At 38.3% G+C, this 72,089-nt stretch overlaps 4 protein-coding genes and 1 non-coding gene across 7 annotated transcripts; 3 read left to right on the forward strand and 2 right to left on the reverse strand.

Annotated features, from left to right (window-relative positions):
• The first annotated feature begins 15,742 nt into the window (after positions 1-15,742).
• On the forward strand, positions 15,743-21,521 carry LOC112738149 (kinesin-like protein KIN-14C). Its single transcript, XM_029291575.2, has 18 exons — positions 15,743-16,792; positions 16,907-17,064; positions 17,160-17,255; positions 17,341-17,542; positions 17,778-17,911; positions 17,990-18,073; positions 18,158-18,235; positions 18,328-18,423; positions 18,534-18,563; positions 18,649-18,987; positions 19,075-19,156; positions 19,261-19,356; positions 19,443-19,619; positions 19,700-19,806; positions 19,894-20,056; positions 20,182-21,028; positions 21,113-21,219; positions 21,319-21,521. Exons 1-18 carry the CDS (start codon positions 16,672-16,674, stop codon positions 21,378-21,380), a joined length of 2,979 nt encoding a protein of 992 aa, XP_029147408.1. The 5' UTR covers positions 15,743-16,671; the 3' UTR covers positions 21,381-21,521.
• A 764-nt stretch (positions 21,522-22,285) lies between these two features.
• Positions 22,286-32,720, reverse strand: LOC112738148 (uncharacterized). 3 transcript variants are annotated; one of them, XM_072211797.1, is made up of 4 exons: positions 32,566-32,720; positions 23,343-23,444; positions 23,204-23,252; positions 22,286-23,042 (listed from the first exon to the last, which is right to left on the reverse strand). In XM_072211797.1, exons 2-4 carry the CDS (start codon positions 23,420-23,422, stop codon positions 22,746-22,748), a joined length of 426 nt encoding a protein of 141 aa, XP_072067898.1. In that variant the 5' UTR covers positions 23,423-23,444; positions 32,566-32,720; the 3' UTR covers positions 22,286-22,745. The 3 variants fall into 3 exon arrangements, with proteins under 3 accessions (XP_072067898.1, XP_072067897.1, XP_025644249.1); XM_072211796.1 differs by lacking the exon at positions 32,566-32,720 and adding an exon at positions 23,607-23,826; XM_025788464.2 differs by lacking the exon at positions 32,566-32,720 and having other exon boundaries at positions 23,343-23,600.
• Positions 32,721-35,136: 2,416 nt separating this feature from the next.
• On the reverse strand, positions 35,137-36,648 carry LOC112733669 (uncharacterized). The gene has a single exon (XM_025782708.1). The coding sequence runs from the start codon at positions 36,646-36,648 to the stop codon at positions 35,137-35,139; it is 1,512 nt and encodes a 503-aa protein (XP_025638493.1).
• Positions 36,649-39,382: 2,734 nt separating this feature from the next.
• Positions 39,383-39,989, forward strand: LOC140177571 (uncharacterized). The gene is made up of 2 exons (XM_072210698.1): positions 39,383-39,809; positions 39,946-39,989. Exons 1-2 carry the CDS (start codon positions 39,383-39,385, stop codon positions 39,987-39,989), a joined length of 471 nt encoding a protein of 156 aa, XP_072066799.1.
• Positions 39,990-57,708: 17,719 nt separating this feature from the next.
• Positions 57,709-57,816, forward strand: LOC112740089 (small nucleolar RNA R71). Its single transcript, XR_003171022.1, has one exon. It is a non-coding gene; the product is annotated as a small nucleolar RNA R71 (small nucleolar RNA).
• Positions 57,817-72,089: the final 14,273 nt, after the last annotated feature.

Here is a 72,089-nt window from a genome sequence, read left to right on the forward strand (position 1 = left end):
GAGTTGTTGCCATCAGCTCGAACCTGATGGAAAAGCTGGAGCAGCTACATCATTTACGAGAGCAGATGGAGGTGTACAACTAGTAGATGTGCGTTGGAGGTAGCAACACTACTGGTGGGGCACTGACATCAGCACCTACTCCGCCGTCTCAGTAGGGGGAAGACGACGACGATAACGATTACTGAGATCTGTATGGTTTAGAGATTTATTTTTTTTATGTCTACTTCATTATATTCTACTTCTGTAACATTTTATTATATTCAGACCATTTATTTTTAATAAAATAAGTTGTTGATTTCTGGTAATTTTGAGTTGTTGCTAACAATTTCGTTAATAAGAGTTTTAGTTTGATTACTAATTGTGGCTTAACTGTGCCAAAAAAAACTTTTGTAGGATTTACCGATGGACAAATATGACGGTAATTGGGCGCCAAAACACGTGATATGGCACTAAAGTTACTATTAGAATAATCCGACGGTAATCAACAATTCAGTCTCGACAAATTCATCGAAAAAAACTAACAAAAAATCCACTGGTAATTAGCATTGGACAAAAATAATCTTCCGATAAATAGTTTTCGGTGTCGTTTATACCATCAACTCTAGGATGATGGTAAATCCGACGGTAAATCTGACGGTACTCACTGTTTTCTTATAGTGATTCGATTTGTTGCACATGGATATTTAGGGGCCGATTGCAACTCCTTCTACTAGTGGCCACAAATATTTTCTCACAATAGTGGATAACAAAAGTAAATTTACATGGTTATTCTTTATGGTAGCGTTTGGTAGAGAGACAGAGACGGAAAGACTGAGACTGAGAGACTAAGACTAAGAGACAGGGATTGAAATCAATCTCAGTATTCTGTTTGGTGCAAAATGGGAGACAGGAATTGAAACAAGAATGAAACTCTAATTTAATTTGTACAAAGGATAAAATTGGAATTAATTAATTGAAATAAAAGTATTTTTGGTATAAAATGTTATTAAAGTTTCAGTCTCTATCTCTAAAAATTTCAGTCCCCTGTGTCCCTACTTTTTGGAGGTACTGAAATACTGAAATTTTAGAGACAGAGACAGAAATTTTAGTACCAGTCTCTGATCTAACAAACACGATACTGAGTCTCAGTCTCTCAGTCTCTGTCTCAGTACCTCAAAACAAACGCTACCTATGAAGCATAAATAAGAAACTATATCTCTTATTAAAATTTTTTTACAATTTGTTTCAACTCAATTCAGCAAAAATGTTCAAATAATAAGATTTGACAATGGCTTAAAATTCAAACAAACAGATTTTTATGCTTCAAAGGGAATAAGACATCAAACATCTTTTGTTAAAACTTCCCAACAAAATAGTATTGTTGATGAAAAATACCAACACATTTAGAGGTTATATGGGCATTAATGTTTCAAGCCAAATTACCAAAGTGTCTATGGCAATATGCTGCAACACACTCAATTCATTTGATTAATAGGTTGCCAAGAAAATTACTCAAAGATGCTTCACCTTTTCAAATTTTATTCAACAAATTGCCCAATATTTTTTTATTTTAGAGTGTTTAGTTGTTTAGTATATGCCTCCAATTAACTGCAAGCAGAAAAAATTGGATACTAAATCCCGAAAATGTGTATTTTTAGGCCACAAATTTGGAACTAAAGGCTACGTCATGTATGACATAACCTCAAGGGAAATTTTTCTATCTCAAAATGTTAAGTTTTATGAACATATTTTTCCTTTTGGACAAGTTGAAATAGAATCTTCACATCAAGCACAATTTGCTGAGCATGCTGCACCTATTATACCATACACATATGATGATCTTTTCTTAAATTTTGATTCTAGATACATGCATCCAAATACCTACTCTTCACATTACACCCCAAATAATTCTAAAATGCATCTTCATATAGAGAAAAGAGATTTACATTCTACAATTAGACCTGATAATGCACCTCATTTATCCATTCAACAAAACACTGAATTGCCACTACTTACTGCATCTTTATATCAGCCCATTAAAATAGCATTAAGAAAATCCACTAAAGAGATGAAAACCTTCATATTTACAAGATTTTCACCTTTTTTTAGCAAAATCTGCTCCTACCCTTATTGTTTCTTATAAATATCCATTGTCAAAGGTTTTGTCATATAAGTCATTATCTCCCAAATATAAAACTTTTTCACTGGCAGTTAGTACAAATATAAAACCCAGTAGCTATGTTGAGGCCATTAACCATCCTTTCTAGAAAGAAGCCATCAATGAGGAATTAAGGGCTCTCAAGGAAAATAAGACTTGGACTTTAACTACTCTACTTGCTGGTAAAAGGGCAATTGGGTGCAGATGGGTATTCAAAGTCAAACTTAAGGATGATGGCTCTGGTGAGCGGCATAAGGCTCGCCTTGTTGCCAAGGGCTTTAGTCAAAAACTAGGATTTAACTTCTTTGACACCTTTAGTCCAGTGGTTACACTTCACACTCTATTGTCAATTGCAGCTTATAAGAATTGATTTGTTTACCAATTAGATGTTAGCATAGCCTTTTTGCATGGAGATTTTTTGGAAGAGGTGTATATGAAGGCTCCTCCTGGTCTTGTCATTTTAGACCCTTCAATTATTTGTAAGTTGCAAAAGTCCCTTTATGGACTTAAGCAGGCAAGCCAACAATGACATGCTAAGCTCATTGCTACTCTATTTTCTCATGGCTATGTATAATTATGGATTGTTTACTAAATTTAGTTTCACAGTTTTTCCTGTTGTGTTAGTATATGTCAATGATCTTATTTTGGAAGGAGAGGATTTTCAAGAAATCAACTAGTTAAAACTTTCTTTAGACAATGCCTTCAAAATCAATGACATTGGAAAATTTAAGTACTTTCTGGGATTCGAACTTGCTAGGAGCAGCCGAGGCATTGCTATGTGTCAGGAAAATACTGCTTTGAATTATTAGAAGAGTATGGTGATGCAAATTTTAGAAAACCACAAACGATCAGCAAGTACATCAAGTCGTACCAAGTAATACCACAGGAGTGGTTTATCATTTCTATGAGGATTAACAGATTAAATAAGCAATGATCAATTGATTATTCTAGTCAGACAAGCACAAACTTAGGGTTTCAATAGCAAATAGCATGAAAATAGATAATTAATAAACAAGAGCAAACTGAAATAGGTTGAGAAAGTAATATGATTAAGAGAGTTAAGGTTTTAGAGATGTTGAGACTTCCGAAAAAATACTTTTCACTTTCCACCTTGATCATGCAATGATGTATCTATGAAAAATCATTAGTAATCAAATTTGAATCCCTTGGTAATTCAATTTCTCTTTAACCTAATTAATCGCTATTCCCTTTAGTCAATTATTTAAAAAAAAAGGTGGAGCGCTTTCACAGATTCAAGAGCCACACAATTCACAAGAATTATTCCCAGTTGATTTAATGTCATTTATCAAGTCTAGTTTTCAAACTTACAAATTGTGAGAAGAAGTTTTCAAGCTTAATTAATTAATCAACTTTTTCAAGATATTAAAAGAATTCAAGTCAGAGAAGAATTGTTTCCTAACACATTCAAATCCTTTGGATGAAGAACAAAAACTTTTTCTTAGGAAAACATCAATGCATTAATCAAAGGTAAAAAAGCTAGAATATTAGTTCATAGGAATCAACAGAGCTCCTAACATTAACCAAGGATATTAGAGGCTCATGTTTCAAGAAAAAACCTAGAAATTATCAATTGTCAAAACTGCCGAAGAAGAGAACACATATGTGACTTATCTCCTTTTTATACTGACCCTAAAACAAACCTAAATTCAAAACTTAAAACAAAATCAACTTAAAACAAAATCAAATCTAACTAGTTGATCTTTTCCTCCTCATGTCAAGCTTTAGATATTTCTCCCCATGATCCTCAATCAATGCTAGAATTTATGAGCTTATGTTGAGCCTTGAGTTAATCACTTAAAATATTAAGGAATTGGAGAGCTTTGGTGAAAGAATTGAGGCCCCTAGGAGTGAACCATGTCTCACATTACATGCACCATGACTCACATATAACGTGGGCTTCAAAATTGATCCCATTTGCTCTTTGTCCATTCCTCATGTCATACGTGAAGCATATCACATTATACGTGATCCTTTCTTTAGTGGATTTGGCCTCAAGTTGCTCTTTGTTTCTCCCTAGGCATCGCACGGCTATTTTCCACATCCCACGGCCGGTCATGCGTACGCATGATTTTTCTTGTGGTGCTAGTTGTGCGTACGTATGCTAGATGCGTACACATGACTCCCTTTGATTGCTCCCATTAGCTTCTGTTTCTCTCTTCACATTGCACGGCTAAGTTCTTGCATGCAACGGCTGGTGTTATTGTGTGTACACATGATGTGCCTAATCTCGCCAATTATGCGTACCCATGTCAGATGCGTACGCATGACACCCTCTGTTCTTTCTAGCTGTGCCATGCCTAGGGTGCCACGTCCCATGGCCAGTCTTCTTTATTTCCAATTATTTGTCCAAAGAGCTCTCTGTTTGGCCTAGAGAGCTCTCTATTTGATTTCCTTTCATATGCTTCTTGTTCATGATGAGTCCTAACCTCTACTTCTTCTTTGATCTTTGCCAATTCTCTTCCAATTTCTCCTGTAATAAATTAATTCAACTAACTCAAAGTATTGCTCATTTAACTATGAAGTCATTGCTTATCTAACAAGAATGATTACTTTATTGAATGAAATCTTAAAGGAAAAATAACTAAAGATGTAAATGCATCATATGGTATGCTTGGTGCCCAACTTGCAACCGCCCCCATGGACTACATCATGAAGCTGACCAAGGACACTAGTCATCCATTACCGTCATGTACGGAGTATAGAAAACTAATTGGAAGGCTTGTATACTTGACAAGCACTTGTCCAAATATTAACTATGCTGTTGGGAAGCTTAGTCAATATTTGGACTCACCCACTAATGTTCTTTTTGAGGCTGGACTTCGTATCTTGGAATACCTCAAGACAACACCTGATCTTGGTCTATTCTTTGATGTGTCTTCGAGTTTGTCTCCATAGGGTTACTTGGACAACGACTGTGGCACGTGTCCTGACCCTAGGAGATTGGTATCTAGATTTTTCTTCTTCGTTGGATCATCCCTTGTATCCTAGAAAAGTAAAAAACAAACTACTATTTCTCGTTCTTCATTTGAAGCAGAGTATAGAACGTTAGGTCTAGCCACATGTGATGCTCAATGGTTAGTCTATCTTCTACAGGATTTTAGGGTACTAGTCATGCATCCCTTGCCAATTTATTATGATAATCAATCCACTTACTATATAGCAGCCAATCTGGTCTTTCATGAACAGACCAATCATATAGAGATCGATTGCCATGTTACACGAGACAAAGCTCTGGCAAAGGTCACCAAATTGCTCCCTATCACAGGCTCCAAGTCCCTTTGTTGTATGTCATTCCAAATTGGCACTTATGAATCTCTATAAGTACAACTTTGATGTGAAATTTTGCAAAACCACAACTCGACAAATACACCGAATCGTATCAAGTAATATCACAGTGAGTGAGTTATCATTCCCACAAGAATTAAAGGACTAAGCAACAATGATTAATTGATTATTCTAATTAAACAAACCAAAATCAAAGAGATGAGAGTTCAAACGTGTAAAGAAGCAAAGTAATAAATAGCAAATAGTGAGTGTGAAGACAATGATGGTGAGAATATTAAGGTTTTAGAGATATTCACTCCTTAGGAAAATAATTCTTGTGTTCATTTAATTGAGGCATGCAATTATCGGTCACGACAAATCATAAATAATCAGATCACAATTCCTTGGTAATTCAATTTTTCTTTAACCTAATTAATCGCTAATTCCTTAGTCAATTATTTAAGAAAAGAGAATAAGCATAAAACCAATTTAATTTCAAGTAAGATTCAAGAATAGCCCTTACGTTGAATTTTATGTCACTTATCCAAGCTAATCCTAAACAATTGAAACTTACAAAGTGTCACACACTCTTTGAAACACTATTCCTAGTTAAATAAAAAAGTAGTGAGAAAGAGTTTTCAAGCTAATTCAAATATTACTTTTTCTCAAAACAATATTTAGAATCTAAATCGGAGTTAGAATATTTTTCAACAATTATAAATCTTTAGGGATGAAGAAGGAAAACTCAATCATGAATTAGATCAAAGCATAAACCTCAAATAAAGTAAGACATTTAGATTAATAATCCATAAAAAGATGAACAGAGCTCTTAACCTTAACAAAGGAGATTAGTTGCTCATGGTGAAATGAAAACAAAACTATAAAGTGTAGTGTATAATGATGTTCCGGAGTGTGATCTCCCTGGATAATGTTCTTCACTTGTTTTAAAACCTAAACAAAACTTTAATAATTTAAATTCCAAACTAAATCAAAACATAATCAAATCTAATTAAATCAAATCTACTCTATTAACTCTAGTGATCTTCCTTGTAGTTGAAATTTAAAACTTGATATGAGATGCTTTGTTGAAATCATGGGCTTGAAACTAAATCTTGGGCCAACAAAATAAGCACTTGAAGTTAAAGAGATTAGTGAAGGATTGGAGTATCCCTGGGAGGTTGGCTGGCCCATACGTTGGACGCAAGAGTCCATGTGTTGAACGCAAGGACTTGGAGTAGCCCCTGGAGGTGAAACTTGGTGGCACGTTCAACGTGAGGCTTCTTAAGTTGGACGTGGAGTGAGTGTGGCTACTTTCAAAGCGGAAAAAGGTGGTGTTAGACTCAGGTCCAGCATATATATATTGTTAGAAAGCTCTGAATGTTAGCTTTTTAACACTACTAGAACCATTTTATTTGGACCTCTATAACTCATGTTATGCTTGATGGAGTGTGGAGAGGTTAGTGCATGTTGGACGCAGGATGCCTCACGTTGAACGTGAGCTATTTTTCAGATGCTGAAAGGAGAAGGTAGTTTAAGGCCCAAACTGAACGTCCAATATAAACTATTATGTATCGTTGGAAAGATCTGGATGTTAGCTTTCTAACGCAACTGAAACCACTTCTTTTAGACCTTTGTAGCTCAAGTTATGCTCGCTAGATCATAGAGAGGTCAGAGTTGATAATATCGTTAAGCTTACTAGAAGTTGGTTTTGTGGTTTAGCTTTGAATAGAAGCTTCTCTGTTTGGCTCTTTCCATTTTTGCTCCTAGTGTATCTCTTGCTTGCTTCTTTTTACCCTTATTCTTGTTTATTTCCAACACTTTTTTATACATACCAAAGCTCAAAGCAACTCCAAAAAACATTAATTAAAGCACTAAAAATTTCAATTAAAAATAACAAATTCACTAACTTTATAGAAAGAAATACTAAAGAAAACAACTAAAGATGCTCATGTATCAAACTTGCGAGAGGATGTGAGACCTGAGGAAGATTCAAAATTTGCCAAAAAGTTAGTTGAGAAGAAGAATTATTCAAGAAAGTTTGCTGACCTAACAACTTTCTGTTTCCTGATATTTATCTAGTTAGTTAGGCAAATAATTAGCTAGTTTGAGTTAGCTTAGTATATATTGAGCACTAGTTAGTAATGTATGATGTGTGATTCACCATTATGAAATTATATTCTGCCATATGTATTCCCTTTTTTTTTCTTTGATTCCCTAATCATTCTTTTGTTCTTATTTCATCTCTTTTATAAGATCTTATGTTCTTCCTTTGGTTCTTTACTTGTCGAACACAATTTCTCACGCTATCAAGAGTGGTTTAAAACTAAGAAGGTTTCAAGAGGTTATAGTAGTGGTTAAGCCAAAGACTTTGGCTGAGTTTCGTGAAAAGATTGTTGGGGTATAGGAGATAGGAGAGCTTTGTCTTACTCAGCGACCCAAAAGACAACCCATCTTATCTTCCCAAACTCAACATGATCAATGAAGGTATGGCAAGACAGGTCTCTTGATATCAAGGATCATTATTGACCATTTTGGATGTTCCCACATTATGATAGTTACATAAAATTCAACACGAAAAGGGAGGACATTGTCAAGGAAAGCTTACATGAAAAACTCATCAAGTCACCTGCTAAAGTTGGTACTTATCAAGATTTAAAATCCATAGACAACACCAAATATTGTGCTTTCCATCATAAGTATGGGCATAATACTAATGATTATGTGTCCTTGCCAAGGATATTTTAGAACCATTGACTTGCCAAGGTCATCTAGAGATGTATGTGTATTGACAAAATGACAAGTGTGAGACTGCTATCAAGCCAAAGCTAGATGAAAGCAAGTGTACGTGCAAAGAGTCGAAGTCCTAGTCCTAAGGACAAAGGCAAAAAGGTTTCTGATGTCATCCTATCACAATCACAAGGTATCATTAATGTTGAAGCTGGGTAGAATAATGTCCAAGCTCACTACATTAGATTTTGAGCAACATTTATTTGCTTAATTATTGTTACTTGGAATCAAAGAAAAGAAAGAATTACCACATTCTAGTACAAATGATTAGAAGGAGAAAGGGCAATCACAACAACTCACTTGGCAAAGTCAGAATGGAGCAAAGACAACCTACAACAATAGTGGTATAGCTGGAGAAAAACCAGAAACGATCATGATAAGGTTCTAGAATTTTGGAAAATTGGCATTTATTATGTAGCTTGTATTTTCTAGAATTGAAGACAAAAAAAGAAAGCATCTTCAGCAACATTTTTTCTCTTAAAGATTTTTACTTTTCTCACCTCATGGTTACATAGAAATATCTTTTATTTTCTCTAATTAGAAAATTTTAACTCTTTGTATCTCTCTCTTTCTGTAAAATAAAAAAAACTAAGTTGCTAAATATGTGAAGAATCAATAAAAGCCATAAATTTAAAAAAATAGGAGGGATAGGTTGAGAAAAATCTAGAAATTTTATATTCATTGTAATGATATTTTTAGAGGTATGAACTTGCTTTGAGTTTATATTGTCCCCATTTTCTAATCTGGATCAACGCTTAATTAGGAGGTTGCTAAACTTGGTTTGAGTTTAGTAGTTTTGCATGATTAGCTAGGTTGAGTATGTTGGTTCAGTAATTTTGGTTTAAATTCACTAGTTTGATAAACTTGGTGTGAATTTGTTGGTTTATAGACTTGATTTGAACTTATTGGTTGCTGATGAGTTAGGTTTTAATTCATTAAAATCGGTGGTTGTAATTAGTTTAATTATAGTCAAAATTTTATCATAATTTGTAGTGGAGACGAAATGTAGGTCTCATTGTACTTGAAGGTTGAACCAAAATATATAATTGTGTTATTCTTTTAACCTTTCCCTATTTTATTTTTGTACAATATGAGGTAAAATGTAAAAAAAAAAATATTGTGCAGTTTGTTCATTGCACTTGGGATGAAAAGGAGTAATATTCTTATGTTATCTTGATTTAATCTCCACTCTCAAGATTTAGAAAAATACTTCAATTTCACTTTATATGTATATGTATCATAGTTCTGAAAACTGAACCGGACTGAAAGATTCAACCGGGTTAACCGGGAATCGGTCACCAAGTCAATTCGGTTAGCCTCAAAAATCGCCTGGCAAAAAATTGATAAAAAAAATTGGTCAAACTGACGGTTAACCAATAAATTGGCAGAACCGGATAGTTTTTTAAAGGGTTTTCAGTTTATACTACCCCATCAAACAGCGTCGTTTTATGGGCTGGAAAAAAAAAAAGAAAACTCTAAAATCTAATACCCTAACGCAGCCCCAACCCCATTCCCACTCCTCTTCTCTCTAAAACTGAAAAGGGAAATTTGGAAATTGAAAAAACAAAGTGAAGAACCCTAGCACCGCAACCCAACTCGTTTCATCGCCACTCTTCTCCATTGGGTATAGGCGTCGCGTGTGGAAGATCTGTGGCGTGTGGAAGCTCCGTCATCGTTGATACAAGAATTAATGTCGGTTCAAAATTTCACAAAAATAATTCCGTTGCAAGTATAGTTTCAAACTGGCAATTGACTCTCGATCAAAGTTTAATTTGTTTGTCACAATACAAACCAATAAAAACTGACAGTATTTAAACCTCAGGTCGTCTCTCAAAGGAATTGCAGTGAGATACGCATATTATCAGTTATGAGTATAAGGGGTGGGGTTTGCAGATAAACAGACAAGAAAATGAATGACAAGAAAATAAAATTAACAACTAAAGGAAATGTAAATGCTAAAAGACATTTCTGGCTAGAATTGAGAATCAAAGCTTCCTATCCGAGTCATTGACTACAAACCTGGTGATTACCTAGATAATCCCATTTAATCAAAGCAAATTAGATTAATAATCCAACACTTTTCACCTAATCTAACCTATCCTAACCACCTAATCTACTAAAATAGAGAATTAAACTAGCTAACTAACTAATGGAGATGGTGGTGGATGGTGAATGGTGGTGGATGGTAGTTAAAGGAGGGAAAGAATAGAAGAGAAGAGAGAAGAAGAAAAGAAGTGGAGAGAAGAGAAGAAAAGAAAAGAAAAGTATGTGAAACAGGGGAATCATGCGTATGCGGAAGGCATGCGTACGCATGACATGGGAAAAATAACAGAGTGTGCATACGCACGAATGCGAATTTTTTTTAGGTTATGCGTACGCATGATACTCACATGATTCTCACACAATTCCCTTTTGGTTCAGGAAAGAGGATCATGCGTACGCAAAAGGCATGCGTACGCATGATTTGGTGAACTCGTGGGGGTCATGCGTATGCATGACTGGTGCTCTATTTTTCAAAAAAAAATTTCCATCTCTTTGCACCAAACTAAGCATTCCAAACATCCAACAAGTTACTAAAACATTGCCAAACCTTATTAAACATGTTAAACTACTAAGAAAGCTTAACTAATTAAACTAAATGGAAATCAAACTTATTCACCAATATATACAAAAGAGAAAAATAGAAAGAGTTTACCATGGTGGGGTGTTTTCCACGTAACACTTTTAGTTATAGTCCTTAAGTTGGATATTTGGGAAGCTCTTTGTTATGGTGGCTTGTGCTTGTATTCATCCTTGAACTTCCACCAATGCTTGGACTTCAAGTATGCTCCAACACTCCAATTGATGTCCACCAAGCCTTGATGAAGTTCACAACAAGCTAGGAGCTCCCAAAATTAATCCTCCCTTTGTAATCTAGGATCCTAAATCTTGTTTTCACACCCGTCTTCAAGTTGATCATCAAAATTCCATTCGGCTTACACTCAACATCTCCTAAGTCTTCAACCACTTCTTCCTCTTCAATAATTTCGGCTTTCTCCACTTGTTCTAATACATAAGTCCATTCCTCATTCTCCACTTAAGATTCTAACCTCTCTTTTATACTACGCTCTTTAATTGATTCTCCATATTCGACAATGGGAGTGCCTTGATTGCACAAGCATTGTGAGGCTAAGTTGCTTACTACCTCGGTCAAGGTAGCCATGACTTGTTCTTACCTTTTTCGAGCTTCACGTTGCTCTTGAAGAAATGAAATGAGAGTGTCATCCATGAGTCCTTGAGGTGGAGAGGAGGGTTCGTTGTTTGGGAGAAAGGTTTCATAATTAGAAGGTGCTCATATTAGTTAGAATAGTGAGGTGGTGTATATGGAATTGGTGGCTCTTGGGGTATTGGTATTGGAATGGTGGTAGTTCTACGGGTTTTCGTTCATAATGGTCACAAAGGTGTGGTACATGAGGTTGGCGGTAGATATGGGTTATGGGAAGGTGTTTGGTAAGATGGGGCTTGTGAGTAAGGTTGAGAACAATGTTGAGGAGTCGGTTCATATTGGTGTGCATTATGGGGTGGATTATGATCATTGTCGAATGGAGAAAATTGATACGGATACCCAGAAGTCCGTTCAGAAGAATGCGATTCCTCTCTCAATTGACTTTTATTCCCATAGTGCCTACCATCATTAAAGTTCGCATTTCCTGCAACATAGTTGTAACTAAACTTATAATCAAAAGGGTGAGAATTTATAGTGGAAATAGAAAGTAACAAGATAAAAACTATTAAGAAATAAAGAAAACAAACTCCTAAAACTAACAAAAACTAGACGAGAAACAAAAAGCAAACATATTCACAATATTAACATATATACAATAACCAATAACAAGCACACATTGCAATTCCCTGGCAACGGCGCCAAAAACTTGATACGAGAATTAATGTCGGTTCGAAATTTCACAAAAATAATTCTGTTGCAAGTATAGTTCCATACCAGCAATTGACTCTCGATCAAAGTTTAATTTATTTGTCACAATGTAAACCAATAAAAACTGAGAATATTTAAACCTTGAGTCGTCTTTCAAAGGAATTACAGTGAGATGCGCATATTATCGGTTATGAGTATAAGGGGTGGGGTTTGTAGATAAACAGGCAGGAAAATAAATGACAAGAAAATAAAATTAACAACTAAAGGAAATGTAAATGCTAAAAGACATTCCTGGCTAGGATTGAGAATCAAAGCTTCCTATCCGAGTCATGGACCATAAACTTGGTGATTACCTAGAGTTAATCCCATTTAGTCATCTCCGCCATCGGGAGAAAATCAAATAGGCATGGTCAGTCTTAATCCATAGGTCTTACTCATCAATGAAAATAAGAACAACTAACAACTCTATATCACTAATCAATATTGGATATCAACGACTTTTGCATCACTAACCATGACATGACAATTATAAGAGCAAACCCAATTAGTCAATCTCTAATGGTGAGATAAGTCAACCGGGCTTAATCAATCTCAATCCATAGGTCTTACTCATTAATGGAAATAAGATTAATTAAATATTCTAATTGTCACTCAATTCGGACATTAATGATATCAAGGTCACCTTTATTGCTCAAATCCTAGCCAATAATGTGAAAATCTACCCTAAAACTAAGAGAAATATTTTCACAAACACTTGGAAGGTATAAAATAAAAGTATGGTAAAATTACAATAACAATAAAATCTAAAGCTACCAAATGCAAGATAACAATAACAATAACTAAGGCAAACATCAAAGGATATAAAAACATAAAATTGCATTAAATGAAAATCAAAATCAACAAGAATTCATAAGGTCAAAAGCAACAAAATAAAGGAAATAACAAATAAAACTAAGAAAACAAAGATGCAATAACAAGGAATTGTAAGAAAAACTAAATCAAAACAAGAATTAAAACCTAAATGTATGGAGAGAACTAATCTAAACCCTAAATTCTAGAGAGAAGAGAGAGCTTCTCTCTCTAGAAAATGACCTAAAACATGGTTTTAAAATCTATCCTAATTGCTCTCTCCTTGATCCTCCTTGAGAATTACATCAAATACTTCAGAAATGAGTTGGATTGGGCCCAAAATTGGCCTGAAATCGCAACCCAAGTGTTTACTTAAGTAAATCACGTGCTGACAGTTATGCATACGCATGAGGCATGCGTACGCGCAAATGGGCAGACTTCCAAAACTTCATTTCTTCATAAATTCTCCACTTTTACATGTTTTTTATTCACTTCTTCAAGCCATCCTTGTCTTCTAAGCCTAAAATCACTCAAGAAACACATCAAGGCATCGAATGAAATAGAAGTGAATTAAATTTAGGTTTTAAGAGCCTAAAAAGCATGTTTTTAACTATTAAGCACAATTAGGAGAAATTCAAAAAACCATGCTATTTCAGTGAATAAATGCAAGATAAGTTGATAAAATCCACTCAATTCAACCCAAAATTTACTATTAAATAGTGATTTATCAGTCGTCTCCTCTGTTCAAACTCTGTGTATGTGCGCGCGCGTGTGCGTGTGCGTGTGAAAGCTGTGTCACCATCCTAAGAAGCTGCGTCGCCGTCGCATGGAAGCTTTGTCGCCGTCGTAGTCTCCTTTGTTCGAGCTCTCCCTCTCTCTATCTTCGACCGTCGTCTGTCTCTTGCTGCCGGTAAGTAAATGCTGTCTCTCTGCTCTTAAAGTTACATGCATCTAAACACATAGATTTTCTATTTCTGATATTCAATGAGTGATTTTTGACTCGTAGACACCGAGGGGGTTTGTGATTCCAAGTTTGGGAATTGACTCGGATCAAAATAAACCGCATATTCCAAACATAGAATCCTTAAATTCTACCACAAAGGTCATCTCAAAGTGTTATTTTTTATTGTGAAAATTTCATAAGTTTTTTGCTTTGGATGGAACTACTTGGATAGAATGTTTTAAGCTAAATAATTGTATTTGTTTGTATAGGTTAAGAAAGAAGAGAACATATATTTCGGACCACACGGAGCCCCTCCTTCACAATCAAAACAAGAGACAAATCCACCAAACCGAAAATTGAGGTTCAAGCAAAAGATGAAAGAAGCTGAGAAGAGAGCTAGTGGGACTGGTAGGGAAAAGAAAGTGGACAACCTAAGGGAGCTTATTAGTAGTGGAAAAGTGAATGCTAACATGACAAAGAGATCCCCAAAAGAATATTTAGATCCACATTACCAGGAATCTCAATTTGAAAGGAGGTAATGAAACCATTGAAGATGATAGTTTTTCCGGTCATTGTTAAAGTAGAACTTCTAATCTTATGTTATAATTTAATGCATTATCTCTTGGGACACAGTTTTGGATTCTATGCGCTCAGATAATAAATGTATTAATTGGTCTTTAGATAATATTTAAAAGTCTCCTATCTTTTATATATATATCATCATTATCATCATCATATTGTGTACAAATTTGAAACAATTGTTAATAATTGATAAGTGAATAGACTCGGAGTATATATCTAATTCTTTTGTTCATTAGCCTTTTTCTTTTGAGTACAAACATATCAAATTGATAAGTTAAATCTCTCTAGTAAGCTGCTTAGCACTAATTTTATCTTTTAAAAACTTATTTGTTAATATTTCTTTTGATAGTAGAATAGTATGTGCGTTTTGATTGTTTTTAGTTATGAACTTTGATGTTTAAAATTGTTTGTGAACTTCTAATATTAAATTATGGATAATTTATTATGTACAATTGTAAAATTTTAAATTTTATTAAGTTAAAAATTATTGAATTTATATATTTAAAATTATATATTGAATTAAAAATAATTTTATTTAATATTTAATTAAACCGATTAAATTCTAGTTAAACTCTGATCGAACTAATAAACCAATAACCTTATCAATTTATTGATGGGTCCGGTTTTCGCAACTTGATATGTATTCAACATATTTCTTTACCATGTTTGCTCATAAAAATACCTTTAAACCCTTTTTTTTTTCCGCTTCTTTCATTGGTACCTATAAGATGAGAGTATATTCTACTCTCAAAATTTAGATTTTGAACAAAAATCCCAAACTTTAGGCTGTTGATGAATGTCAATTCGATGGAATATCAAAAAACCACTATAACATATTGCATTATGAACTTAATTTTAATGGAGCGTAAAGAATTTTATACGGTAAATTAATCATATTGAAACGGTTAGATAATTTTTTAGTTTTAAATATAAAAATTAATTACTTATATGTAAAACTCTTTTAAATTCTTGTATTATTACTTATTTGTAGAAATTCTGTTATAATTTCATGAAAGTTAAATAGTTGAAAAGAAAATATATTTGGCTAATAATAGATAGAATGTTAACCAAAAAGAATAAAGAATGAAACAAACAGGAGACGAAATGTCCATATGTCCAAGATTATGAATTATGATATGGTACATAGTATATACAAGATAAGATGTGCATTCACATGACTCAATAAAAGGCATTAGGTAATTAACAGTTTTTTTCTTTTCTATTTTTTTTTTATTTCTGCATATGACTCGTTAAAATAGCAAGTAAGAATGGAGTCCAAGGTTGAAGACTGTTTCTTTGAGGAAAGGAAGAAAGTCTTAGCAACGACAACACAAAAGTAGCGTTTGACACGTGGCATGCGTGTATAAGTTGCGTGGTTTGGCGGTTGGTCGTGTGGCGCTGGTACAGAGAGAGACTTCCTCGCCTATTCTCCCGCCACTATTCTGATCTTCTCTTTCCCGCTCTCTCTTCTCGCACTTTCCCACCAACGTAACGCACGTAACATTCCTCAACAATAGATAACAAAAAAAAAAATATGTGATGAATTAATTTGTAAAAATCTGGTAATTGAATGGACTCGATCTCCTCTTTTGACTCTCTTCTCTTCTTCTTTTTTTTTTTTCTCTTGCTTTTTGGTTCTCCGGGATCCTGTTAAATGGCAATGAGAAATTGTTATGAAAATTAAATTAATGTCATAATGAAATCTTTGAAATTTAACATGTAGCGTTGGATTTTCGGCATCCATATCGCATGCACAATAAATTTGTTTTCTTCAGCACCGGCCTTCCGTGGCCAGCTTCTCAATATTTCTTCTTTGGGAAGATGATGGCATGTGCTCATCCCTCAATCCAATTAATTATAGTTGCATTAAGATCTTTGCTTTTTCTGTTAGATAGATGACACATTTTCTGGCCCTCGATCTGCTTATTTGATTGATTGATAAAATGCCCTCTATTAGATAGTTCGTCTTGTTTACATTGCGTTGCATTCTGTGATATAATTAGTTTACACTACCGTGATTCTAAGTTCTAGCTTTAACTTCGATTGGGATGGATTGGATATTAATTTCAGCTTTGGAGAGCTTTACAGGAAATGTGACGATTCCTTGCGAATTTGGTTGAAACATGGCTCAATGAAAATCTGAGGTTGATTGTTCCTCCAGGGACATAGCTAGTAATGAATAATTCCACATCAGAGAACCACAATACAGAATCCAAAGAAATGGGCAGCCCAAAGCCCATTTCTACTGGAATTTGTAAAAATGGTTTTATAGTCTCTATTCATGGCGAGGTTGAAGGTATGATCGATGGAAGATGGGACTTAACCCCTTCTTAGTAATTACTAATAATTTGCATTTGATGTACTCCTCAACTCAAGGTTTTATTACTTGAACATTATTAATTATTTTCAGCGAAACATCGATTGCTTTTGGTTCAATGGATATCTACCCTTCTTCCTTCACTGAACTTACCGATAAATATCACGGACGATGTCTTAAGAGCATGCTTGAGGGATGGTATCGTTTTGTGTCAGATACTGAACAAGCTTCGTCCAGGTTCCGTCCCGGTGGTAATACTAATTTTTTTAAGCTGGAATTAATTAGCATTAACTATTGATTTTAGATGTTACCTCTCTCTCAGTTTGGCTTAGCTTCCCTCTTGTAGGTTAGTGAATTTGATCATGAAGAAAATCTAAAATCGTTTCTGAAAGCTATGGATGCATTGGGATTGCCTCAGTTTTCAATATCAGACCTGGAGAAGGTATAAGACACATGCATTCTCACTTCTCAGTATAGATCTTATATACAGAACAACATAAATGTTGATGTAATTGGTATTTGTGTAGGGATCCATGAAGGTCGTTGTGGATTGCTTGTTATCACTCCGAGCAAAGAGTTTGCAGAATGTTTTCTGGGATAACAATTCTTCTACCACTAATTCCAAAGTAGGAAGCCCTCACGGGATTACAGCTCCCAGTGTTCCATTTCCACCATCATCCGAGACGACCACAAAGCACCATCGTTCCCTGAGTAGCCCATTCTTGACAGGTGGAAAAAACATATCTCCTAAGACATAAAACTTGCATGCAGTTGTCTTCCTGTAAAGTTGATAGTTGAAAACCGTTAGATAGCAGTTTAGTCAAATATGTCAAATTGTCGAATGGTTCTTAGCTATTAACTTCACATTTAGCTATTAACCTCACATTAAGATAACTATACTTGAATCTCCATCCTGAGATATGTATCTGCTATCCTGCAATTCATCAAGTGTTACTCATTGCAGAGTCACCAACTTCATTACTGCACCAGGGTCACAAGTTCCACGAGGGATACGAGGTGTTTCAAGGGAAAGAAGAAAGTTACGCAGATCTTTCTCCAACAAAAATATCAGAAATGGTGAAATCAGTCAGTTTAGACGTGAGTTCAATCCACATTTGCACGTTGGTATGAATGTAATACAGCATCATTCATATGTTGCAGTATCTGATGTTGCAGAATGCTCCAACTCAGTCACTTCTGGGTGTTGTGAATGGTATTCTTGAAGAAACCGTTGAAAAACGAAACGGTGAAATGCCTTATGTATGTATGGCCTTAACAGATTTCTGGTTTGTGTTGCACATTGTTCATTTCGTTCATTCATTAATATTTATGTTTGTTATTCAGCGCGTCGCCTGCTTGTTGAGAAAAGTTTCCCAGGAGCTTGAGCGCCGCATGTCAGCCCAAGCAGAACATTCAAGAACTGTATGCCAAATACACTTATTACTACTTTGACTTGTTTTTCTTTCTGCATGGATTTCATCATATCACTTTCTTGACCTGTCCTGTGCCTTCAGCAAAGCAATCTTTTCAAGGTTCGTGAAGAAAAGTATCAATCCAGAATTAGAGCACTTGAGGCGCTTGCGGTTGGAAATAATATAGAAGAGGATGAGGTATCATAAGTAACTCTGTCTAGTACTCGTTATGTCAGAACTGTATCCCTTTTAAATTCTTTCCATATTTGTTAGAGTTTCTATTTATCAGAGGGAACTTTGTATAACAGATCATTGCTAGCCAGCTTCATCTGCGAAAAGTAATGTTTTCTTACTTTGCGTGATTAGCAACATATACACCTCTTAGAAAAGAGGTTTTCATTCGCATATTCGTGTTAAGTGCAGGCTGAGAAGTTCGCAGTGGAAGAAAATAAGCCTGATGACAGGGATTTTGAAAGGTCCATGAAAAAGCAGGAGGACAAAATTTTGGAAATTTCAGCATTGACCGAAGATTTAGAAACAAGCAAAAAAGCACTTGAATTAAAATGCTCACGATTAGAAGTAGAGGCTATGGAAGCTAAAGCAGAAATAGAACAGAAAACTAAAGCATATGAGCAGCAATTAGAAGAATGGCGCAATAAGTGTAAAGAGCTTGAGTCTTCTTATGTTTCAAAATATAACGAGTGGAACATGAAAAAGAACCAGATGCTAAACGTTGTAACTTTTCAATCTAGTAAGCTAGAGGTACGCTTACAAATGTGTTGATGTCAAATATGATATTCACGATGCTAAGCATTATAATCTTGTGTGCAAACTTTTGAAAACTTGCAGATAATGAAATTATCTTGGGAGTCCATTAAGCAAGATGTTATGCAAGAGCAAAAGGTTTATGCAGAGGAGTGTAATCAGTTAGGTATGTTCTGTTGTTCACATGTCATGTTAGTGCTCACTCTTCCTATTTTATTTTACACTTTGGTTAACAAGAAGCTGTTAATCATTTTATTTTAAACCGCTCAGGTGTAAACCTTAAATCACTGGCGCATGCAGCCGAGAACTATCAGGTTGTTGTGGCTGAAAATCGAAAATTGTTCAATGAAATCCAAGAATTAAAAGGTGCCATTATCTTTGCTACTTTTATTCGGGATCATCCAATGTAGGTGAATAGGGAATTCACATAATTTCTTTCTTTTTGGATGCAGGAAACATCAGAGTGTATTGTCGCATTAAACCATTTACTGCTGGGGCCAAAGAAAAACAGTCCATTATAGAACACATTGGAGAAGATAATTTGGTTGTGGCAAATCCCTCTAAGCAAGGGAAAGATGCTCTCCGGTCATTCAAATTCAACAAGGTTTTCGGGCCTGACGCAACTCAAGGTTCAATTCTGTATACTCAGGGTTTTCTATTGAGTTGCATTGTTCACAATCTGATGATCGATACTGTTTGAATGATGCAGCGGATGTATACGCCGACATACAGGCACTTACAAGATCAGTTCTTGATGGATATAATGTATGCATATTTGCTTACGGTCAAACTGGTTCAGGGAAAACTTACACAATGGTATGAACCTTCCCCGCACATGTTAATTTAATGCTATATAATTGAAGGAACTTCGTTCTGATTCTATAAGATGGAAACTTTTGTTAGACTGGTCCAACCGGAGCAACTAGCGAGAATCTTGGTGTTAATTATCGGGCTCTGAATGATCTTTTCAGACTTTCCACGAGTAGAACGAGCTCCATTGAGTATGAGATCGGAGTTCAAATGGTTGAGATATACAATGAGCAAGTGCGCGATTTGTTATTAAATGATCATTCTCCTAGACAAAGATATCCTTTTTCTTTATATATATGCTGCATATGTATTTAAAAGAAGACGCAAATAATATATATTTTGATTTGTTATGCGAGTGTTGTTTCCTTGATTTGCACACACTTGGGATACTTACTCACTCGCAGCCAGAAGGATTGGCAGTGCCTGATGCAAGCATGTTCCATGTTAATGCGCCTTCAGATGTGATTAAGCTAATGGACATTGGACTAAAAAATAGAGCCATAAGCGCTACTGCCATGAATGAAAGAAGTAGCCGTTCACACAGTGTGGTGACGATTCATGTTCGAGGGAAAGATTTGAACTCGGGTTCTACACTGGTTGGTAATCTTCATTTGGTGGATTTGGCAGGAAGCGAAAGGGTAGATCGGTCTGAAGTAACCGGAGATAGGCTTAGGGAGGCACAACATATAAACAAATCACTGTCTGCATTTGGAGATGTGATCTTTGCCCTCTCCCAAAAGAGCTCTCATGTGCCATATAGAAACAGCAAGCTCACTCAGCTACTCCAAGCTTCTCTTGGTGGTCACGCAAAGACGCTCATGTTTATCCAAATCAACTCCGACGTGAATTCGTATTCCGAAACAATGAGTACTCTCAAGTTTGCTGAAAGGGTTTCTGGAATTGAGTTAGGAGCTGCACGAAGTAATAAAGAGAGCAAGGATGTGAAAGAATTAATGGAACAGGTGGCTTCTCTGAAGAACAGTGTGTCGAAAAAAGACGAGGAGATTGAGCGGCTACAATTACTTCACTTTAAGCAACTCCAAAGACCAAGCACAAGCAGAAGTCCGAGGGATGAATCTCTCCGACGAACGAAATCCTCTATTGGAGGAGACAAAACTCCTCGGGAAAGCTGGAGTTACACAGATGCAGACTTTGATGAAAGATCCAACAATAATTCTGATTATGGTTATGGTTCTGAAAGCTCAAAATCATCAGATAAGATGGACAAGTGAGTAGTAGTGCTAAAGAATTATATATATATCAAGTTCAGAAATGATAGTGTTGATTTCTTCTTCTTGTTTTTATTATGCAGACCGAAAACATTACAAAGAAGCGTTCAATCGATGAAGAAAGCATCAGTGCGAGTCCCATCTCCCACGAAAACACAAAGGGACCCTCCTAAGATGTCACCAGCTCCAGGTGGGTATGTCAAACTCAAAGTCTCAAACTAAACTTGCAACTCTCCATTTTCTTCCTCGCATACTTGTCTCTCAACTTTATTCACAAATTTCATTTCAGGTATAAGGAAAAGCGCCAGTATTGGCCACCTAAGACAACCAGGTTCAAAACGGTGGCAGTAACAGCCACACGCTAGTTACCATTATATGTATATTCTTTTTCACTATCTTACGCGCATATTGCAATTGTAAATATATATCTATCTATAACACTCAAGAGTGTAGTGACCAATTATATATTATATCATATATTCCATTGACTAATTCAGAGGCGACTTTAAACGGGAAGCATAAAATGCTACGGTACCAGTGACAAATAACTTACAAGTTCGATTCTCAACCTGCTCACCCTTGATCTTGGAGAAAACCTCTTCTCTTACAATTTTGCAAAACACATTGATCCTTTGAGAGTCCTACAGCGCAATTATTGGCGTTTCAATAACTACACTCTTGAATCGTACACTCATTTCTTAAAAGAAAATAAAAAAATTGAGATGCTTGGACAAGCAAATTACAATACTTTTCGTTTCGTTTTTGTGTGTGTTTTTTTTGGTTTTGTTTATTGAATTGACAATTTTGCCATCTTGCGAATCCCAGCTGGGTTTGGAGTCCTTTATTTCAGGGATTTTATTATTATTATAAGCTTCCAAGTTGCAAATTAATGAACAAAACTGAGGTCACGAGGGCCCTAATTTAAATTCATGATGTCTCAACCACTAACCATCAAAACAAAAATATACACACTTGTTGTCGGTTGCCCTAAACGCTTTGCTTGTGTTTGCGACATACTCACATGCACATTACATTCCCACTAGCTGGCTCGTCCTACCCCTGTCTCTCATTCCAGAAAATCCATTACATTATAATACAAGACAAATCCCCCTAAAATCTGACCATCATATGCGCTCTTACCTTTTTCAGTGGTAGATTACTTTGTATACACAACTCAACTCTTTAAGGTTAGGTCATCATATCAAACAGGCAACACTTTCCCAAACAATCAAAAAGCATAATAATATACACACAAATTTCAAAGATTAATTCTCAATTTCCTCCAAATTACAATTACAAAAGTAGGAGGACGTGACTCGCAGACACAGCCCAATTACAGAGTCTCCATAAAGCCTAACAAGGGAGAAAAAGAAACAAGAAGAACAAGAACAAGGATTTTGCTTCCCTTTTTCTTCTTCTCTCTGCATTGACCTCTTCTTATTCATCCAAGGAAGATGAAAATCCTCCTTTTCACATTTATACAAGACATTACTAATAAACAGAAACTTTCATGGACCAATATATACATGTAATTCACACTAAACAACACTGAATAAAGATTAGCTCCTCTTTCCAAAAAAACAAACAAAAAGAATCTCCTCTGCTAATTTCAACTTGGTTGATTTAAAATCCTCTACCTTTTCTCTGCTTCCTGGTTATTAGACTATTGGAATCACCCTTTTTCTCCTTTTTTGTTCTTTACCTTTCAAAAATGGTTTACGCTACCGCAGAGATGCTGCAGTTGCTCCTATCTCTGCTAAGAGACTCAAAACCTACAATCCTGACGGCAGCCGGCGCGTGGCCAAATTTCATGGGACCACAGCTTCTCGGCGCCGATGAAGATGATGGAGAAGAGGATGGCATGGTAAATGGACTAAAATTCCCATTATTACCAAATTGTTCATCCTGTATTACAGGGTTCGAGGCCCTGCTTGGTGGAGATCCGCAGAAAAACGGTGGCGACGCCGCCGCCACTTCCACCAGATCCCCGGTTCTTTCTGGGTAGCAGCCTCCCTGGAAGAAGAGATATTTGGTATCAGAAGGAACAACACTACATAGGAAAATCTATGACCAGATTAAAGATTGATTTAGTGGATCTATCAAGAAATCCTCTCTTTATTTCACCATATAAATGAAACACAGAATCTCAAGATTGAGGCAGGAAATAAGCTAACCTTGGGGAGGATGATGTCCAGAAGGTCAGCTCGAGCAGGTGAATGGTAGCTGAAATATTTGAGGCGACGGTTAGAATTTAGAAAATGAAAAGCAACTGATTTAGTTTAATCTTAGGGTAGGGAGATAGAGATACTATACCTGGTGGGGGAGGGGCAGGTGAAGAGAGGCAATCGACGAGGTTTAGGGCAAAGCAGTGATCCTCCCATTCCCATAGTCATGTCCTCGTAGCTCTGTTGGTACCTGCAGCTATTCATCATCTTCACTTGGTAGAGAGACGGAAAGAAAGAAGGTACTCTAAATCTGAGAACGTGAGAACAAGAACAAGATTGATAGATAGATAGATAGGGGAAGGGAGATAAGAGCAAGAAGAGGGGGGACTTTATTGGGAGATAGGATTCGCACCACACGTGCTGCTGATGCTCTCATTTCTGTATTTTTGACATGTTTTCTCTGTTTTGCCCTTTGTGATTGGGTTTCTCTTGAGGCAGATGCAGGTGCAAGTGTTAATTGCATTGTCCTTAGATTCCAGTTAGATGTGTTGATCACAACGTGCTTGCATTTATTGTGCCTCTAACTACAATCTACAACTAACATCTCCCTTTCCTTTCCTTCCTTTATATAAACTTCCACCAAATCTAATTTTATGTATATATTTTATTTTATTTTTATTAAAAGTAACTCATAAAAAACTTGTTTGGATGTCATTAAAATATGAAAAATATATTTTTAAGCAAATATTTTTTATTTTTTAGTATAATTGACAATTTTAGTAATAAAATACAAAATAAACAAATAAAAAATATTTTTTCTAAAAAGATATAATTTATCTCTTTTTTAAAAAATTTACAAAAAAAAAGATATTTTTAATATAATAAATAAATAAATAAATACTTTTATGTTATACCCAAATATAATTATTAGATAAAAAATATTTTTACATAAAATATCTAAAAATAATTTTAAAAAAAAAACTTAAAAAAACTCTTTTCATAAAAAGTTAAACAAGAAATTTTTTAAATAAAAAAATAAATATTTTATTTATCAATCTAGGTAAGTTATAGCGTTTTTACGAATTTCTATTCTATTACTTATTTTATTTACAGTGTAAACGAGATAAGATACCTGACGAAATCCATGTATCACGTTTGCACGCGAGATACGTGGGGGATAATGATCAACACGTATCTCGTTTATACTATAAATGAGATATGCACAATCTTATTTTGTTTACATTATAAACGAGATAAATGCAAAGTTATGACGTTTTCATTATAAACGAGATACAGTACGCCAAATGTTGAGCAGCTATAAAAGGATATGCAACTATTTGTATTCTCCACAAATATTTTACTTCTTCTTTTCCTCCGTTTTTCTTCCAAATTTAAGAAAAAATGCCTAGTGGTAGTGAATATGTGGTTGTGTGTATCGCAATTGTCATATGAGAAACAATAACACTAGGGTAATATTTGAGTGTGATAATCCTATTCTGTTGTGCACTCAGAGAGTAAATTCTTTGTTTGAACTAAAGAATCTAATATTGAGGAACATCGGTGCTAGCGGGATCAAAGAGGTTGGAAGAGTTGGGTATAGGTTGCTAGTACTAATAGAAAATGAGATTTTTCAGTTTTGTCTATTTTGACTTCATGGCAATGAGCATGTGCGCCTCATGTTTGACATCTACGGGAGAATCATAGCGGAACAAGTGATGGAGGTTTCTGCGGAGGTTGGTAATGTTAGTGGCGATTGATCTAGCTATTCGAATTTTGTTTAGGATGAACCATCTCTTGCACCACCACCGTTGCACTGTGCTAATCCAGTGGTAGACATGGATGTGGACGGTGAGGAGTCTGATGAGGAGTATATTGCCGATAGTAACGATAGTGGTTCTTCTGAGGATGATGATGAGGAGGAATTTGTGCTGGAGACTCTGGTGGACGCATTAGTTCGGTATCTTCTTTCTGTCCCGCAACCAATTTCAGCCTTATCAGTTGTACCCAGTCACTATTATGCATTGGATCTGGATGCGATGCACGAGAAAACTCTATTTTCCAATATGGGTGAGAACAATTACATCATAAACAGTAGTGTAGAGTTTAGGATTGGTCACAGATTCAAAAGTAGAGAGACAATATTGCAAGGTGTGAAGAATTATAATATCTATAGAAGTGCTGAGTTGTCCCGACCCAAAAAGAGTCATGACCAGCGCTCAAGAAAATTGTTCCTAAGCAAGCCCGACAAGTCCGTATTCAAATTAAACAATAAAATTGTAACTGTTTTTAATAACCTTAGAAGTATGAAAAGTAGTTTAAGAAAAATAAGTTATACATTATTTGACAATACAAAATAGTTTAATATGACAGAACAACTCTATTTGTGAAATATGAAACACAAATATCTACGAATTTGACAAAAGGGATCACTATCTTTAAAATTGCTTGCTAAGAAAATTGGGAGACAGTACTAATATTAATACATGTGACTGAAAAACATAAGAAATTGATAGAGTAAATTTTGTAACTCAATGAATAAATAGCATATCTATAACCCAAATGAGATCATATAAATAATATTATCAAAAGTATATTTTTATTTAAAATATATTATAAATCATAGAATGAAGTAAGGGAATATTCAATCTAAAAGTCAAATCAAATCAAATAATACACACATAGGCGGCTTTACCTCTAACAGTAGTCATTTTCTCTTATGTATCCATACGCTATAATAGATTTAATGTGTAGTCTATACGTTAGGTTAGCAACATTCTTACTAACTGAGGTCTGAGTCAGATGCATCTAAATTAACGTCATAATCGCCATTAGCTATAATATTTTAGTTTGAGTCTTTCAAACCAATTCAAGTCATATTAATTTCAAGTAAGACAAACTATTTAATTCTTCAAACACGGATCATTAAACCAAATCAAATCAATAATGTTTCGAATAATTTTATTTCAAATCATAAAATTTTTTTAACACAATTCATCAATTTACAACATATAAAAAAATATATAAACCAAAAATATTTTAAATTTTTCAAAATGTGCGTATAGTTTGATAAAATTAAATATTTTACTGCTACAAAATTTTCATAAAATAAATTATATATAGTCTCATGTGTGTATTTTCTAAAAATATAATTTTTATAAGGTAATTATTCAATTAAAATAAGCCAATTATTATAATCAAATCATATTCTTCAAATATTAAGTTCATAAATGTAGATAGAAATAATTATAGAGTATATTCAAAATAATTATAAATATAAAACCTACTTACAATTTGGTGTCAATGAATCAAAAACAACTCTATATTACTAAATCATTGTTGATACCCAACAACTCTACAACCCTAGAAATAAGGCAATGATAATATATATATATATATATATATATATATATATATATATATATATATATATATATATATAAGCTAATAATGTTATTAATTTAACATAATCTTATACAATTTGACAAAAACTCTAAAATTCCAACTATATGAAACCTAATTCGGATTTTTTAATGCCCATATATATACACCCATCTAAAGTCAGAAATATAAGTAATTATTGAGTTAGGAATAGAATCTCGGATATTGGTGAAGTCAAGTTTAATTGTGGTATATATTCTTATTTATCATGACTACTTTTGTTATAAATGCCTACCGTATATATTTTATTTTGTTAGGGAGGTGCTTAAATTTAGAGGTGTGCACACCTGTTTAGTTCCCACCATGTCTCAAGATTATCCGTTGGACAACAACCTCATTTGTAGTGTCATTTTGTCCCTCATATAGTCCAACCCATCAGTCAGTATCCCTGTTCTACAGGGTGCAGTTAGGCAAAGCTATCACTTTAGGCCCTTACACAGAAAAGTTTGGATGGTGAAGCAAAAGGCCATTGCACAGATATACGTGAGTGAAAATCACGCAAGCATTCACCCACTGGCTTTCTATCAGTGCATAAGCTAAGGTGGTACGCAACGTTCTGTAGGGTAATGGTGTACTCACCCCAATGCAGGTGGAAAGTGTGGGTCTCTAGACACCAACGCTTTACAAATGCAGTAATCAATGAGTTATCAAAGACAAAGTCCATGAACTGCACTGTGTTACCAAAATTAGCCTCCCTTAAGCTAGGGAGAATGACGTCTGGTGGTGCAAGAGTGTGGCTTACTCACCTAGGGACTAGTAGGTATTGCCTCTGTTAAAAGAAAAAAATATTTCAATAATAAATCTATTTCAATTGTAAAAATTTTTATTTCAAAATAAAAAGATAAAAAGTAATGATAAACAATTATTTCACATTTCAGAATAATTAACCTTAAAAATTAAACATTTAAAACATTTATCAAACATCATTGCAATAAATATCCAATAAAATAAGTTTTCTAGCATATTCAACATTAAAATTAAAAACACAAAATTCGATTTCAACAAATAAGAATATGTAATAAACAGTAATAAGTAAATTAAATTAAATTAATTAATTAACTTTTATTAACAATACATTTCACACCTAATAAATGTTAATAACATGCCAACTAATCTATTTTTGGGATTTTTTATTTAAATAAATTAAAAATATTTAATTTACTGAAATAAATAATTTTAAAAATTATTACGAAAATATGTAGGATGACTTATCTCATTTATAGTGTAAATGAGATAAGACAGTGCGCGTGACACGTGTATATCTCGTTTACAGTGTAAACGAGATACATATAAACTTATCTCATTTACACTATAAACGAGATAAGATTGAGTCACGCCTATATATAGATATCGTTTACAGCCTTGATCTAGGTCCCATTTTAAACTTTTCCTCCATTTTCTTCTCTCTTCTATCATTTTCTGACTATATTATCGAGTAAGACGAAAATGGTCCGCGTGGATGCTCGTGATCCGGACATCAATAGGCTGAATGCCACATGGCAGTACGCCCGAGCAGCCGACTTTGCGGTTAGTTTTATTATCTTGACATTTATGTTATCCTATATATGTATAGCCATGGTTAGGATACTTGTCAAGAACTAAAATACAATTTGTAATGTTAGCAACAGGGGCCTAATAGAGAATAATTCTAGGAATGTGGTTATCATTTTTCTATAATTAAGTTGTTAACTACATAATTATTAATTTGGATATTAAATGTTGGGGTAGATATTTTTCAACCGTTGAAGTTTGTTTATTCGGTACATGTCTTTTAATTTGTTAACTTAGTTATTAACTATCCAAGTTTGATAATTAGATTATTAAATTAAAGGTTGATAATTAGATTGTCAATTACTTGAATTTTGTATTTAAATAAATTAAAAAATATTTTATTTACTGTAATTAGATTATTAAGTTAAAGTTTGATAATTAGATTATTAATTACTTTACCGAATATTTTTATTTTACTTAACGTATTGAGAAAATATCTATTAGTTAAGTAAGTCCATGTCAACGTAAAAAGTTGTATTGACATAAATTTAGTACATACGTATAAATTTATGTTAAACAAATGTATACAATAGTTAAGTCTGTTTGATATATCGATGGACCAATACAAATTTTTAATAATTGTGATATTTTTATCTTTTGTCAGAGGCCTCGCCTAGTTCTACTCTGGCGAGTGAGTCACGCGCTTCGACCACCTAATACCATCGTCTCGTATCTGAGGGAGGCTGGGTTCAGCGACACGGTGCCTCTCAGGGACTTCATCTTCAACAACTCCCTGATCACGACAGTCGTGGAGCGATGGCGTCTAGAGACCCACACGTTCCACAACAGTCATTTCAGTTTGTCTGGACACGTACGATGACCCTGCCTTGCAGGCTATGTGCCCGCCATGGTTTATCGAGGAGGCAGAATGGGGGACATGGATGTCCGTTGTCCCCCTCATCTGCTTCAACATCGTCGAGTTTCACCAGGTTGACCGGGTAAAGCGCCAGTTCAATGGAGAGCAGTTAGTTCCAGGTAGGGGTGGCAAACGGGTCTAAATCCGCTGGGTCGGCCCGCATAACCTGCCAAAAAAGGCGGGTTGGGCTAGAAAATTGAGACCGCCAAATAGCAAAAGCCCACCTAACCCGCATCGCTTAAACCGCGAGCTTTGGCGGGGTGGGGCAGGCTTCCCCGCCGGGCTTAATATTTTTTGGCAAGGGGTAGTTTTACAATTTTTTTTTGCCAAAACCCAACTTCTCCCAACCCAACTTACAAGAGAATGAAGATGAAAATTGAGTGTTTTAGATTATGTTTATTTTGTTTTAGAGACAATATTTATAATTATATTTTGGATTATATTTATTTTGTTTTGGGAACAATATTTATAATTATGTTTTGGATGAAAACTTGGTTTATAATTATGTTTATTAGATATTTATAATCATAAAGACTTTAATGTTTGTGAATATAAAAATTATAATTTGTTTATACTTTTAAAAATTATAATAGTTAAAAGTAAAAAATAAAAGAGATATTTTTATGCCTTTATATATATTATTTAATAGTTAAAAGTAAAAAAAAAAAAGAGGATATTTGGCGGGCTTAGCCCACCGGCCCACCAGCCCGCCGTTAGACGGGGCGGGCTGGGATTTTGGGACCGCCTCACTAGGCGGGGCAGGGTGGGCTTCCCCGCTTGCCACCCCTAGTTCCAGGGACTCCGGTGAACGTCGACAGGTTTCTGACATCCACAGGACAAGGCGAGGATGTCTAGGAGTCTGACATACTTGTTGACTGGTATGACGGCTGGAAGGCACGATTTGCAGAGGGCCGCAGGATCTTTATTCAGCCTTGCTTCGACTACAGGCCGACCCAGGAGTATTGGGATTGTTACTGGGTTAGAAACCTCTCGGGCCAGGACGTACTCGATGATCACAGGCTATTTGATTTACCTGTTGACGTCCAGCCTATTGTCAGCCAGTCGAGGGACGTTCTTCACCTTCCCAAGGACGTCCCTGATCGGCGTTGGCATGCCAAGGAGGTTTGGAAGGACACCCGACGGCCTGTTAGGAGGGAGAGGGGTGTCAGAGAGCGCGGAGTAGGTGCAGGGACTGGGAGGAAAAGGGTCAGGCCTCGTTGGGCGCGGTTGGACGTGGAATCTAAAGGGGAGGTAGAGTTCGAGAAACATGAGGAGCACGGGGACATCCCACCCGGCGACGATGATTCACCACTATGAGGCACAACAGTAATGGATTCTCACACTTAAATATCACCCGCATTGTCACTATTTATCATACGACAATTGTGATACACACAGACAACTACATATCCACTATTATTGGAAAATTTTTCCTATTTTTTGGAAAAAAAAGGAGGAGAAGAAGATATGAAATGCTTGTGAAGAATGCCAAGAGTTACACATCCTTTTGTAGCTATTGAAAATTTATCTTACTGTATCTCGTTTACGCGGTAAACGAGATAAGCCATCCTACGTATTTTCGTAATAATTTTTAAAATTATTTATTTCAGTAAATTAAACTTTTTTTATTTTATTTAAATAAAAAATTCCTTCCATGTTACCATAATATAATCTATTCTACTCATTTATAACAACACTAAATCTATAAAAGGACCCTAACTATAATCATAAGCTTATTTATTTAAAAGATAAAACCAACAACACTAACCTGAAAGTCGATCACTTCCGTGATGTGTCAAGTCGCATGCAGGTAGTTGATATTATCTTCCATGCATTTGCGCGCATCATAATATCCGAGTACGCCAAAAATATCAAGAAAACGTTCGACAAAAGGAGAAATGAAGGTTAAGAGGAAAGGAAAGTGCCAATTCAGGCACTATGAACTAGTTACTTATATAGGTATGTCTCAGCCTTTTCTCATTTATAGTATAAAAGAAATAAGAATGTGCATATCTCATTTATGTTGTACACGAGATATGTTAAGTGTCATAACACGTATGCAAACATAATACGTGAACTTCGTCACATGTCTTATCTCGTTTACAGTGTAAACGAAAAAATATACACAGTTTTATTTCGAGATAAGTAATATAATAAAAATTCGTAAAAAAACGCTATAAATGATCTATATTGATAAACAAATATTTATTTTATTTATTTAAAAAAATCCCATAAACAAATCCAGATAAAGAAGATAAAATTTTATTTTTTATATCATAACAAATATATACAAAATAAATACACACAAGAATAATAAAAATATCATTTTCTTAATAAATGTTTACCTCATAACAGGAACAATGATATTATCATTAAATTACTGGTTTTTTAATCTTATAATAGATTAAATTTAAATAAATAAAAACTAATTAGTAAGTAATTATTATTTTATTATCTGTATATATTTGTGGAACCCAACTTTTTTACTTTAATTCAGAAATATTAAGAAGGGATATTATCGAATCAGGTCCTTTTTTGTATATGTAAATATGCATAGATAAAATAATTTCAAATTTTATTAAAATTACGAGGTACTACGTCTGATTGATTTACTTCTTTCGTTGCCTGAATTATACTCTCTATTAAAATGTGTGTATAGTAAATATGGTATTTGACTCCTTCAAACTGCGTCTTTTTTAACCATCACATTAGGGAAAGAAAGCTACAAATATCAGCAGTGTGTGTGTGGACATACATGAGATTAAAAAGTCTAAAGCGATAGCCATATCCGTATATTATTCCATTGGATCGAAATTAAAGTGGAGATGGCAAACAGCACTTTGAATTTTGGCATCAATGGCAGTTGCTCTACCGAGGAATGAGGATTGATACAAGTGGTGGGGATCCCACACCCTGCCTTTGTTCCTTATTTTTTGTTATTCATTTGCGTTTCTTCCTCTGGATTCAACTATATCTTATTTTTTTTAAAAATAAAATCACATAATAGTTACTTTTAAAAAATATTGGTGGAATATACAATTAAACCAAGGAAAATAATCTAAGAGACTAAAAACTCAAAACCCCCTCCCCCACGCGGCCACGCCCACTAAAAAATATGTATAATAACTTATTTGAGCTTCGAATCAATCTCCACATAAAATTCAACGGTATTATTATGAGTATTGATTAATTATTTGATTAAATTGATTCGAATTTTGACTCAGTCATATGAAAAATTCAAATCCCTCTATCAAGTATAGCAATTGTAATTTTTCTTTTAATCAATGAAGGTTTTGATGTATATTAATTTTTAATTTTCGCTGAGAATAAAAAGAGATATCACCCAAATCCCAATCCTATATTTCTAAAGAGATAGACGCGTATTCCCACAACCATGCATAAGTAAGGAAACATCACAAATAGTACTAACTAATAGTTATCAATGAATACAGATTTCTGGATTAAACTAGTATTCTATTTTCTGTTTTTTCTTATAAAAACAACAATAAGTGTGTACGGCTTATACCTGAGTGGGTGATGAAGTTTGAAGGAGATGAGTTCCCCGCGTGTCTGAGAAAAGATTGTCTCCAACCAAAAATAGTGTGGTGATACCTACAAAAATACTTCGACCACTCGCTCAAATAAAAAAAGTTAGAGAGATATTAGAATTAGGATTAGTGTGCTGTATTTAAGAGGAACTCCCATTATATAGTGCGTCTCAGTTAATTGGAAAAAAAAATTTATCTTTTTCTTGTCATTTTTTTTATTAATCATATCTTTTAATTCAATCGGTCAATAATTAATCTGTTGTAGATCTAAATTTCATTTAAAGATCTATTGTTAATAGAAATAGATCTATAAAGAATGAACAGTGACATTTTTTTTTTGAAAGAGGAGCTCAACACATAAAGTGGAGCATAGAAAATCCAACTGTAAGACAAAGAGACAAACTCTGTAACCTACAATAACATATATCCTTTTGTTATCTCCGGCATTGCCATCAACAACAAAAGGGATCCACACCCAACCACTCCTTATAGCTCAGAAAAGACATGTTGATAATCTCCTCAACTCCTTTTCTTTTGTTTTGGAAGATCCTCCTGTTCCTTTCCAGCCATAAGTTCTAGGTGATCGCACAAAAACATACCATCAATTTCTTGCACTCCACCTTCTGTTGTGATATCTCTGTCCAGCTTAAGAAATGCTCCTTCAACGTACCTGGGCAAGACCATTTGTCTACCAACATATGATAACCATGCACACCAAACTTGCCAAGCAAGATTACAGCCAAGAAACAAGTGGTGACCAGACTCAATACATTCGTTACATAAAACACACAAGGTATCTTGTTGGTTAATAGCCCCAAACCGACTCAGTCTGTCTTTTGTACTGATCCTACCAGTCAAAGCAAACCAAACAAACAACTCCACTCGTGGCGGGACTAGACCTTTCCAAACAGTTTTAGTAAAACTGTAACTTGTGATATCCTCTGGGACCATTTTCGCCTGCATTACCTGCACAAAGGAGTTAGTTGAATAAATTCCATGTTTATCATATTTCCACACAATCCTATCCTCCCTGTCATGTGCAAGCCTGACCAGCCTTAGAGCATCATGTAGCTGGTTCACTAGATCTATCTCCCATTGGAACAGTTGTCGTCTCCATTGGAAGTTCCATATCCACTCTAACCCATCCCAAAACCCACAATCCTCTATCAGTGATCCCTTTTGGTTTGAAACAGAAAAGAGTCTTGGAAAGCGATCTTTCAACGTACCTCCAACAAGCCAGACATCTTCCCAAAAGCGAGTACCTCTCCCATCCCCCACCTCCATAGACAACCCAGTGATCATCATCTGTCTCACTTCTTGATTCGTGAACTGTAACTGACCAATATCCCTCCACGGCCCCCACGAGCAGGTATTTCTTGGTTGGCTAGGGGCACATTTGGATCCAGGTTATTGCATGAGCAGACCACCTTCTTCCACAACGGACACTCCTCTTTCGAAAAGCGCCACCACCATTTAAACAGAAGAGCTGTGTTGCGGACCACAGCATCTCCAACTCCCAATCCGCCTAACCTTTTAGGAGCCAGTACCACTTCCCACTTAACCATAGCCATACCGTTCCTCCCGTCCTCCTTACTCCAAAGAAATCTTCTCTGCAAGGAAATCAACTTCTCAGCAACAGTCCTGGGCATCTTATATAAGCTCAAATAATAAACTGGGAGGCTATTCAACATAGATTTGATAAGCACCAACTTGCCGGCCTTATTAAGGGCCTTGGCCTTCCAAAGGCTGAGCTTTTCCTCCACTTTGTCTATTACTGGCTTCCAAGTCTTAACCAACCTCGGGTTAGCTCCAAGTGGGATACCCAGGTATTTTACTGGAAGAGTGGCATCCTTACAGCCCAGTACTCTACACATACGTTGTACCCACTGTTCGTTACAATTAATAAGAATCAAGCTAGATTTATCAAAATTAATGCTTAAACCTAACATCAACTCAAAGCAATGAAGCAGCCTCCTGTAATTCTTGATGGACTCTTCCTCAGGTGGGCAGAACAGTATCGTATTATCTGCAAATTGAAGGTGTGACAACTCTATATGATCTCTCCCTACCAATAACGGAGATATACGACCGTTCCTGATAGCCTCTCCAATCATCCTATGTAGCACGTCAACCACAAGTACAAATAAGAAAGGGGACAAAGGATCACCTTGTCGCAGCCCTCTTTCCATCTTGAAAGGCTTAGAAGGCGATCCGTTAATCAGCACTGACATAGAACACGTACTGACACATTCCATTATCTAGCCCCTCTATCTTCTTTCAAAACCCATCTTTTGTAGTACAAGGTCCACAAAGCTCCACTTAACTCTATCATATGCTTTCTGGAAATCCAGTTTTATAATTGCCGCTTCATTCTTCCTGAGCTTGAACCATTGGACAATTTCGCACGCAATAAGGGCCCCATCATGAATCTTTCGGCCTTTGACAAAAGCACTCTGTGTCTCACCTACTAGCCCTAGCATAATTGCTTGCATTCTCCTTACGAGCAACTTCGAGATCACCTTATACACACACCCCACCATGCTAATAGGTCACAGGTCCTTGATTTCCTTAGCACCAGTAAACTTAGGGGCTAGCGCCACCCACGTAACATTAGAATCTGCCGGTAGCTTTGAACATTGGAAGAAATTCAAAATTGCTGCCGTGAATTCATTGCCAATTTCATCCCAGCACTTCTTTATGAAGTTCATGTTATATCCATCGCTTTCTGGAGCCTTGGATGATTCACAATCCCACACTGCCTCTCTAACCTCCTGGGCTGTCGGTAGTACCTCTAATGCCTTAGCATCCTCCTCACTGATCACTTCCACCAGACCATCTCTGAAACCCACCAACGGAGACCTCTCTTGGTGATATAAGTTTTTGTAGAACTCATTGATGGCTATCTTGATCCTAGCTTGATTCCTTATCAAACGTCCATTAATGACCAATGCATCAATCCTATTATTCCTCCTTCTTGCAGAAGCTAGGTTATGGAAGTATCTTGTATTTTTATCCATGTCCCTCGCATGCATAGATCTTGACATCTGCTTCCAATGTAATTCTTTCCTCACATACCATTTCTCACAGCATACAACTAATGCCTTTCTTCTTGCCTCCACTGTTCCATCATAAACACCATTGCTCACCATGTCATCTAACTTTTTTATCTCTTCCTCAAACTTCGTAATTTTCTTGTCCATGTCCCCAAAATTAGCTCTATGCCATCTTCCCAATGGACCCGTCAATGCCTTCAATTTCTCAGTGAGCTGCATCTCTCCTAGCCCCCTCCATTCCTTTTTGACCATCCTCAGAAACCCTTCATGCGTGAACCATGAATCTAGACTTTGAAATGGTCTCGGACCGTCCCTTGGCCTCTTATCTTCTACTATAATAGGACAATGATCTGACAAGCCCCGTGGCCCCCCTCTTAGACGAGTTTCAGGGAACATCTCAAGCCATTCCAGGCTAACCAGAGCTCTATCAATACGGCTACAAGATCGCCCTCTAAACCATGTAAACCTACGGTCCGTTAGCGGCAAGTCCACCAGGCCCATGTCATTTATCCAATCCTTGAAGTCTTTTGCCGATAGAGGTAGCCTATCATTGCTTCGCCTTTCCTCCACCTGTAGTATCTCATTAAAGTCCCCCAAGAAGCAACATGGACCCTGATACAAACCGGCTATGTAGCTCAATTCCTCCCGCACAACAAGTTTTTCATCTCTTGAATGCGCACCATAAACCAAGAAGAAAGCACAGTTAACACTATTTTCTGACAATATCCCTTCGACGCACAACCACCTCTCCCCTTTATAGAAATTTCTCATATTAAAGAAACCATCATCCCATACTAACAAAAGTCCACCAGATGCACCATCAGACCCCACATATTCCCATCCCGCACCATTCCCCCAAATTTTTAAGACATCAAATCTGGTCACTATTTGTCTTTTAGTCTCTACCAGGCCTAACAAATTCAACTTATATTTTCTCTTTAAGTCCTTCACCATCCTCAACTTCCCATCGCCCCTTAACCCCCTAACATTCCAAGAACTCAAAATCATCTTAAAATTGTATTACACACCTTTTTGTGAATTTTGGGCCTACTCTTTCTTGCTTTAGCCTTCTGTTTTGCCAGTCTTTTCTTTTTTGCAATTTCCTCATTCTGTTCTTGAAGAATAACCATGATGTCATCTTCCTCATTATACAGCATGGCTCCTGATTCTTTGGCTAGTTCCCAAGTCATTTTATTTTCCATCATCTGCTCCTCCAGTCCTGGATGCTCTGAGTTTCTGCCGTCGTCATAATGGTCATGCTCTTCTTTTCCCAAGTGGTCCTGTCCGTCACCCAAACCCTGTCCACCATACTGATCCGAGAGCTTTCTGTCCCCCAAGGAGCCTAATCCAAGACCTTTATTAGCTGATTCTTCCTTATCTCCACCGCGACATCTAGAATTAGAATCGTTATCTAGTACAGTGTCCACACCTTCATTTACAGCCTCAACCCCTAGTAGCCCTTCATCCCTCATCTTAGGCCCATCAACCCTTTGTGCTTGTTTTCTACTATTTTGGTCTCCCGCTACCACCGCTCGGCTCCCTCTTCCATCTTTCATGCCACCGACAGCTCCGGTTACCCACTGCCCACCATCAACTGGCTGGAGAATGGCTTCGTTGATAATTAATGGCCGCTGCACTCTGCCTCCATCACCATGCGCATGTCGGGCCTCTCCGCAGGCTGCACGGACTCCCTGCATCCGGATAGCGTCCACCAAGCAGAGCTCCTGATGCGAGCCACCACCCTCCAATTGACCGTGTTACCTGCATCCAGCGCAAGGGACTTCCACGCAAGCCATATCACCATCGCTCCCCAATGCACAAGAAGTCCCTGGCAGCCGTGAATCAATGCCAGACCCGGTTCCTTCCATTTGGTGTTCGCTGACCCGACCCAGCCCACGCAGACCTTGCCCAACAGAGATCTCAGCAACGTGCTCCTTCATATTAGGATCAGTTCGTGGTCCCTCGTGGCCCATTGCACACCTACTATAGTTAATAGCACTGCTGGCCCAGCCCACCTTATTATATGTAGCATATTTTTGCACCTTACCCAGCCCATTATGGTTACCCATATAGCTCCAAGGAATGGTAGCCTCTGAATCCACCTCGTTGCTACAATCACATCCCCCAAATCTGCCGAGTATTCATTATTGCCATCAATTGGCTAATACGGTATCAGTTTTTGTTGATAGTGGCTTGAATGGTCATAACTCCACTCGTTCAAAATCGACTCTGAATTTACGAATCTACCCTCATCTTCAACCTCCTTCCGTCGCACCTCCGTAGCAACTATCGCTGCCTGATCACCATAGTCTACCATTTTTGTTGGCCCTGTAGACGTTGTAGCTACACCCTCATATACCTTTGTAGTTTGATTTTTCAATTGATCCGGTATAGCACCACCATTTGCCACATTGTCCACATTACATTGCAGGCTATGAACTTCTCATCCCTCATCTTTTACTAATACGTCAAATCTACTGGTGCCTATAGTAATATGAATAGTGGCATTGGCCCCCAAAATTTTAAGGAACTATATTTATATATAAGATATGTATTTAAAAAAATAAAAAATATTGTATAATTTAGTAATTTTATATGTGTTATTTTTCGCTGTATAATAGATTTATGTCTCAATTATTTAGGTTACTAATTGTTCATACCTTGACCCAACATTAAGGCCCAAATCCAAATGAGAGGCCCAATCCAAAAGATTGACCCTCACTCTACACCGACCTTCCCCCAAGAAGTCGGTTCTAACTACGACTTGCTCTAAGGAAGTCGGAAGTGAAGATTAACTGGCAGATAATACTTATTCAAATAAGTAACTGCCCCCAAAATCTCTCACCCACTTCCAGGAGCTATATCTCAACTTCCCTAAGATAAAGGGACGGTTATCCTCCATAAAGGTGGAACTACTTCAACGGTAGTTATTGGTTCACCACTATAAATACACTGACACCCCTCAGGTATCACTAAGTTCCAATACTCTCTAAACATGCTTAGACCCTTGCTGACTTAGGCATCGGAGTGTCTTTGTAGGTACCACCCCCCATTCTCTCTCACACACAAGTCGGAAGGAGGCTCCCAGGCACGAACCTGCTCGAAGGCTTCCTCCACTAGACGATTGGGCCACCCGACGAGTCTAGCTCATTAATCTCCAGTTACCCATCGTAACATTGGCGCCGTTGCCGGGGACCCAAGAGATCAACCAGTAATGACGGACAATTCACCCGAAGATAGCCACACAGCGTCTGATTCCGAGCAAGAGAATTTGGACCTTGGGAACAACGATGCAGATATAGCTGTCCACCAAGGGGTGACTAATCAGCATAGAGAGGGTACCTCTGGGTTGAAAGACCCAAAGGCAAACTCTTCTAAAGGGCACGAGTCAGGAAAATAAGGACAACCTCATGCAGTTGATTTCATGAGTTTGTTCCACGGCCACCAAGGGCGCTTGGAACAGTTGGAACAAGAACTGGAACGGCAGCGAGAGGCAGAGAGAAACTTGAGGAATGAGATAGAACGACGAAAAGAGCCAGAAGAAAAGCTCTTAAGGTTGGAGTCCACTCTCAAGAGTCAAAGTTTCCGTAGCGACCGAGAAGATTCTCCCTTGGGAGGAGAAGACCTATTTAGCAAGGACATAATAAGGGCAAAAGTTCCAAGGAACTTTAAAAGCCCTGATATGGACCTCTACGATGGAACCACGGATCCGAAGCATCATTTAAGCAATTTTAAAAGTCGGATGTACCTGGCCGACGCTTCTGATGCTACTCGCTGCAAGGCTTTCCCGACCACCCTGATGAAAGCAGTGATGAAGTGGTTCGATAGTCTTCCTCCAAGGTCAGTCGCTAGCTTCGACGACCTCTCGCGAAAGTTCCTGATGCGGTTCTCCATCCAGAAGAACAAAGTCAAGCACGCACCGAGCCTCTCAGGAGTAAAACAAGAGGTTGGAGAACCTTTAAGGGACTACATGGAAAGGTTCAACAAAGTGTTCCTGGAGATCCAAGACCTACCCACGGAGGCGGTAATTATGGGCCTAGTAAATGGACTTCGAGAAGGTCCATTCTCCCAGTCCATATCCAAAAGGCACCCGACCTCCCTGAGCGATGTACAAGAGAGAGCTGAGAAGTACATCAACATGGAGGAAAATGCCAGACTGCGAGAGCCGAGTTGGTGGCCTGGGCATTCTCACTCCTCAAAAGAGAAAGAAAGAGAGCCCAAGAAAAAAGAGGAAGTCGGCCCCGAAAGGTCTAGGAGATATCACTCCTATACTCCTCTAAGATTTTTCTTAGATGATGTATGCAGGAAAATCTGCCATACTGAAAGGCTACCACCCCCTAGACCCATAAAAAAAAGGAGGGGGGGGGGAGGGAGTCGTGGTGACTACTATGAGTACCATAAAATATATGGTCACTCAACGAATGATTGTTACGACCTTAAAAACGTGATAGAAAAGTTGGCCAGAGAAGGTCGGCTCGATAGATATCTCATGAAAAGGTCGGACCATTATGGAAAAAGAAAGCGAGACAACAAGGACCGAAGAGCTCCACCACCGCAGACCCCGGAAAGACATATACATATGATCTCAGGAGGGTTCGGTGGAGGCGGCCTCACAAAGTCATCTCACAAGAGGCACTTGAAGGAAGTCTACCAGGTCGGGGGCGAGGCTCCCGACCTTCCAACCATCTCATTTACCAAAGAAGATGGGCAAGGAATCATTCCTGGACATGATGATTCAGTAGTGATAACTATGATCTTTGCCAATGCCCATCTTCACAGAACCCTAGTAGATCAGGGGAGCTCAGCTGACATCCTTTTCAAAACAGCATTCGACAAGCTGGGGTTGGATGAAAAGGAGTTAAGAGCTTATCCTGACACCCTGTATGGACTGGGGGATACACCAATAAAACCACTAGGATTCATACCCCTTCACACAACTTTTGAAAAAGGGGAAAAATCCAAAACTCTGAGCATCAACTTCATAGTCGTCGATGTGGGGCCAGCCTACAATGCTCTAATCGGCAGGACTACTCTAAATCGACTCGAAGCAGTGGTATCCACCCCCATCTTTGCATGAAATTCTCAACACCAGAGGGAATAGCAACCATCAGGGGAGATCAGAAATTGACGAGAAAATGCTACAATGAAAGCCTAAACCTGAGAGGAAATGGCAAGGAGGTGCACACAATTGAGCTCGGGGGAGTCAGAGCCAAGGAAGAGTTACGACCACAACCAGGGGGAAAAACTGAGGAAGTACAGGTCGGAGAAGAGGAAGGAAAAAACACCAACATAGGAGCCAACCTGAAAGAAGATTTGAAGAAAAATGTTATAAGGCTCCTACAAGAAAATTTCGATCTCTTCGCCTGGAAAGCTTCCTACATGCCAGGGATAGACCCCGAGCTCATGTCGCACAAGCTATCGGTGTACCCCGGTTCGCGACCTGTTCAGCAAAGAAGAAAGAAGCTCGGACCTGAACGAGCTCAAGTAGTGGAAGAGCAAGTACAAGCACTCCTAGAAGCCGGGTTCATCAAAGAGGTCAAATATTCGGCGTGGCTAGCAAATGTGGTGCTAGTCAAAAAACAAAACGGCAAGTGGAGGATGTGAGTCGATTACACTGACCTAAACAAGGCGTGTCCCAAAGACCCATATCCACTCCCAAGGATTGATACCCTAGTAGACTCCAGCTCAGGGTATCAGTACTTGTCGTTTATGGATGCATACTCGGGATACAATCAAATCCCGATATACAAGCCGGATCAAGAGAAAACATCATTCATCACGCTTAGAGCAAACTATTGCTATGTGGTCATGCCCTTTGGGCTGAAAAATGCTGGAGCCACATATTAAAGGCTGATGAATAAGGTGTTTGCACCTCACCTTGGGGGATTAATGGAAGTCTACGTAGACGACATGCTAGTAAAAATCATGGATGAGGCTGACCTCCTACCTGACCTTTCGCAAGTTTTCAGCACCATAAGGATGCATGTGATGAGGCTAAATCCCGCAAAATGCACCTTAGCGGTGGAGGCAGGAAAGTTTTTAGGATTCATGCTTACACAAAGGGGAATCGAAGCTAATCCCGACAAGTGTAAAGCGGTCCTAGAAATGAAAAGCCTGACTTGCTTAAAAGAGGTCCAACAGCTGAACGGCCGACTTGCCGCCCTCTCCAGATTCTTGGCGGGATCAGCATTAAGATCCCTACCACTCTTCTCTCTACTAAGAAAAGGATGCCAGTTCGAATGGACTTTTGAGTGCGAAGAAGCATTCCAGGAGTTCAAAAGGTTTTTAAGCTAACCTCCCATTCTGACCCGACCTAAAGTTGGGAAAAACTCGTCCTGTATTTGTCCGTAACAAACAAAACTATGGCATCAGCTCTAATACGGGAAGATGAGGTCGGGCAACATCCTGTATACTTCACCAGCAAAGTTCTACAAGGCCCTGAATTAAGGTATCAAAAACTTGAGAAGTTTGCATATGCCTTAATAGTAGCCTCTCGAAGGTTACGGCCTTACTTTCAAGCTCACACAATAAGAGTTCGAACGAACCAGCCCATGAAGCAAATTCTCCAGAAGACGGATATTGCGGGTAGAATGGTTCAAAGGGAAATAGAGCTATCCGAGTTCGACTTAAAGTACGAAACTCGGACGACGATAAAAGCCCAATGCCTCACCGACTTCGTAGCCGATTATGTAGGAGACCAAGAGGAAGAATCCACTACATGGGAACTATATGTAGATGAATCATCAAACAAAGTAGGAAGTGGTGCAGGCATAATACTAGTCAATCAAAGGGGAACGCAAATAGAAGTATCCCTCAAATTCGACTTTCCAGCTTCTAATAATCAGGCAGAATATGAAGCCTTAATTGCAGGATTAAAGCTGGCAGAAGAAGTCGGTGCAATCAAAGTAGTCATGTTCAGCGACTCTCAAGTGGTGACCTCCCAGATAAATGGAGAGTATCAGGCTAAAGACCCCAATATGAAGAGGTACTTGGACAAAATCTTGGAGTATTTTAGGTGCTTTGCAGAAACCGAGGTCAAGCACATAACTCGGGATCTCAACAGCAGAGCAGACGCCCTCTCCAAGCTAGCAAGTACTAAACCAGGAGGGAATAATAGAAGCCTGATCCAAAAAATTCTCCAAGAACCCTCTGTGGCAAAAACAGAGACCAAGCAAGACGTCCTTGAAGTCTCCGGATTAGACCTCGGATGGATGAACCCTTTAATCGAATACCTAAACTTTGACATCCTACCCAAAGAGGAAAAAGAGGCCAAGAAAATACAGAGGGAAGCACAAAACTACACTTTGGTGAAAAATATCCTCTACAAAAGGTGGATATCAACACCATTGTTGACGTGCGTTCCGACCTTAAGGACGACAGAAGTCTTAGAAGAGGTCCACAACGGTATCTGCAGAAATCATCTCAGAGCAAGGTCCCTTGCTAGAAAAGTCATCCGAGCCGGGTTCTACTGGCTGACTTTGCAGAAAGATGCCACCGAGTTCGTAAAGAAGTGTCAGCCATGCTAAATGCATGCAAACTTCCATGTCGCTCCCCCCGAGGAGCTCATAAGTATAACTTCTCCATGGCCTTTTGCTAAATGGGGATTGGACCTATTAGGACCCTTTTTCCAAGCACCTGGACAAGTAAAATACTTAATAGTGGGAGTAGACTACTTCACAAAGTGGATCGAAGCAGAACCATTGGCCACCATCACCGCCCAAAAAAGTTGGAAATTTCTCTATAAGAACATTATCACAAGATATGGAGTGCCCCACTCCATCACCACTGATAATGGTACCCAGTTTACCGACTCTACTTTTAAAAACCTGGTAGCCAGCATGAAGATCAAGCATCAGTTCACCTCGGTAGAACATCCACAAGCGAATGGACAAGCTGAGGCAGCCAATAAAGTCATATTGGTAGGGTTGAAGAAAAGGTTGCAAGATGCAAAGGGAGCTTGGGCTGAAGAGCTTCCTCAAGTACTATGTGCTTATCGGACTACACCTCAGTCTGCCACAGGGGAAACACCCTTCCAACTTGCTTATGGCATAGAAGCCATGATACCAATTGAAATCAACGAGCAAAGTCCAAGGGTGAGCTTCTACGACGAGGTTGGAAACATACAGGGACACAAAGAAGAACTTGAATTACTCCCTAAAGTCCGAGAACAAGCCCAGATAAGAGAAGCAGCATTGAAACAAAGGATGACAAATAGATATAACAAAAAAGTCATTCGAAGAAGTTTCACCCCAGACGACTTGATTTTGATTAGAAATGACATTGGAGTCAATAAATCTGGGGATGGAAAGCTTGCTGCCAATTGGAAGGGACCATACAAAATAAGTGAGGTCTTAGGAAAAGGCTACTACAAGGTGATCGACTTAAACGGCACCGAGCTACCTAGGTCGTGGCATGCTTGTAATATGAAAAGGTACTATAGTTAAAAGCAAACTCCATTCCCTGATGTACTCTTTTCTCAACTTCATAATTTTTTCCCAAAGAAAGGGTTTTCCTAAAGGGGGTTTTTAACAAGGTATCAAAGTGGAGGCTAAGGGGCTACAAATTGTCAAAACCCTTAGTAGCAAGAAGTACCTTTGTGAATATATAAAGATCTTTCTTCCACATCTCTTTATAAATTCCTTTTATGCTGTTATTATTCTTTCTACGAAACGCACCGACTTAAACTCAACAAAACGTGAAAATCCCATGAATCGACCTAGAAGGTCGTCAGGATAAAACAACGAGGTACAAGTCGGTGTAAAGAGATTATAAAATTAGATCATCATAAACTCAGAAATTTATCGACCTACAAGTTGAAAAAACCGAGAAGAAAGGAAATGCATCACGAAAATAACTTAAGTCATGGAAACTCAATAAAACAAAAATTGGGTATAGGGAATATAAAAGAGATAGGAAAATCCATCAAAGGTAGAGGCTGTCCCAAGTCTTTGAAAAATCCAAAATGACTTAGACAAAAGATAGCCAGCCAAAGCAAAAGATTTTTTAAGAAGATCAAAAAGTTTTAAACAGAAAGCATGCACACACCAAAAATATCCTAAACCCTTGACAAAAAAAGGGTATTTTTAAGCAAAATATTTTGTTAACGGCCATAAAAGGCCGGAAAATGTCAAGGACCAACCACCACAACAAAACAAAATATAAAATTGTTTAAAAATAAGGGGCCCACAGGTCGGGCCCCAGTAACCGAATTTTAATTTGCAGTAGGATCAGCATTGCCAGAAGGAATGTCACCATCACCAGAAGAGGGATCTACAGGGAGAGAAGCCGGAACAGCACCAAGGGAGGACGGAGCAGGCTGGTCAGGACCTTGAGAGGGAACTCTAGAGGAACTCGGTAGGTCTCCTCGAGGAGGGGACTCCACTATCCTCTGTCCCCTCGTCTTCAAGTCGGAATCGGTCTCAGGTTGGGAAGGAGAGACAATGGCCCCATCAACCACGATCTTGTCAGGGTCCAGCGGAGAAAGATCTAGGTCGGGGGCAATAACCCCGACCTGTTCCTTGAAGACCCTCCACGCTTTCTCGGAACCTTCAGCCACTGAGTCCTCCAACTCTTAGAAGGCCTCCCGACATCCTGCTAGCTCCTTCTTTAAGTCTAGGTTCTCCCCGAAAATCCTAACGTAGTTCTGCTCCGCCTTCTCCTTAAGGCCCTTCACCATGGCACACTGGCCCATCAACCTCTTCCCCCTCTCCTGGAGACGAACCTTCTCCTCTTTCAACTCAGTGACCTCCTCCTTCAGCCTCTTATCTTTTTCTTGATATAAGAAAATTCTCCCCTCTAGCTCCTCAACCTTTTGGGAAGAACCCAAAGAGCTGAGGGGAGTCTTTTCAAAAATATCAAGTAATTTGGTACACACTCCAGCCGCCCGAACACTCCTCTGAACTAAGAAATTAAGATGGTTTCGAATGGAAATATCATCCATATTAATTCTAGTATAAGGATAGATGTGATTCCGAACGAATTTGGGACCATCAAAATTAGATTCCCCAGTAAAAGAAGAGCCAGACTTTGAAGTCTTGCACTTCTTCTTCTCGGGTTCAGGAGAAGATCGTGGCGGAGGAGAAGGAAGAGAAGAACCAGAAGAAGAAGATACTATAATGGGATGAGAGAAGGTCCCCAAATTATGAGGAGGAGGAGGGAGAGGGGGAGGCAGAGTACCAGCGGCCCTGGCAGCGTCAACTCAGGCCGAGACCTCTTCTTGGCGTCCTGTACTTTCTGGTAGGAGAAGCTAGAATTTTTCTTTCCCATCTCTGAAAAGAAAACAGAAAGATAAGTTATCAAGTTGGAGGAAAGCAAAAGTCTTCAAATAATAAATCAAAATAACAAAGTCGGAAGCAACAAAATCATGTCGGAAATTAGCAACACCAAAACTACCTATCTGGGCCCGAACGAAGCTCGGAGACCCTTGAAGAAACTTCTTTGTGTCCAGATAAGGGGGCCCTCCCCCAAACTTCTCGGAGGAACGCCACAACAGCCTCTTCGACCTCGTCTAAGTCGTCCAGACCATACTTCTCCACAAGAGAAGCCTCCGACCAGTGTAAAGGAAAGCGAGGAGAAGAATTTTCATCCAGAAAAAAGGGATGGTGACCCTCTATGGCTTGAACTTTAAAAAATAAGTTTTTGAAATCATGGAAAGATTCAACAAAAATGGTAAAGACTCTCTGACCTTGGATGGCCCGGAAAGATTGACGGGCGAAAAATTGCCAATTAAGAATTTATAGTAGAAATAGCGTTGCAATTACAGTTCTTAACCGACGAAAATTCTGCTTATCAATTTAGAAAAATTTGTCACAAATTGAGAATAAAAATACTGGGAGTAGAAATCTCAGGTCGTCTCCCAACGAGTTGACAAAAGAGTGCAATTTATTGGTCAGGAGTTTTCCGAGAAAATTTAGAGTTGGAGAACAGAAAAATAAACGATTATAATTTAAAGCAATGAAAATTAACAAGAGGTTTTATGTAATTGAAATAAAAATCCTTGACCTGGAGAAGATTAATTGGAAGTTCTATCCTTGTTGGATTTTTCCAAGTGTAATAGTAAGAAGTTGTTGTTCTACTTAGTCATCCCTTACCTGATAAAGGAAAGTCAAGTAACTAACTAACCAACTCTGAACCTCAAGTCCTAATCCTCTCCTAAGGAAGGATTAAAGTGAGAGACTAGAGAGCCAGCCAACAACTTCCAGTTAAAATTAACACTTGAGTATTCCAACTCAAGGGTCTCCTATTAATCAACTCCAAAGTCAAGTTAGGAGTCTACTCCTTTGATATGAATACCATTCTTATAGATATATAAAGGGAATAAAAAGAAGACATGATAAATTAAATGAAATAATAACTGAAAATTAATTAAAGGTAAAAATAGTTCTTTGCATTAATAAATTCCAAAATCAAAGATATCCATATGTAACATCTGAACAGGGTTAATGGAAGATAAAGAATAAGGAAATAAGGAAACAAACTAGAATAATAAAGACTTCAACGGAGGTAGTAACTCTTCTCAATATCCAAATCAAAAACATAAAACTGAAAATCTATGAATGTGAAGAACCCTAGAAGAAGTAGTGATTTTCTCTCTAAGATTCAAAACTAAAACTGAAACTAAGCGTAATGTAAATGTGTCTTGAGTCACCGCTGTCCCCTGGCTCTAGTATGTGTTTCTGGGCCGAAAAATGGGTCCAAACTCAGCTCAAAATCGCTCCCAGCGTCTTCTGCGATTTCTACACGTGACGCATGTCACGCGTACGCGTTAGGTACGCTGATGAGCAGATAATTTATACGCTTTTTGGCATTGTTTTTACATAGTTTTTAGTATGATTTAGTTAGTTTTTACTATTTTTTATTAGTTTTTAAATAAAAATTACATTTATGGACTTTACTATGAGTTTGTGTGTTTTTCTATGATTTCAGGTATTTTCTGGCTGAAATTGAGGGACTTGAGCAAAAATCTGATTCAGAGGCTGAAGAAGGACTGCAGATGCTGTTGGATTCTGACCTCCCTACACTCGAAATGAATTTTCTGGAGCTACAGAAACCTAATTGGTACACTCTCAATTGCGTTGGAAAGTAGACATCCAGGACTTTTCAGAAATATATAATAGTCCATACTTTTCCCGAGTTTTGACGATGCAAACTGGCGTTCAAACGCCAACCTCCTGCCCTATTCTGAAGTTAAATGCCAGAAACAGGTTGCAAATCAGAGTTAAATGCCAGAAACAGGCTACAATCTGGCGTTTAACTCCAAAAAGAGTCACTACACATGAAAGCTCAATGCTCATCCCAAGCACACACCAAGTGGGCCCGGAAGTGTATTTTTACATCATTTACTTATCTTATGTAACCCTAGCTACTAGTTTAGTATAAAAACTACTTTTAGTGATTTATTTTATATCGCTGGATCTCTGTTTAGTCTTTGAATAATTTTACGTTCAGAGATCATGTTTAGGGGGCTGGCCATTCAGCCATGCGTGGACCTTCATCACTTATGTATTTTCAACGGTAGAGTTTCTACACACTATAGATCAAGCTGTGGAGCTCTGCTGTTCCTCATGAATTAATTCAAAGTACTATTGTTTTCTTATTCAATTCAAGCTTATTCCTATTCTAAGATATTCGCTTGCACTTCAACCATGATAAATATTATGATCCGTGACACTCATCACTATTCTCAACCTATGAACGCGTGCCTGACAACTACTTCCGTTCTACCTTGGATTGAGCGTTTATCTCTTAGCCTCCATTCCGAAAGATCGGAGTCTTCGTGGTATAAGCTAGAATTATTGGCGGCCATTCTTGAGATCCGAAAAGTCTAAACCTTGTCTGTGGTATTCCGAGTAGGATCTGGGAAGGGATGACTGTGACGAGCTTAAAAATCGCGAGTGTTGGGCGTAGTGACAGACGCAAAAGGATCACTGGATCCTATTCCAACATGATCGAGAACCGACAGATGATTAGCTGTGCGGTGACAGTGTATTTGGACCATTTTCACTGAGAGGACGGGAAGTAGCCATTGACAACGGTGATGCCCAACATACAGCTTGCCATGGAAAGGAGTATGAATGATTGGATGAAGGCAATAGGAAAGCAGAGGTTCAGAAGGAACAAAGCATCTCCATACGCTTATCTGAAATTCTCACCAATGAATTACATAAGTATCTCTATCTTATTTTCTGTTATTTATATTTTAATTACCAAAATCCCATAACCATTTGAATCTACCTGACTGAGATTTACAAGATGACTATAGCTTGCTTCAAGCCGACAATCTCCGTGGGATCGACCCTTACTCACGTAAAGTTTATTACTTGGACGACCCAGTGCACTTGCTGGTTTGTTGTATCAGAGTTGTGAAAAAGAATTTGAGATTATGAACGTGCGTACTGAGTTTTTGGCGCCGTTGCTAGAGATCACAATTTCGTGCACCATACACGTACGCATGAGCCATGCGTGCGCGTCGATCCTCGCTGGTCAGCTCCTTAGTTTCTTGTGTTCCTTCCATTTTTGCAAGCTTCCTTTCCATCCTCTAAGCCATTCCTACCCTATAAAGCATGAAAATACTTAACATACAGATCACGGCATCGAATGGTATAAAGGGGAATTAAAAATTGACAATTTAAAGGCTTAGGAAGCAAGTTTTCAATCATATAACAAAATTGGGAAGGAATTGTAAAACCATGCAAATTGTATGAATAAGTATGCAAAGAGTTGATAAAAACCACTCAATTTAGCACAAGATAAACCATAAAATAGTGGTTTATCAATCTCCCCACACTTAAACATTAGCATGTCCTTATGCTAAGCTCATGGAAACCAAAAGAATGAATGGGGAAAAGTAAGACTCATGCAATGCAATGCAACCTATGAATGCAACTATATGCTAGGATGTTTCTACCTACTTGGTTAAAAGTAAACAAGTTCTCCAAGACAAAAAAAATCAGATTCCACTAATTCAAATCACACAATAAGAGACAAGTAAACTTGTAAGAAGATAGCTCATGAAAGCCGGGAACATAGAGTCAAGCATTGAACCCTCACTGAAAGTGTAAATGCACTCTAATCGCTCAGGTGTATAGGATTAATCCACTCTAACCTCCTTTAGTCATGCTTTTTAAAACTTTGTTCTTCATCTAACCAATCAACAAATATCTAGTGTACAAATGCAAACATCATGAGGTCTTTTCAAGGTTGTAATGGGGCTAAGGTAAGGGTGAGGATATATGTATGACTAAGTGAGCTGTAAATTGAATCTTTGACTAACCTAAGTTCTCACCTAACATACACAAACTCTATATAATTTTTAGCTACCCATAATCTCACTTTTGTATATTTCACATACTCATGTATCAAATTTCCTTTAATTTCACCACATGTGCATTGATCTCTTTATTGCACTTAACATTGGGGTATTTTTGTCCCCTATTTATTTATTTATTATATCTAAAATAGGGTCTTGAAAAGAAACTCATTATTTCAACCAAGCAGAACATACATGCAAGCAATTATTATCATGCAATCTATCCTATCTAACAAAAGAAAAAAATAGCATATTAGTGTTAAGAGAGAGAGATTACCTCCGGAAGTCAGGTACTGACCTCCCCATATTTAAGGCTTGGCACAGTCCTCTGTGCCATCAGTAAGGAACAAGGTGGGGCTAGTAGTGTCACCTCCACTGTCGGGCTCGTCATGGCTTCCAGTGCTGGTAGGTGAAGTGGAGTCCGGGGTATCCTTCTCTTCTAGAGGTGGATGAGCACTAGCAATGAGCTCCTTCAGATAGGTGTATCGGCGCTTGTTACGGTGCTCCATTCGCTCCATCTGCCGGTCTTGCTGGTCCAATCTCTGAAGAATCTGAAGGAATATCTGAGTAGTAGATGGTGTAGGAGGTGTGGGTGATGGTTGGGCGGACATAAGAGGAGTGTCTGAAGATGGGCCGGGATGTCGGCTAGCAGAGGGTACTGGGGGTCTGATGTACTTCCCATTCGGGATATATTGATCAGCTCTTGGGATCATTTCCTTGGTATCCTCAGCCCTATAAAAGACTCCTGCTGCAGAGACAAGATCTGAAACTAAGGCGGGGAAGGGTAGGTTACCCACAATCTGTACGTGTCCTATGGCCTGCCGGATGTGTCTGGGTAAGTTGAGGGGCTGCTCTGTAAGAATGCACCAGATGAGGACAGCCATGTCAGCAGTGAAGGTGGACTCGTGAGTGCTCAGAAAGACAAAGTGGGATATAATCTGTGCCCACACGCGAGCCTCCAAGGTGAGTGCAGGAGCTGAGATGCTCTTAGGTCAAGTCCGATGTTGTCTATAGATCCATGTGCTGCCAGGTTGTGCAATGACGCCCAGGACGCTATTCCAGTAAAACTGGTATGTCTGGAGCTTGAAAGAGGCCTCTTGATAGGCATCCCATCCCTCTGGGCTAGGTGGAAGATCCAATACTCGCTGAATGGCCCCTTCGGAGACGGGTACTTACTTCTGACGAAAATAAACAGACTGCAGGGTAGGTGGGTGGAAGTTAGAGTAGAATTCGACTACCCATGACAAATTAGCATCCCGCAGCTGTCTTCTCAAGAATCCCCACTATCTCCTCTCAATGCGGGGCTCCACAAAATCAACAAAGTGTGTTAGAACAATGAGTAGGGGCTCATTGTTGTAGTTTCTCTCAGCCAGGATGGGGAACATCTGCTCACAGTAACAGTTAGTGAACCGTGTAGAGTCCCTATGGTGCACGAAATTGTGATCATCAACAATGGCGCGAAAGACTTGGAGCTCTCAAACGTGAATCACACTTTGTCACAATTCCGCACAACTAACCAGCAAGTGCACTGGGTCATCCAAGTAATAAACCTTATGTGAGTAAGGGTCGATCCCACGGAGATTGTTGGCTTGAAGCAAGCTATGGTCACCTTGTAAATCTCAGTCAGGCGAATTCAAATGGTTATGGAGTTTAAGGTGATGAAAATAAACATAAAATAAAGATAGAGATACTTTTGTAATTCATTGGTGGATTTTAGATAAGCGTATGAAGATGCTTTGTTCCCCTTGAACCTCTGCTTTCCTATTGCCTTCTTCCAATCATTCATACTCCTTTCCATGGCAAGCTTTATGTTGGGCATCACCGTTGTCAATGGCTACATCCCGTCCTCTCAGTGAAAATGGTCCTGATGCTCTGTCACAACATCAGCTAATCAGCTGTCGGTTCTCGATCATGTCGGAATAGGATCCATTGATCCTTTTGCGTCTGTCACACGCCCCACAATCGCGAGTTTGAAGCTCGTCACAGTCATCCATTCCCAGATCCTACTCAGAATACCACAGACAAGGTTTAGATGTTCCGGATCTCAAGAATGGCCGCCAATGATTCTAGCCTATACCACGAAAGTTCCAATCTTAAATTAAAAACCCAAGAGATACGCATTCAAGCTTGTTTGCATGTAGAACAGAAGTGGTTGTCAGTCACACATTCATAGGTGAGAATGATGATGAGTGTCACGGATCATCACATTCATCAAGTTGAAGAATGAATGAATATCTTGGAGAAGAAATAGACTTGAGTTGATTAGAAAAACAATAGTACTTGTATTAATTCATGAAGAACAGTAGAGCTCCACACCTTAATCTATGGTGTATAGAAACTCCACCGTTGAAAATACATAAGAACAAGATCTAGGCATGGCTGTGAAGCTAGCCACCAAATGTGAAAAGGTCTATCCAAGTATGAGTAAAAGATAGATAGTATTGAAAATACAATGGCAAAAGGTCCTATTTATAGAAAATTAGTAGCCTAGGGTTACAGAAATCAGTAATTAATGCAGAAATCTTCTTCCGGGCCCACTTGGTGTGTGCTTGGGCTGAGCATTGAAGCATTTTCGTGTAGAGACTTTTCTTGGAGTTAAACGCCAGCTTTTGTGCCAGTTTGGGCATTTAACTCTAACTTTTGTGCCAGTTCTGGAGTTAAACGCTAGAATTCTTGAGCTGTCTTGGAACGCCTGTTTGGACCATCAAATCTCGGGCAAAGTATGAACTATTATATATTGCTGGAAAGCCCAGGATGTCTACTTTCCAACGCAATTGAGAGCGCGCCAATTGGGCTTTTGTAGCTCCAGAAAGTCTACTTTGAGTGCAGGGAGATCAGAATCCAACAGTATCTGCAGTCCTTTTTCAGCCTCTGAATCAGATTTTTGCTTAGGTACCTCAATTTCAGCCAGAAAATACCTGAAATCATAGAAAAACACACAAACTCATAGTAAAGTCCAGAAGAGTGATTTTTATTTAAAAACTAATAAAAATATAATAAAAACTAATTAAAATATACTAAAAACATACTAAAAACAATGCCAAAAAGCGTATAAATTATCTGCTCATCACAACACCAAACTTAAATTGTTGCTTGTCCCCAAGCAACTGAAAATCAAATAGGATAAAAAGAAGAGAATATACAATGAATTCCAAAAACATCTATGAAGATCAGTATTAATTAGATGAGCGGGGCTTTTAGCTTTTTGCTTCTAAACAGTTTTGGCATCTCACTTTATTCCTTGAAGTTCAGCATGATTGGCATCTATAGGAACTCAGAATCCAGATAGTGTTATTGATTCTCCTAGTTAAGTATGTTGATTCTTGAACACAGCTACTTTATGAGTCTTGGCCGTGGCCCTAAGCACTTTGTTTTCCAGTATTACCACCGGATACATAAATGCCACAGACACATAACTGGGTGAACCTTTTCAGATTGTGACTCAGCTTTGCTAGAGTCTCCAATTAGAGGTGTCCAGGGTTCTTAAGCACACTCTTCTTTTTGCTTTGGACCTCGACTTTAACCGCTCAGTCTCAAGTTTTCACTTGATACCTTCACACCACAAGCACATGGTTAGGGACAGCTTGGGTCAGGATTTTATTCCTGTGGGCCCTCCTATCCACTGATGCTCAAAGCCTTGGATCCTTTTTATCACCCTTGACTTTTGGTTTAAAGGGGTATTGGCTTTTTCTGCTTGCTTTTCTTCTTCTTTCTTTTTCTTTTCTCTCTTTTTTTTTGCCTCTCTTTTTTTTTCATGCAAGCTTTTCACTGCTTTTTCTTGCTTCAAGAATCAATTTTATGATTTTTCAGATTATCAGATAACATTTCTCCTTTTCCATCATTCTTTCAAGAGCCAACAATTTTAACATTCTTTAAACAACAAATTCAAAAATATGCACTGTTCAAGCATTCATTCAGAAAAACAATAGTATTGCCACCACATCAAAATAATTAAACTGTTTTAAAATTTGGAATTCGTGCACTTCTTTTTCTTTTTCAATTAAAAACATTTTTTCATTTAAGAAAGGTGATGGATTCATTTTCATAGCTTTAAGGCATAGACACTTAGACACTAATGATCATGTGATAAAGACACAAACATAAATAAACATAAAGCACAATTTTCGAAAAACAGAAAATAAAGAACAAGGAAATTAAAGAACGGGTCCACCTTAGTGATGGCGGCTTGTTCTTCCTCTTGAAGATCTTATGGAGTGCTTGAGTTCGCAATGTCTCTTCCTTGCCTTTGTTGCTCCTCTCTCATGGTTCTTTGGTCTTCTCTAATTTCATGGAGAAGGATGGAATGTTCTTGGTGCTCCACCCTTAGTTGTCCCATGTTGGAACTTAATTCTCCTAGGGAGGTGTTGATTTGCTCCCAATAGTTTTGTGGAGGAAATTGCATTCCTTGAGGCATCTCGGGGATTTCATGATGAGGAATTTCCTCATGCTCTTGATGAGGTTCTCTTGTTTTCTCCATCCTTTTCTTAGTGATGGGTTTGTCCTCATCAATGAGAATGTCTCCCTCTATGTCAATTCCAACCGAATTGCAAAGGTGACAAATAAGATGAGGGAAGGCTAACCTTGCCAAAGGAGAGGACTTGTCCGCCACCTTGTAGAGTTCTTGGGATATAACCTCATGAACTTCCACTTCCTCTCCAATCATGATGCTATGTATCATGATAGCCCGGTCTATAGTAGCTTCGGACCAGTTGCTAGTGGGAATGATTGAGCGTTGGATGAACTCCAACCATCCCCTAGCCACGGGCTTGAGGTCATGCCTTCTTAGTTGAACCGGCTTCCCTCTTGAATCTCTCTTCCATTGAGCGCCCTCTTCACATATGTCCATGAGGACTTGGTTCAACCTTTGATCAAAGTTGACCCTTCTAGTGTAGGGGTGTGCATCTCCTTACATCATGGGCAAGTTGAATGCCAACCTTAAATTTTCCGAACTAAAATCCAAGTATTTCCCTCGAACCATTGTAAGCCAATTCTTGGGGTCCGGGTTCACACTTTGATCATGGTTCTTGATGATCCATACATCGGCATAGAACTCTTGAACCATTAAGATTCCGACTTGTTGAATGGGGTTGGTGAGAACTTCCCAACCTCTTCTTCGGATCTCATGTTGGATCTCTGGATACTCATTCTTTTTGAGTTTGAAAGGGACCTCGGGGATCACTTTCTTCTTGGCCACAACTTCATAGAAGTGGTCTTGATGCACCTTTGAGAGGAATCTCTCCATCTCCCATGACTCGGAGGTGGAAGCTTTTGCCTTCCCTTTCCTCTTTCTAGAGGTTTCTCTGGCCTTTGGTGCCATAAATGGTTATGGAAAAATAAAAAGCTTTAGCTTTTACCACACCAAACTTAGAAGGGTGCTCATCCTCGAGAAAAAGAAGAAAGAAGAGAGTAGAAGAAGAAGAAGTAGAGGAGATGGAGGGGGCTATGTGTGTCGGCCAAGGGGGATAGGTGGTGTGTATGTTGTGTGAAAAAGAAGGAGTGAAGATGGGTTTATATAGGAGTGGAGAGGGGGTTTTGGGTTCGGCCATATAGGGTGGGTTTGGGAGGGGAAGTGGTTTGAATTTGAATGGTGAGGTAGGTGGGGATCCTGTGGGGTCCACAGATCCTGTGGTGTCAAGGATTTCTCATCCCTGCACCATGTGGTGTGTAAAATGCCCCTTGCTGCCAATCCTGGCGTTAAACGCCAGGCTGCTGTCCATTTCTGGCGTTTAACGCCAGCTTCTTGCCCATTCCTGGCGTTAAACACCAGTCTGGTGCCCTTTTCTGGCGTTAAACGCCCAGAATGGTGCCAGACTGGGCGTTTAACGCCCATTCTGCTACCTTTACTGGTGTTTAAACGCCAGTAACTATCTCCTCCAAGGTGTTCTATTTTTCATTCTGTTTTTCACTTTATTTTTGCTTTTTCAATTGTTTTTGTGACTTCACATGATCATCAACCTACAAAAAACATAAAATAACAATAGAAATTTAACATAGATAAGTAAAAATTGGGTTGCCTCCCAACAAGCGCTTCTTTAATGTCAATAGCTTGACAGTGAGAGCCTCACAGATGTTCAAAGCAATATTGGAACCTCCCGACACCAAACTTAGAGTTTGAACGTGGGGGTTCAACGCCAAACTTAAAGTTTGGTTGTGGCCTCCCAACACCAAACTTAGAGTTTGACTGTGGGGGCTCTGTTTGACTCTGTATTGAGAAAAACTCTTCATGCTTTCTCTCCATGGTGACAGAGGGATATCTTTGAGCTTTAAACATAAGGGAGTCTCCATTCACTTGAATGATCAATTCTCCTTTGTCAACATCAATCACAGCTTTTGCTGTGGCTAGGAAGGGTCTGCCAAGGATGATGGATTCATCCATACACTTCCCAATTTCTAGGATTATGAAATCAGCAGGGATGTAATGGTCTTCAACCTTTACCAAGACATCCTCTACAAGTCCATAAGCCTGTTTCTTTGAATTGTCTGCCATCTCTAGTGAGATTCTTGCAGCTTGTACCTCAATGATCTCCTAGCTTCTCCATTACAGAGAGAGGCATAAGGTTTATGCTTGACCCTAGGTCACACAGAGCCTTCTCAAAGGTCATGGTGCCTATGGTACAAGGGATTGAGAACTTTCCAGGGTCCTGTCTCTTTTGAGGTAATCTCTGCCTAGTCAAGTCATCCAGTTCTTTGATGAGCAATGGAGGTTCATCCTCCCAAGTCTCATTACCAAATAGCTTGGCATTTAGCTTCATGATTGCTCTAAGGTACTTAGCAACTTACTTTTCAGTAACATCTTCATCCTCTTCAGAGGAGGAATACTCATCAGAGCTCATGAATGGAAGAAGTAAATTTAATGGAATCTTTATGGTCTCAGTCTGAGCCTCAGATTCCCATGGTTCCTCATTAGGGAATTCCATGGAGGTCAGTGGACGTCCATTGAGGTCTTCCTCAGTGGAGATCACGGCCTCTTCCTCCTTTCCAGGTTCGGCCATGTGAGACGTGTTTATGGCCTTGCACTCTCTCTTTGGATTCTCTTCTGTATTGCTTGGAAGAGTACTGGGAGGGAGTTCAGTAATTTTCTTACTCAGCTGTCCCACTTGTGCCTCCAAATTTCTAATGGAGGACCTTGTTTCAGTCATGAAACTTTGAGTGGTTTTGATTAGATCAGAGACAATGGTTGTTAAGTCAGAGGGGCTCTACTTAAAATTCTCTGCCTGTTGCTGAGAAGATGATGAAAAAGGCTTGCCATTGATAAACCTGTTTCTTCCACCATTGTTGTTGTTGAAACCTTGTTGAGGTCTCTGTTGATCCTTCCATGAGAGATTTGGATGATTTCTTCATGAAGGATTATAGGTGTTTCCATAGGATTCTCCCATGTAATTCACCTCTTCCATTGCTGGGTTTTCAGGATCATAAGCTTCTTCTTCAGAGGAAGCTTCCTTAGTACTGCCTGTTGCTGCTTGCATTTCAGATAGACTCTGAGAAATCATATTGACTTGTTGGGTCAATATTTTATTCTGAGCCAATATGGCATTCAGAGTATCAATCTCAAGAACTCCTTTCTTCTGAGTTGACCCATTATTCACGGGATTCCTTTCAGAGGTGTACATGAATTGGTTATTTGCAACCATTTCAATGAGTTCTTGAGCTTCTGTAGGCATCTTCTTCAGATGAAGAGATCCTCCAACAGAGCTATCCAATGACATCTTGGATAGTTCAGACAGACCATCATAGAATATACCTATGATACTCCATTCTGAAAGCATGTCATAAGGGCACCTTCTGATCAATTGCTTGTATCTTTTCCAAGCTTCATAGAGGGACTCACCATCCTTCTGTCTAAAGGTTTGGACTTCCACTCTAAGCTTACTCAATTTTTGAGGTGGAAAAAACTTTGCCAAGAAGGCATTGACTAGCTTTTCCCAAGAATTCATGCTTTCTTTAGGTTGTGAATCCAACCATGTCCTAGCTCTGTCTCTTACAGCAAAAGGAAAGAGCATAAGTCTGTAGACTTCAGGGTCAACCCCATTGGTCTTGACAGTGTCACAGATTTGCAAGAACTCAGCTAAGAACTGATGAGAATCTTCCAATGGAAGTCCATGAAACTTGCAATTCTATTGCATTAGAGAAACTAATTGAGGCTTAAGCTCAAAGTTGTTTGCTCCAATGGCAGGGATAGAGATGCTTCTCCCATAGAAGTCGGGAGTAGGTGCAGTAAAGTCACCAAGCACCTTCCTTGCATTGTTGGCATTGTTGTTTTCGGCTGCCATGGTTTCTTCTTCCTTGAAAAGCTCTGTTAGGCCCTCTAGAGAGAATTGTGCTTTAACTTCTCTTAGCTTTCTCTTCAAGGTCCTTTCAGGTTCAGGATCAGCTTGAACAAGTATGCCTTTATCTTTGCTCCTGCTCATATGAAAGAGAAGGAAACAAGAAATTAGGAAATCCTCTATGTCACAGTATAGAGATTCCTTGAGGTGTCAGAGGAAAAGAAGAATAGAAGGAGAAGGTGGAGAAGAGGGAATTCGAACTTATCAAAAGGGACAGAGTTCGAATTGCACCTTGATGAGGAGTTTTAGTCCTTTAAATAGAAGGATGTGAGAAGAGGGGAAGAAATTTTCAAAATTAAAGTAAGAGATTTTGAAAATTTGGTAATTGGTTTTCGAAAACTAAGATTGAGAAAGAAATCAAGTGATTTTTGAAAAAGATTTTGAAATCAGAATTTAAAAAGATATGATTGAAAATTAATTTTGAAAAAGATGTGATTAAAAAGATATGGTTGAAAAGATATGATTGAAAATCAATTTAGAAAAAGAAAGTTTTTAAAATTAAAGTTGATTACTTGAATAACAAGAAATTAAAAGATATGATTCTAAAATTTAAAGTTTGATCCTTTCTTAATAGGCAAGTAACAACTTGAAAATTTTTGAAGTAAATCTTGAATTGAAGCAAGGATTTTTGAAAATAGTAAAAATAAATATAAAATGGAAAGAAATTGATTTTAAAAGAGATATGATTGAAAAGATATGATTTGAAAAATATTTGATTTTGAAAAATTATGAAAACTTGAAAAAAATGTGAATTAAAAACAAAATCTTCCGTCTAGTGTCATCCTGGCGTTAAACGCCCAAATCTCTACCTTTTTGGGCATTAAACGCCCAGCCAGGTGTCTTGGCTGGCGTTTAAACGCCAGTTTTCCTTCTTCACTGGGCGTTTTGAACGCCCAGCTTTTTCTGTTTGATTCCTCTGCTGAATGTTTTGAATCTTTAATTCTCTGTATTATTGACTTGAAAAGACACAATTTTGAAAATATTTTTGGATTTTTGATGATGAGAAACAATAAAAATGCAACTAAGATCAAATAAACAATGCATGCAGGATACCAAACTTAAAAATTTTCATATAAGAGACACTAAGAATTTGAGAATGCATATGAAAAACAATAAAACACACAAAACAAGAGAATTTAAAGATCAGAGCAATGAAATCATCAAGAACAACTTGAAGATCAATGAAGAACATATTGCATGTTTTCGAAAAATGCAAGAAGAATGCAATTGACAACAAACTTAAAAATTGATACTAGACTCAAACAAGGAACATAAAATATTTTTGATTTTTATGATTTTATAAAATTTTTTTGTGATTTTCGAAACTTATATGGAAAAGAAAATAAAGAGAATCAAAACTTTTAATAAGAATTCCAGGAATCATGCAATGTTAGTCTAAAGCTTCAGTCTAAAAAGATTAGACATGTTTGGCCAAGCTTTAGCAGGACATTACATTCAATAGCTAAATTGATGAGAATCAATCAGCTTTTGTGATGATAAGAACATCACCTTGAAACTCTAGAATTCATTCTTAAAAATTTTGAGAAGTACCTAATCTAAGCAACAAGATGAACCGTCAGTTGTCCAAACTCGAACAATCCCCAGCAACGGCGCCAAAAACTTGGTGCACGAAATTGTGATCATCAACAATGGCGCCAAAGACTTGGAGCTCTCAAACGTGAATCACACTATGTCACAATTCCATACAACTAACCAGCAAGTGCACTGGGTCGTCCAAGTAATAAACCTTACGTGAGTAAGGGTCGATCCCACGGAGATTGTCGGCTTGAAGCAAGCTATGGTCACCTTGTAAATCTCAGTCAGGCGAATTCAAATAGTTATGGAGTTTAAGGTGATGAAAATAAACATAAAATAAAGATAGAGATACTTATGTAATTCATTGGTGGATTTCAGATACGAGTATGAAGATGCTTTGTTCCCCTTGAACCTCTGCTTTCCTATTGCCTTCTTCCAATCATTCATACTCCTTTCCATGGCAAGCTTTATGTTGGGCATCACCGTTGTCAATGACTACATCCCGTCCTCTCAGTGAAAATGGTCCTAATGCTCTGTCACAACATCGGCTAATCAGCTGTCGGTTCTCGATCATGTCGGAATAGGATCCATTGATCCTTTTGCGTCTGTCACACGCCCCACAATCGCGAGTTTGAAGCTCGTCACAGTCATTCCTTCCCAGATCCTACTCAGAGTACCACAGACAAGGTTTAGACATTCCGGATCTCAAGAATGGCTGCCAATGATTCTAGCCTATACCATGAAGGTTCCAATCTTAGATTAGAAACCCAAGAGATACGCATTCAAGCTTGTTTGCATGTTGAACGGAAGTGGTTGTCAGTCACGCGTTCATAGGTGAGAATGATGATGAGTGTCACGGATCATCACCTTCATCAAGTTGAAGAACGAATGAATATCTTGGAGAAGAAATAGACTTGAGTTGAATAGAAAAACAATAGTACTTGTATTAATTCATGAAGAACAACGGAGCTTCACACCTTAATCTATGGTGTGTAGAAACTCCACCGTTGAAAATACATGAGAACAAGGTCTAGGCATGGCCGTGAGGCCAGCCCCCAAATGTGAAAAGGTCTATCCAAGTATGAGTAAAAGATAGATAGTATTGAAAATACAATGGCAAAGGGTCCTATTTATAGAAAACTAGTAGCCTAGGGTTACAGAAATCAGTAATTAATGCAGAAATCTTCTTCCGGGCCCACTTGGTGTGTGCTTGGCTGAGCATTGAAGCATTTTCGTGTAGAGACTTTTCTTGGAGTTAAACGCCAGCTTTTGTGCCAGTTTGGGCATTTAACTCCAGCTTTTGTGCCAGTTCTAAAGTTAAACGCCAGAATTCTTGAGCTGTCTTGAAACGCCTGTTTGGGCCATCAAATCTCGGGCAAAGTATGAACTATTATAAATTGCTGGAAAGCCCAGGATGTCTACTTTCCAACGCAATTGAGAGTGCACCAATTGGGCTTTTGTAGCTCCAGAAAATCTACTTTGAGTGTAGGGAGGTCAGAATCCAACAGCATCTGCAGTCCTTTTTCAGCCTCTGAATCAGATTTTTGCTCAGGTCCCTCAATTTCAGCCAGAAAATACCTGAAATCACAGAAAAAAACATAAACTCATAGTAAAGTTTCGAAGAGTGATTTTTATTTAAAAACTAATAAAAATATAATAAAAACTAATTAAAATATACTAATAACATACTAAAAACAATGCCAAAAAGCTTATAAATTATCCGCTCATCACCCTAGCAGGGAACGCCTTTTCCGCCTCATCAACTTTGATTATTTGTTTCACCCGCTTTGTGGGTGGCTTAACGCTTGTAGTGGGTTGGGCCTTAGCCACAGTTCTTTTAGTGCCTTTCTTTGCCAGTGTCTTGTCAATAGCCTTCTCTTTTCTTTTCTTGGTACCCATCCTAAGGAAGAAAGAAAGAGGAAGAAGGTGAAATATAGATAGCGAAAACTGGCAGGAAGAAATTCCAAGTGATAATAAATGCCAAAGAAAAGATAATAGTTTAAATACATGGTAGCTACAACATGTAGGTAAGACAACAATTAGGATCATAAAGGCAATTCATAACAATTAGATGCAAGAGGGTTTATGGCATGCAATTAAGAGGCATGAGAAGCATAACTCAAGTATCAAATTGAACAATAAGTATCACATGAAAGAAAAGGGTGAATACTTGTATGATGACAATTGTGAATGATAATCCCAATACATGTGGAATGCAAGTGTTGTGAAAAAGAGGCATTAAAGTAGTAAGAAAAGAGTAGAAAAGAATTCAAAATGCCATGTTGGCTTTTTCACAAACACTTGGTGTACAAGTGAAAATAGGAATGAAAATAAGTAATCCAAGTGTATATGAGATCCATGTCAATTGTCAAATTACTCCTCAGAATATCCACAAGCTCAAATATAATAACATAATACCCAAATAAGGCTCCAACACCAATGATAAACCCATATTTTATGATATATTTTATGCCTAATTTAAGTGATTTATTCAATCCTTCACTCACTTATTCATGTTAATTGCATGGTTTTACTTTCCCTTCCTTATTATGTGATATATGTGAAATACATGTTTTCTATGCTTTAAGAATAATTAATTTTAATTACCCTTTATTACCATTCGATGCCGTAATTTGTGTGTTGAGTAGTTTCAGATATTCCAAAGGTAGGAATGACTTAGAGGATGGAAAGGAAACATACAAAAATGGAAGGAAAGTACAAAATGGAGTTTTTGAGGAAACTGGCAGCGACGCGAACGCGTGGGCGACGCAGTCGCATGCCTGGCGCGAAAAGAGCGCCACGCGAACGCGTGAATGACGCGATCGCGCACCACGAGCAAAACGCAGATGACGCGGACGCATGGCCGAAGCGAACGCGTGATAAGGAAAACTCCAGATGACGCGACCGCGTGACCCACGCGGACGCGTGACAGAGGCCACGCACCAAAAATTACAGAAAACGCTCCCAGCGATTTCTGAAGCCCTTTTTGGCCCAGATCCAAGTACAGAAAGCACAGATTAGAGGTTATAAAGTGGGAGAATGCATCCATTCAAAGAGAGTCTCCAATTATTCACTTTTCATGATTTAGATGTAGTTTTTAGAGAGAGGTTCTCTCCTCTCTCTCTTAGGATTAGGATTTAGGATTTTTCTCGCTTTTATGATTATCCCTTTTTATCAGGTTCAACATTCCTTTTAATTAATTATTTTTTCAATTTAATTTATGAACTTTTCTATGTTACAGATGATTCTCTTAATTAATGTTATTTGAGGTATTTCAGTTTATTATTGCTCTCTTTTATTTATGTTATTGTTGCTTCCAATCTGAAGACATTTTTATTCCAGTAGATTTACTTTTTCCCTTTTAGTATTGGTTGAGAAATCAGTAACTCAGGAGTTATCAAACTCAACGTGATCGATAATTGTTATCTTTGCTAATTGAATTGAACTTCAATAATTCCAGTCCTTTCTTAGGGATTGACTAGGACCTGAAGATCAAACTAATTAATCCACTTGATCTTCCTTTGCTCTAGTAAAGGCTAACTAAGTGGGATTAAGATTCAATTCTCATCTCCATTGATAAGGATAACTAGGATAGGACTTCCAATTTCTCATACCTTGCCAAAAGTTTATTTTACAGGCATTTACTTACTTTAATTGCAATTTAAATTACTTTTCCCCTACTTTCAAAACCCCAATTTACAATCTTCATAACCAATAATAAGAACATACTTCCCTGCAGTTCCTTGAGAAGACGACCCGAGGTTTAAATACTCGGTTATCAATTTTAAAGGGGTTTGTTACTTGTGACAACCAAAACGTTTGTAAGAAAGGTTGATTGCTTGGATTAGTAACTATACCTGCAACGAGAGTTTACTATAACTTCTAAGATCTCACCTAACATACATATTTATAAAGCAAAGCTTCTTTACCTATTTACCCAATTTTTTTTCCACTTTGTATTGCAAGCTCATATATTAACTTTAACTTTGTCCCATGTGCATTAATTCTTTTTATTTTGCAATTGGGGAACTTTCTTGTATCCCCTTTATTTAATTAAAAATATTTTTTTTAATGTACATGGTAATTTAATTGTTTTGATTTCACATGAGCATGCTTCCCAAAACTTTTATTTTGAAATGTCTTTATTCTTTTTAACTTTCTACCTTTGTTTCTATAATCCATGTTCCCATAAGGTTTCCCACACTTAAACAATACACAATTTCTATCTTAAGCTAACCAAGGATTCAACTTGAGATTTTTATTTTGTTTTTCTGCTTAAGCCTAGTATTGTGGTTTATAGAACAAGAGAGGATTAAAAGCTCAAGGGGGCTAACAAGGGTGATGTAAAAGGTAGGCTAATTTTGGGATAAGTGAGCTAGAATCAAACAATGGCCTCAATCACTTTTTTAGTATGTATCTATATTCTATAATTGGACATATAGATTAAAACAAAGTAAAGAACATCAGAATAAAAAAGAAGGGCGGAACACACATGAATAAAATATTATGGTTTGAATGTAACCATAAAATTAAGCTCAAAACTCACAGGCTGTGTGTTCTCTAGCTCAAAAATCATATCTCAGTTATATATGTCATGCAAGTGAAAAATTAAGAGTTCCCATTATTCTCAATGTAAACCTTAGGGTGGCTTTAAAGTTTTAGTGTTTCTCCTTGATGAAATGTTGTTAAGTAACTAACATGTAATGCTATATATACAAGGTGTGTGGATTGTTTTTATATTAAAGTCTCTAGTTTACTTCCTTTTTATTTTCAATTTAAACTAAACTATCATATACTAAAAGGGTAAACTATACTAATTAATCCACATATTCTATAACTAATAAGTTAGAATTGCAACTAAACTAATTGGCTAAATATAAACTAAAGTGAAAAATGCAGAAATAGAGTAAAAATACATGAAAAGAGCAATGTATAAGTACTGAGAAATAAAAATAAAGATGAAAATACAGAAAAATAACAAAATAAAATAAAAAGAGTCTGTAGTGGTTCACCAAAAAATACGTCAGAGATGGCGACCTCCCCACACTTAATATAAAGCATCGTCCTCGATGCTCACTCAAGCAAGGTGTGAAAGAGTGTCATCACTGGAAGGATGGGTGGCTGGAGTCTCTGTGGCGGTGGTCTGAGGATCTGCCTGCTGCAGAGGAGGTGCTGACTGTATAGGAACCTCTGGGTCTGCAGCCTGAATCTGATGCGGGGCCTCCTGCTGTGATGCAGCCTGCTCAGCCTCTCTCTGTGGATGGGTCTCCTCCTCGTGCTCGTCCGCCTCCTCCTTAGATGGCTCTGATGGTGTGTCAGGCTCGGAGGGGATGTCGCCAGATCGTATCATCAGCTTTAGGTGCTCATAGCGTCGCTTGCTGCGACGCTCAGATCTCTTATATCGGCGCCGGTTGCGGCGCTCCATCTGGTCTAGCTGCTGAAACAGGCGGTGCACGACGTGATAAACTGGCTCTGAGGCAGGTGGAGGTGCAGTGGTGGTAGCTGGGGTAGCAGTAAATGAAGAGGGGCCAGCTGAAGGTGTGGTTGTCTCATCAGGGGCAGTGAGGAATGGAGGTCTGTAGCTGATGAGCGGATATTTTATACGCTTTTTGGGGTTAATTTCATATAGTTTTGAGTATGTTTTAGTTGGTTTTTAGTCTATTTTCATTAGTTTTTAGGAAAAATTCATATTTCTGGACTTTACTATGAGTTGTGTGTTTTTCTGTAATTTCAGGTATTTTTCTGACTGAAATTGAAGGAGCTGAGCAAAAATCTGATTCAGGCTGAAAAAGGACTGCTGATGCTGTTGGATTCTGACCTCCCTGCATTCAAAATAGATTTTCTGGAGCTACAGAACTCGAAATGGCATGCTTCCAATTGCGTTGGAAAGTAGACATCCAGGGATTTCCAGAAATATATAATAGTCCATACTTTGCACAAGGATAGATGACGTAAACTGGCGTTTAACGCCAGTTCTCTGCCCAATTCTGGCGTCCAGCGCCAGAAAAGGATCAAAAGCTGGAGTTGAACGCCCAAACTGGCACAAAAACTGGCGTTCAACTCCACAAATGGCCTCTGCACGTGACTCACTTAAATCTCAGCCCCAGCACACACCAAGTGGGCCCCAGAAGTGGATCTCTGCATCATCCATCATAGTCTACTCATTTTTTGTAAACCCAGGCTACTAAGTTTAGTATTTAAACAACTTTTAGAGACTTATTTTGTATCTCATGACATTTTAGATCAAACCCTTGTATTCTCTGACGGAATGAGTCTCTAAACCCCATTGTTGGGGGTGAGGAGCTCTGCTGTGTCTCAATGAATTAATGCAAGTATTTCTGTTTTCCATTCAAACACGCTTGTTCCTATCTAAGATGTTCATTCGCGCTTAAATGTGATGGAGGTGATGATCTGTGACACTCATCACTTTCCTCAAATCATGAACGTGTGCCTGACAACCACCTCCGTTCAATGTACGATTGAATGAGTATCTCTTAGATTCTTTAATCAGAATCTCCGTGGTATAAGCTAGAACTGATGGCGGCATTCATGAGAATCCGGAAAGTCTAAACCTTGTCTGTGGTATTCCGAGTAGGATTCAAGGATTGAATGACTGTGACGAGCTTCAAACTCCTGAAGGCTGGGCGTTAGTGACAGACGCAAAAGGATAGTAAATCCTATTCCAACCGGATCGAGAACCAACCAGTGATTAGCCGTGCTGTGACAGAGCGCGTGAGCGTAGTTTTCACTGGAAGGATGGAAGGTAGCCATTGACAACGGTGATCCACTAACACACAGCTTGCCATAGGAGGACGTGCGTGCGTGAACAAGAAGACAGAGGAAAGCAGAGATTCAGAAGACAAAGCATCTCCAAAACTCCAACATATTCTCCATTACTGCATAACAAGTAACCTTTAATTTATGCTCTCTTGGTTATTCACAATTTAACTGATAAACATAATTGACTTCCTGACTAAGATTTACAAGATAACCATAGATTGCTTCAAACCAACAATCTCCGTGGGATTCGACCCTTACTCACGTAAGGTATTACTTGGACGACCCAGTGCACTTGCTGGTTAGTGGTACGAGTTGTGAAAAGTGTGATTCATAATTCGTGCACCAAGTTTTTGGCGCCGTTGCCGGGGATTGTTCGTGTTTGAACAACTGACGGATTATTTTGTTGCTTAGATTAGGAAAAATTTCTCTTTTTTTGGTTTAGAGTCTTTTATTATTTATCACTTGTTAAAACACCTTAAATTTATAGCTCAGTCAGTTAGAACGTGGTGTTTATGTTCATGGTAATTGACTATCATATTTTTAAAATCTTTTTCAAAAATAATTTCTCTATTAAATCCTGTGCCAAACTTTAAGTTTGGTGTTTTCTTGTTGATTTTTCTGTGTTTTTCGAAAATTTATTTTGGTTTTCTAAAAATTTTAAGTTTGGTGTTCTTTCTTCGTGTTCTTGAGTTTTCCTTGTGACTTGATCTTAAAATTTTTAAGTTTGGTGTTCCTTGGTGTTTTCCCTCCAAAATTTTTGAAAATAGGGAGCATTAGATCTAAAAATTTTAAATCTTGTGCTATCTTATTGTTTTTCTCTTTCCTCTTAAAAATAAAAAATATCTTTTCTCTTTTTTTAAAAAAAACAAATTTTCGAAATATATTTCTAAAATTTAGATTTTTATTTCAAAATTTAAAACTTTTTTTTAAAAAATCATCATATCCTTTTCAAAACTTCCTAACCACTTTCTCTCTCCTCAGTTTTTCGAAAATCTTCACTCAATTTTTATTTATTTTATTTCAATTTAGTTCATTTTCGAAATAAATTAATAAATAAATAAATAAAAATATTTTTTTTTATTTTACATCATCTCCCTTTCTCCATCATGGACCTAAGCGGAAATGAACAGTCCCGGAGGACTCTGGGGTCATATTCTAACCCCTCTACTGCTTCATATGGGAGTAGTATCTGCATACCCTCCATTGGAGTCAGTAGCTTTGAGTTGAATCCTCAGCTCATTATCATGGTGCAGCAAAGCTGCCAGTATTCCGGTCTTCCACAAGAAGAACCTACAGAGTTTCTAGCACAATTTTTACAAATTGCTGACATAGTACATGATAAGAAAATAGATCATGATGTCTACAGACTATTACTGTTTCCATTTGCTGTAAAAGATCAAGCTAAGAGGTGGTTGAATAACCAACCTAAGGCCAACATAAGGACATGGAAACAGCTGACAGAAAAATTTCTGAATCAATATTTCCCTCCAAAAAGGATGACACAGCTAAGGCTGGACATCCAAGGCTTTAAACAAGGAGATAATGAATCTCTTTATGATGCCTGGGAGAGATACAGAGAGATGCTACGAAAATGTCCCTCTGAAATGTTTTCAGAATGGGTTCAGTTAGACATCTTCTATTATGGGCTTGCAGAAGGAGCTCAGATGTCTCTAGATTACTCAGCTGGTGGATCTATCCACATGAGAAAGACAATTGAAGAGGCTCAAGAGCTCATTGATACAGTTGCCAGGAATCAGCATCTGTACTTAACCAGCAACCCTTCCATGAATGAAGAGGTTAAAACAGTAACTGCTGAACTCAGCCCTGTAAAACAAGCTGCTGAATTCAATCAGCAATTGGACTTTCTGACAAAGCAGTTAGCCGAATTCAAAGAAAGGTTACAAGAGACAAGGATGGCTAATATCCATATGGACGAACAGTTTAAGCAAACAAAGCAGCAGCTGCAAGGCACATAGCAGAAGAATGCCAAGCAGTTCAACTAAGAAGTGGGAAAACATTAAATACCCCACCTCAAGGCAGCAAAAAGCTAAGAAATGAGCAAACCACCCAAAATTCACCTGAGGACAGTAAGAGCCCAGGGAAAAATAATTCTGGTGCTAAAACGCCAGAAAATTGGTGGAAGGCTGGCGCTGAACGCCCAGACCATGGCCAAAACTGGCGTTCAACGCCAGAAATACAGCAGGACTGGCGTTCAATGCCATAAATGGGCAAGGTTCTGGCGTTGAACGCCCAAAATGGGCAGGATCTGGCGCTGAACGCCCAAAATGGGCACAATTCTGGCGTTCAAATGCCAGGAACAGACAAGGAGTTGGCTTCTCACGTCATTCCAGCTTCTAACTCTGGCACTCAATTGTCAGTGAGGGATCAGACACACACAAGTGCTGATAACAACCCCTCTAAAAAGGCTTCTTCAACCACTTCTGTAGGCAATAAACCTGCAGCAACTAAGGTTGAAGAATATAAAGCCAAGATACCTTATCCTCAAAAACTCCAGAGAGAGGAGCAGGATAAGCAATTTGCTCGCTTTGCAGATTATCTCAGGACTCTTGAAATAAAGATTCCATTTGCAGAAGCACTTGAGCAAATACCTTCTTATGCCAAGTTCATGAAAGAGATCTTGAGTCATAAAAAGGATTGGAGAGAAACAGAAAGAGTTCTCCTCACTGAAGAATGCAGTGCAGTCATTCTAGAGAGCTTTCCTAAAAAGCTTAAAGACCCTGGGAGTTTTCTGATACCATGCATATTAGAAGGTAATTGCACCAAGATAGCTTTATGCGATCTTGGGGCAAGCATCAACCTAATACCTGCATCCACTATCAGAAAGCTTGGCTTAACTGAAGAAGTTAAACCAACCCGGATATGTCTCCAACTTGCTGATGGTTCCACTAAATACCCATCAGGCGTGATTGAAGACATGATTGTCAGAGTTGGGCCATTCGCCTCTTTGTTGTGCTGGAAATAGAGGAGCACAAGAGTGCTACTCTCATTCTAGGAAGACCCTTCCTAGCAACTGGACGATCCCTCATTGACGTCCAACAGGGGGAAACAACCCTGAGAGTCAATGATGATGAGTTCAAGTTGAACGCTGTCAAAGCCATGCAGCATCCAGACACATCAACAGACTGCATGAAAGTTGATCTTATTGACTCTTTGGTAGAAGAGATCAACATGGCTGAGAGTCTCGAATCAGAGTTGGAAGACATCTTTAAAGATGTTCAGCCTGATTTGGAGGATTCAGGGGACATGAAAGAGCCTCTGAACTTTCTTCTGAAAGAGGAAAAATCTCCTAAACCCGAGCTCAAGCCACTACCACCATCCTTGGAATATGCATTTCTGGGAGAAGGTGACACTTTTCCAGTGATCATAAGCTCTGCTTTAAATTCACAGGAAGAGGAAGCACTTATTCAAGTGCTAAGGACACACAAAACAGCTCTTGGGTGGTCCATAGGTGACCTTAAGGGCATAAGCCCAGCTAGATGCATGCACAAAATCCTATTGGAGGATAATGCCAAACCAGTGGTTCAACCACAGAGGCGGCTAAATCCAGCCATGAAGGAAGTGGTGCAGAAAGAGGTCACCAAGTTACTAGAGGCTGGGATTATTTATCCTATTTCTGATAGCCCCTGGGTGAGCCCTGTTCAAGTCGTCCCAAAAAAGGGAGGCATGACAGTGATTCATAATGAAAAAATGAACTGCTTCCTACAAGAACAGTTACGGGGTGGCGCGTGTATTGACTACAGAAGGCTCAATATAGCCACCAGAAAGGATCATTTTCCTTTACCATTCATAGACCAGATGCTAGAAAGACTAGCAGGTCATGATTATTACTGCTTTTTGGATGGCTACTCAGGCTATAACCAGATTGCAGTAGATCCCCAGGATCAAGAGAAAACAGCATTCACATGTCCATCCGGAGTGTTTGCTTATAGAAGGATGCCATTTGGGCTATGTAATGCGCCTGCAACCTTCCAGAGATGCATGCTCTCTATTTTCTCTGACATGGTGGAAAAATTTCTGGAAGTCTTCATGGATGACTTCTCAGTATATGGAGACTCATTCAGCTCCTGTCTTGATCACCTGAAACTTGTTCTAAAAAGATGCCAAGAAACCAACCTAGTTTTAAACTGGGAAAAGTGTCACTTTATGGTGACTGAAGGAATTGTTCTTGGGCACAAAATCTCAAACAAGGGAATAGAGGTGGATCAAGCAAAAATAGAGGTAATTGAAAAATTACCACCACCTGCCAATGTTAAGGCAATCAGAAGCTTTCTGGGGCATGCAGGATTCTATAGGAGGTTTATAAAGGATTTTTCAAAAATCGCAAAACCTCTAAGTAATCTGCTAGCTGCTGACACGCCATTTGTGTTTGACACAAAGTGCCTGCAGGCGTTTGAAACGCTGAAAGCTAAGCTAGTCACAGCACCAGTCATTTCTGCACCAGACTGGACATTACCATTTGAGCTAATGTGTGATGCCAGTGATCATGCCATTGGTGCAGTATTGGGACAGAGGCATGACAAGCTTCTGCATGTCATCTATTATGCCAGTCGCGTTCTAAATGATGCCCAGAAAAATTACACAACCACAGAAAAAGAACTACTTGCAGTGGTTTACGCCATTGACAAGTTCAGATCATACTTAGTAGGATCAAAAGTGATTGTGTATACTGACCATGCTGCTCTTAAATATCTACTCACAAAGCAGGATTCAAAACCCAGGCTCATCAGATGGGTATTGCTTCTGCAAGAGTTTGATATAGAAATAAGAGACAGAAAAGGGACAGAGAACCAAGTGGCTGATCATCTATCCCGGATAGAGCCAGTGGAAGGGACGTCCCTCCCTTCTCTTGAGATCTCTGAGACGTTTCCTGATGAGCATTTATTCGCCATTCAGGAAGCACCATGGTTTGCCGATATTGCAAACTATAAAGCTGCAAGGTTCATACCCAAGGAGTACAACAGGATACAAAAGAAGAAATTAATTACTGATGCAAAGTACTACTTGTGGGATGAACCTTATCTCTTTAAGAGATGTGCAGACGGAATTATCTGTAGGTGTGTGCCTAGAGAAGAAGCACAGAGGATCCTGTGGCATTGCCACGGATCTCAATATGGAGGCCATTTCGGAGGTGAGCGAACAGCCACCAAGGTCCTCCAATGTGGCTTCTATTGGCCCACACTCTATAAAGATTCCCGAGAGTTTGTACGCAATTGTGACAGTTGCCAAAGAGCTGGTAATTTGCCTCATGGTTACGCCATGCCTCAACAAGGAATCTTGGAAATTGAGTTGTTTGACGTATGGGGAATTGACTTCATGGGACCTTTCCCACCATCATACTCAAACACTTATATTCTGGTGGCAGTTGACTATGTATCAAAATGGGTTGAGGCTATTGCCACACCCACCAATGATACTAAAACAGTGCTGAAGTTCCTCCAGAAACATATCTTTAGCAGGTTTGGTGTCCCTAGAGTACTAAT

The sequence above is a fragment of the Arachis hypogaea genome, chromosome 13, assembly GCF_003086295.3.
Source record: "Arachis hypogaea cultivar Tifrunner chromosome 13, arahy.Tifrunner.gnm2.J5K5, whole genome shotgun sequence".
NCBI classification, from domain to species: domain Eukaryota; kingdom Viridiplantae; phylum Streptophyta; class Magnoliopsida; order Fabales; family Fabaceae; genus Arachis; species Arachis hypogaea.

Excerpts from the sequence above, each read along its gene's own strand:
- LOC112738148 (XM_025788464.2), bottom strand. The coding sequence starts at position 23,461 with ATGATGAATAGCTGCAGGTACCAACAGAGCTACGAGGACATGACTATG. Across the intron at positions 23,253-23,342 it reads ACCTGCCCCTCCCCCACCAG|CTACCATTCACCTGCTCGAG; the intron begins GTATAGTATCTC and ends CAAATATTTCAG. Across the intron at positions 23,043-23,203 it reads TGGACATCATCCTCCCCAAG|GGAGGCTGCTACCCAGAAAG; the intron begins GTTAGCTTATTT and ends CTCTTCTTCCAG.
- LOC140177571 (XM_072210698.1), top strand. The coding sequence starts at position 39,383 with ATGTACCTGGCCGACGCTTCTGATGCTACTCGCTGCAAGGCTTTCCCG. Across the intron at positions 39,810-39,945 it reads TGCCAGACTGCGAGAGCCGA|GAAAATCTGCCATACTGAAA; the intron begins GTTGGTGGCCTG and ends TGATGTATGCAG.
- LOC112733669 (XM_025782708.1), bottom strand. The coding sequence starts at position 36,648 with ATGATTTTGAGTTCTTGGAATGTTAGGGGGTTAAGGGGCGATGGGAAG.
- LOC112738149 (XM_029291575.2), top strand. The coding sequence starts at position 16,672 with ATGAATAATTCCACATCAGAGAACCACAATACAGAATCCAAAGAAATG. Across the intron at positions 17,543-17,777 it reads GAGTAGCCCATTCTTGACAG|AGTCACCAACTTCATTACTG; the intron begins GTGGAAAAAACA and ends TACTCATTGCAG. Across the intron at positions 18,074-18,157 it reads GAAACGGTGAAATGCCTTAT|CGCGTCGCCTGCTTGTTGAG; the intron begins GTATGTATGGCC and ends TTTGTTATTCAG.